This window comes from Aegilops tauschii, chromosome 4 (assembly GCF_002575655.3).
Source record: "Aegilops tauschii subsp. strangulata cultivar AL8/78 chromosome 4, Aet v6.0, whole genome shotgun sequence".
NCBI lineage: Eukaryota > Viridiplantae > Streptophyta > Magnoliopsida > Poales > Poaceae > Aegilops > Aegilops tauschii.
In genome coordinates, this window is record NC_053038.3 from 466,196,762 (window position 1) to 466,268,850 (window position 72,089).

General features: G+C 45.0%; 3 protein-coding genes across 3 annotated transcripts; all 3 read right to left on the bottom strand.

Annotated features, from left to right (window-relative positions):
• Nucleotides 1-31,479: 31,479 nt before the first annotated feature.
• On the bottom strand, nt 31,480-34,779 carry LOC109774535 (uncharacterized). Its single transcript, XM_073497374.1, has 4 exons — nt 34,605-34,779; nt 33,654-33,727; nt 32,482-32,552; nt 31,480-32,060 (listed from the first exon to the last, which is right to left on the bottom strand). Exons 1-4 carry the CDS (start codon nt 34,649-34,651, stop codon nt 31,689-31,691), a joined length of 564 nt encoding a protein of 187 aa, XP_073353475.1. The 5' UTR covers nt 34,652-34,779; the 3' UTR covers nt 31,480-31,688.
• A 611-nt stretch (nt 34,780-35,390) lies between these two features.
• On the bottom strand, nt 35,391-41,223 carry LOC141021965 (uncharacterized). Its single transcript, XM_073497831.1, has 9 exons — nt 41,041-41,223; nt 40,757-40,940; nt 39,431-39,616; nt 39,272-39,345; nt 39,033-39,059; nt 37,805-37,927; nt 37,627-37,724; nt 37,445-37,519; nt 35,391-37,360 (listed from the first exon to the last, which is right to left on the bottom strand). Exons 1-7 carry the CDS (start codon nt 41,221-41,223, stop codon nt 37,698-37,700), a joined length of 804 nt encoding a protein of 267 aa, XP_073353932.1. The 3' UTR covers nt 35,391-37,360; nt 37,445-37,519; nt 37,627-37,697.
• A 3,371-nt stretch (nt 41,224-44,594) lies between these two features.
• Nucleotides 44,595-46,007, bottom strand: LOC109774534 (uncharacterized protein At5g39865-like). The gene has a single exon (XM_020333269.4). It carries the CDS (start codon nt 45,768-45,770, stop codon nt 44,790-44,792), a length of 981 nt encoding a protein of 326 aa, XP_020188858.1. The 5' UTR covers nt 45,771-46,007; the 3' UTR covers nt 44,595-44,789.
• Between the last annotated feature and the right edge of the window lie 26,082 nt (nt 46,008-72,089).

A 72,089-nucleotide genomic window follows, 5' to 3' on the forward strand; every position in this document is an offset into this window, starting at 1 on the left:
ATCCAATCGATCCCTTACGGAATAGCTCATAAACTGGGGTTTAAGCTTCTGTCACTCTCGCAACCCATCATCTAATTGCTACTCCACAATGCATTCCCCTAGGCCCAAATATGGTAAAGTGTCATGTAGTCGACGTTCACATGACACCACTAAGGGAATCACAACATACATACTATCAAAATATCGAACACATATCAAGTTCACATGATTACTTGCAACATGGTTTCTCCCATGACCTCAAGAACAAAAGTAACTACTCACAAATGATAAACATGCTCATGATTAGAGGAGTAAATAGCATATTGGATCTGAACATATAATCTTCCACCAAATAAACCATATAGTAATCAACTACAAGATGTAATCAACACTACTAGTCACCCACAAGCACCAATCTATAGTTCCGGTAACAAGATTGAAAACAAGAGATGAACTAGGGTTTGAGATGAGATGGTGCTGTTGAAGATGTTGATGGAGATTGCCCTCCCCAAGATGGGAGAGTTGTTGGTGATGATGAGCACGATGATTTCCCCCTCCGGGAGGGAAGTTGCCCCGGCGGAATCGCTCCGCCGGAGGGGAAAAGTGCTGCTTCCCAAGTTTCGCCTCGAGGCGACGGCGCTTCGTCCCAAAAGTCCTCTCCTTATTTTTTCTAGGTCAAAATGACCTATATACCAGAAGATGGGCACCGGAGGTGGGCCTGGGTGAGCACAACCCACCAGGGCGCGCCCAGGTGGGTTGTGCCCACCTGGTGGGCCCCCTCTGGTAGTAATTTGCTCCTATAATTCTTAAATATTCCATAAAAAATCTCCATGAAGTTTCAGCTTGTTCGGAGTTGTGCAGAATAGGTAGCCTGACATAGCTTTTCCACGTCCAGATTTCCAGCTGTCGGAATTCTCCCTCTTGGTGTGTACCTTGCAAATTATGAGAGAAAAGGCATTAGAATTACCCCAAAAAGCATTATTATGGATAAAAATATTATAAATAACAGTAAGAAAATGATACGTCTCCGTCGTATCTATAATTTTTTATTGTTCCATGCCAATATTCTACAACTTTTACATACTTTTGGCAACTTTTTATATTATTTTTGGGACTAACATATTGATCCAGTGCCCAGTGCCAGTTTTTGTTTGTTGCATGTTTTTTTTTGCAGAAAATCCACATCAAACAGAGTCCAAACGGGATAAAAACTGACGGAGATTTTTTTGAAATATATGTGAATTTTGGGAAGTGGAATCAACGCGAGACGATGCCCGAGGGGCCCACGAGGGTGAGGGGCGTGCCCCAGGGGGTCAGGCGCGCCGCCCTGGGTCCTCATGGCCACTCCATAAGGCAGTTGGTGCCCTTCTTTCGCCACAAGAAAGCCAATATCCGGATAAAAATCGTGTCCAAATTTCAGCCCAATCGGAGTTACGGATCTCTGGGAATATAAGAATCGGTGAAAGGGCAGAATCAGCAACGCAGAAACAGAGAGAGACAGAGAGACAGATACAATCTCAGAGGGACTCTCGCCCCTCCCATGCCATGGAAGCCAAGGACCAGAGGGGAAACCCTTCTCCCATCTAGGGAGAAGGTCAAGGAAGAAGAAGAAGAAGGGGGGGCCCTTTCCCCCTCTATTCCGGTGGCGCCGGAACACCGCCGGGGCCATCATCATCACCACAATCTACACCAACACCTCCGTCATATTCACCAACATCTCCATCACCTCCCCCATGTATCTACAGCGGTCCACTCTCCCGCAACCCGCTGTACCCTCTACTTGAACATGGTGCTTTATGCTTCATATTATTATCCAATGATGTGTTGCCATCCTATGATGTTTGAGTAGATTTTCGTTGTCCTATCGGTAATTGGTGAATTGCTATGATTGGTTTAATTTGCTTGTGGTTCTGTTGCTGTCCTTTGGTGCCCATCATATGAGCGCGCGCGTGGACACACCATAGGGTTAGTTGTATGTTGATAGGACTATGTATTGGAGGGCAAGAGTGACAGAAGCTTCAACCTAGCATAGAAATTGATGCGTACGGGATTGAAGGGGGACCAATATATCTTAATGCTATGGTTGGGTTTTGCCTTAATGAACATTAGTAGTTGCGGATGCTTGCTAATAGTTCCAATCATAAGTGCATAGAATTCCAAGTCAGGGATGACATGCTAGAAGTGGCCTCTCCCACATAAAACTTGCTATCGGTCTAGTAAAGTAGTCAATTGCTTAGGGACAATTTCGCAACTCCTACCACCACTTTTCCACACTCGCTATACTAACTTTATTGCTTCTTTACCTAAACAGCCCCTAGTTTTTATTTACGTGCTCTTTATATTTTAGCAAACCTATGCAACAACACCTACAAAGTACTTCTAGTTTCATACTTGTTCTAGGTAAAGCGAACGTCAAGCATGCGTAGAGTTGTATTGGTGGTCGATAGAACTTGAGGGAATATTTGTTCTACCTTTAGCTCCTCGTTGGGTTCGACACTCTTAATTACTTATCGAAAGAGGCTACAATTGATCCCCTATACTTGTGGGTTATCAAGACCTTTTTCTGGCGCCGTTGCCGGGGAGTTATAGCGTGGGGTGAATATTCTCGTGTGTGCTTGTTTGCTTTATCACTAAGTAGTTTTTATTTTGTGCTCTTGTTTTCTATCTTTAGTTATGGGTAGGAAACGCAAAATACCAAAAAAATAGTGGTACCTACTGAACCAATGGTTGAAGAACCACTCAAAATATATCACACTACTGAATGTTTTTACTTGGATCATCTTCCATCCCTATGTGCTCGGGCTGAAACCCCAACTATCTTAGTAGAGGGCAAATCTTTAGATGAGCATGCTTGTTATGTGCGACACCGCATATCTGAAAAAGGGAAACTTTTACTGGATCAAATTCATCGTTTGTAGTGCTATGCTTGGAATTTATGTGAAATATATGATTTTACTTGTTGTTCTGAAGACCCTAAGAAACACCTTCCCTACCAATGTGAGTTTAGTGATAATGGAATCGTATCTTCGTATGCTAAGGGTGTTTATATTTACTATGATGTTCAACAAATTGAAGAATTTTTTGCTTTTAAGGGTGCTTATGAAATTGCTTCTTTGACTGAAACGTATGATGCTACTCTTTACAAATCTAAAATTTTTGCCATACTTAAATACTGTTATGATAATTATTCTTCTAATGCCTATGTTAAACCATATATTGAGGACTCCTCCGCTATCCAAGAAGAGACTAATATTTTGCAGGAGTCTATGGAAGAAGGAATTGATGAAACTGTGGGCTCATTGGATGAAAAAGATGATGAGGAGAGCGAAGAACAAAAGGAGGAAGAGTGGATTAGCTACCCGTGCCCACCTTCTAATGGGAGTAACTCTTCAACTCATACATTTTTAATTTCCCTTCGTGCTTACCGAAGGATGATTGCTATGATGATTGTTATGATCCCGTTGATTCTTTTGAAATATCCCTTTTTGATGATGCTTGCTATGCTTGTGGCCAAGATGCCAATATGAATTATGCTTATGGAGATGAACTTGCTATAGTTCCTTATGTTAAACATGAAATTGTTGCTATTGCACCCACGCATGATAGTCCTATTATCTCTTTGAATTCTCCCGACTACACTATATCGGAGAAGTTTGCCCTTGTTAAGGATTATATTGATGGGTTGCATTTTACCGTTGCACATGATAATTTTGATAGATATAATATGCATGTGCTTGCTTCTCCTACTTGCAATTATTATGAGAGAGGAACTATATCTCCACCTCTCTATGTTTCCCATATGATAAAATTGCAAGAAACTGTTTATACTATGCATTGGTCTTTACTATGTGTGCATGAATTGTTCTTTTATGACATGCCGATGCATAGGAAGAGAGTTAGACTTCATTGTTGCATGATATATGTTACTTTGTGCTCACTACTAAATGCCAAATCATTGCTAATTCAAATTGGCTTTGATATACCTTGGGATCCGGGTGGATCCATTACTTGAGCACTATATGCCTAGCTTAATGCTTTAAAGAAAGCGCTGCCAGGGAGACAACCCGGAAGTTTTAGAGAGTCATTTATTTCTGTTGTTTGCTTTTATAAATTTTAAAAATAAAAATAATGTATCAAGATTTGCCTTTAGGATGTTTACATTGTTGGTTTGTGCGGTGTAAAACAGAAACTTTGGCTGTAGTGCGCGATTCTACATTTTTTACTGGGATGCCAAACGGTTATGAAACTTTTTGCATTGTCTTTCTATACAAATTGTTTATTTTTCCTAATTTTTTCAGAATTTTTGGAGTGCCAGAAGTATGGTTAATGTTCAGATTACTACAGACTGTCCTGTTTAAGACAGATTCTGTTTTTGATGCATAGTTTGCTTGTTTTGATGAAACTATCAATTTCTATCAGTGGATTAAGCCATGGAAAAGGTTATATTACAGTAGCTAAAATGCAAAAAATAAATATGAATTTGTTTGCGACAGTACTTAGAGTAGTGATTTGCTTTATTATATTAACGGATCTTACCAAGCTTTCTGTTGATTTTTGTGTGGATGAAGTGTTCGAAGATCGAGGATGTCTCGATGTGAGAAGAAGGAGAGGCAAGAGCTCAAGCTTGGGGATACCCAAGGCACCCCAAGTAAATATTTAAGGAGACTCAAGCGTCTAAGCTGGGGGATGCCCCAAGGCACCCCAAGTAAATATTTAAGGAGACTCAAGCGTCTAAGCTGGGGGATGCCCAAGGCACCCCAAGTAAATATTTAAGGAGACTCAAGCGTCTAAGCTTGGGGATGCCCCGGAAGGCATCCCATCTTTCTTCAACAAGTATCGGTATGTTTTCGGATTCGTTTCGTTCATGTGATATGTGCAAATCTTGGAGCGTATTTTTTGCATTTAGTTTTCACTTTTCTTTGATGCACCATGCTGGTATGAGATAGTCCATGGTTAATTTATAGAATGCTCGTTGCACTTCACTTATATTTTTTTGTATGGCTTTATAGAATGCTTCATGTGCTTCACTTATATCATTTGAAGTTTGGATTGCTTGTTTCCCTACACATAGAATACCGCCATTTGTAGAATGCTCTTTTGCTTCACTTATATTTGTTAGAGCGTGGGCATATCTTTTGTTGAAAGAATTAAACTCTCTTGCTTCACTTATATCTATTTAGAGAGATGACAGGAACTGGTCATTCACATGGTTAGTCATAAAATCCTACATAAAACTTGTAGATCAATGAATATGGTATGTTTGATTCCTTGCAATAGTTTTGCAATATAAAGATGGTGATATTAGAGTCATGCTAGTGGGTAGTTGTGGATTGTAGAAATACTTGCGTTGGAGTTTGTGTGTAGCGACCCGACCTCAAAAGGTCAAGTCTCTGTGCTTAAGTGTCATCCCTGGATCGGTATGCTGACACACATAGTACTCGAGGATTTATAACAGAGGTAAATCACATGTATAAAATAACGTAAATACTATTACCTCAATCCAAATAGCGGAAGTAACAACAAGGTTGTGGATTCCCATCAACACCAACGGCAAAGTTGAGTGTAGAAATCGTAACCCTAACGTAACACTTACTCGTAGTAAGAATCCTGCAACATGAGACGTTGCAGCCACAAAGGGTCAGTACATTGAATGTACTGGCAAATTCACACCATAGGATAATGATGAATAATAACTATCACTACATGAATATATGGCTGGTGGAGGCTCTATGGTTATTGTTTTTGCGTAAAGCCAATTTTTCCCTACTGCAAAGGAATATATTTTATTTAACTACAAAGTTTGTTGAAAACATTGAGAATGGTAAACCCCATCTCAATCCCAATTAAAAGTTAACAACCCAAGAAATTAATTAAGTAGAGTGATGAGATCAACATGATAATTCAAGAACCAGATACTCAAGATGTCCATAACCGGGGACACGGCTAATCATGATTAGTTTGTACACTCTGTAGAGGTTTGTGCACTTTTCCCCACAAGACTCGATCTCCTCCGTTGGATTTCTCGCACTACATGTTGTTTGAGAAACGGATGATCGAGACACGGTCTTTCCGAAGCATTAACTCTTTACTCTGGGTAGACAGTACCACCTACTTCCCCCTACATCTGCTAGCCTACCACTGAAAGAGGTCACACAACATACTCAACTATGCCAGAGCCCATAATGGCTTGTGGCTGCACACGGAAATTTCTAGCATGAATAATCTTATGATCCCTTTGAGCCTGGGTGGCATTCCATAGGGTAATCACACGGGTACTCCGGGATTCCCTTGGGCAAGCACTAGGTTCTCTAGGTGCCCGAGCAAACCACTGGGTGCTGCAGGGTGCCCCAACCAATCCACCCAGATGTGTATTAAGGTAGCCACCTTAAGTTAAACCTTAGTTAACAATAACTCTCACATCTTTCATGAATTCTCTCAAAACCAAACCACGTCTACGAGCATAGCATAGCGGTGTAAGCATAACGCAATAATACCCTGGGTTTGAATGCAAGTCAATAGGTTCCTACCTCATCATCTACTTCCCAATACCCACATGTTATCAATCCTACACATGCAATGTTTGAGGGTTGAAACTAATGCATAAAAACTGGGTAATAAAGGGATATGATCAAAGTGTGAACTTGCCTTGTACTATTGATGAAGATGATTCGCACTCATAAATCCTGATAGTTCTACTCATCACACTCCGATCAATCTATCGTAAGCAAGCAATAGTAACCAAACATAAGCAATCATGCAAGAGAATTGAAGAAAAGATCTCGGAAAAGTTCAAAAACAAGTGATTAAATCTGGCAACAGAAAACAATTTCTAATAGTACCAAAATTATGTGAATTTGGCCTTATCAGAAAGTTTAGGTCAAGAGATTCAATTTGCAAAAAGAATCAACTCAAACGGAGTTATAAAACTCGAGTTATGAACAAAAGAAATTTGAATTCAAAACTGTTTGAAATCAAATTTTAAACTTTCAAAAATATCTTTAAGTTATTTTACTAGATAGAGGGGATCATAATGAAGAAGTGGGCGTTGGTTTCGTTGGATTTGGATAAACGAGCAAGAAGTAACGAAGGTTTGAAGAACAGGGACTAATCTATAAAGAAAATAATCACGGTAGGTCCCTGGCCGAAATTAAAAAGAAAAAGAAAAATTCTTCCGAACGAACGTTCGCTACAGAGACCAAAGCGATGAAAGTGTTCGCTCCAGAGACTTAGATAGCGAACGATCTCTAAACAACCTAACTAAAATAGAAAATCGGGTTTAAACAAAAAGAAACCGGGAGCTGAGAAATAAACCGGATCGGACCGGGGCGGTTTTACCATTCCACGGCGGGTCAACGGCGGCGGCAGTTTTCCGGCGGTAGCGGCATGCTCCGGCGACGAGGGCAGCTGCGTTAGCGGGCGTGGCGCGGGGCGGCGGTGGATGCGGCGTGGGACTGCAGCGGCAGCGCGGCAGCGAGGCGAGCAGGCGGCGGCGCGGCTCGAGCGGGACGGCGGCGGCGGGAAGTGCGACGGCGGCGCGATGCGAAGCGATGAGGAGAGGGGCTGGGGTGGCTTATATAGGCGGGGAGGGGCGGCTCCGAGGCGTGGGGGAGGGGCAAGGTAAGGCGGCGGCGGGAGCCCGGTTCGGCCACGGCTGCGATGGCGTCGGAGTCCCGAGCTCGAGGACGAGCGGGGCGCGGGGCGCGGCGTCGAGCCGGCTGGATCGTGGCCTGGCGATTTGCTGGGCCGGCCCAGTTCGGTGGCCTAGAAGTTTTTTTAACATTTTTTTACAGACAAGAAAAATACTAAAAACAAACAAAATAAAAATATTATATAGGCATATAATATATCCAAATTTTTATAAAAAAGATTTTCTACAACATGAACATTTTTCTCACGTCAAATAAAATCCAGAATAATTTAAATAAAGCGAAGAGTGCTATAGCTATAATGAAACCGAATAAAAATCATTTTAAAAATACCAAAATAATTTCAAATTTATTTCTCTTCAATTTTCTACTGTAGGGAATCATTTTACCCTATTTTCCATATATTTTATTTTTTGGAGAAAAATAATTTGAATAAAATCAAATAACTCCAAATTGAAAATAATTTCAAAGGGACTTTAAATTTGATCCTTTTAAACTTCCAACTCATATTTCATATGTTTTGAAGAAGTCATTTTATCTTCTCTCATGAAAATCATTGAGTTGCTTAAAGTTTCTGAATTTGAAATATTTCCAAATGAAATTCAAATCTTTTCAAAACCCTTTTCATTTATTTAAATGGAAGAAGTCATGTCATATTCTCTCTAGGGTTTTATGATGAAATGAATTTGAATTCATGGAGATCATAAAGCAAAGTGAAAGTTTTAGGAAAGTCATTTTATTCCCTCTCATTTAACTTTCAAATGTTTCAAATTTCACTCAATTTCACACAGTCAATCAAACAATCAATCATAACTATCTATTTAATATAACATTCCAAAATTTAGAATTTTGGGATGTTACAAACCTACCACCCTTAAAATGAATCTCGTCCTCGAGATTCGGAGAGGCTAGAAAGAAATAGGTTAGGTTTGGGGGTCTTCTCAAAATCCATCAATTGTCTCCGGGGTCTCGGGTGCTACCACCCTTAGAAGTATTGTTACGGTTCTATCAAAACTCATACACTCCATCCTTATTGTTGATAGTGTCGGTCTTCTCAGATTCTCGGGAAATTCCTTTTCTGGGCTCTTCCGGTAGTGGCATAACCTTTTCCTCAATTCTTCTGTCCTATCATCTTGATAAGGTTCTTCCATGACTGGGTCTTCTTAGCTATGGGTCTGACGCCAATACTAAACAGCCATCGATATCTCATGGTGGTCAACAATTTATGGTTTCTCCTGCAGGAAATGGGCCTGGGTTGAACCTCACCGTATATCCTACGATTGGCAATAGCTGCCTTGTACAAAGGAAAATTGTTATACCATTCTAAGGTCCAAACAAGGTTTTGATCATCGTAGCTCTACTATGGGTAAGTCACTCAGATTTACCATCCCATATAGCAAGGCGAATAATAAGAGTAAGTCAGTATGGTGATCAATCCATCCCGTACCCAAATCATTACCTTGTATATAGTTTAGCGAATCTCGCATTCTAACACTCGGTCATCCTCACAAACATTGCAGAATTTCTCTTGTCGACGAACCAAGTTCGGATAAATCCATTGATTCTGCAGGCCAAACAAACAGCTATCGTTCCTTCACAACTCTCGGGTTTTGCGTTACTCCTATAAGATCGTTTGTGGATAAAGTCGAAACTTCTTCCAGGGTTTTTCCTTCAGCAAGAGTGTGCTGGCTTCTTGGCAGGTCCTGGGGCCTATGGGTTATGGCGCATCTCATGACTTGCAAACCTTGAAATCCTCATCGGTATTCTAACATCCAGCTTCCTAGCATTCTTAATTCCATCCAATTGTACTGTCTCCCTTCCTTCGTTTGGTACCAAATTAAGACGTGATTACTCAAACTCATCATGGAGTTACAATTGCTCCATATTACCAACATTATACCTCCTTCATATCCAATATTAATTCATCCCTTCATACTCTTGGGGTATCCCACATATCGAGACAAAACTCGTACTCATTTTGTCCGAAGTCCACTCCATGGAATATCACTATCTTTTCTAGGGGTCAAGTGTCCTCACAGGGTACTACCACCCTTAAAATGCACAAATTCATCCATAGACCATATTTCTCTTATCCTCGAAAATGGTCAAAATCTTTCTTCATAGAGTAACAACTCATAAAATCCAAATCAGTACCAATGCTACTAGCTTTATTGATTCTAAAATTATTACAATCTCCTTCATTTCCTTCACATGCCTCAACTCAAACCTCAATATTAAAGAATTGTTTCCACTACTACTATATTTCTTTTGTTGCAAACTCAACTCTTTAGCACAAGCCTCCTTCTCTTTGGGACAATCCCTGGCAAAATGCCCTGCTTCATTACAGCAGAAGCATATTACTTCTGACAAGTCTTGAGGTTTCCTTGTGATTATATAGCCTCCTTGGGTCCTCGGCTTCCTTTTTGGGAAACTGCTGAAGTAGTGCCCTGACTTCTTGCACCTGAAACAGGTGATATGACTTAGGTCCTTCCTGAAATCCAATCCATTTCTCTTCCTAGACTTTTCCTTTCCAATCAGGGCTTCTATTTCCTGTGGGTCATACTCTACTTCCTCTGTCGGGAATTCTACTAGATCCCCATTCAAACAATTCTGGGAGATGTGTCCTTCTTCCCCACATGAATAGCAAGACTTGGTGCAAGGTCTAATTGGTTCTTCTTTAGGTGTGTCCTCCACCTCTTCCTTCATCACAGATTCTTCTAAAATTTCCATGAGGGCTCCTTTCATTGCTTCTTTCTTTTGCTGGATGGTTCTTTGTACCATGGGGTAAATGTGACACTGAGCAGGGTAGTGGGTAGTTCTTTCACACAAGAAACAAGTAATCTGCCTAGTTGGGCATTCTTCAGTTGGGTGACTTCCTTCACAATTTGGGCATTCATCCTTGTGCTCTTTATGGTTGTGTCCTATTTCTCCACAAAGCTTGCATGACCAAGGTTTCTTCTTATCCTTTCCATAAGGCTTCAATTTCAGGGACATAATCCGAGACTTTGGCAAAGTCAACTTAAATTCTTTCCAAGTGGTTACTCCTTGCCGTCCATTGATGGTTTGGTACATCCTCCACCAAGTAGCAGCACCTCTTTCAAAGTACTGAAGTGCATGCTGGGCCATATCCTTTCCGGCTATAGTGTTATTCTCCATATGATCCTCCATGTTATGAATCCATCAGTTCGTCTCCAATTGAGTCATCGGTCCAGAAAATATGGGTTCATCTCCATTCATCCTCTATTGGTTCCATGGTTTTTTGGGGTGAGACGAGAGAGATAGAGAGGGATACACACAATACAAACAATGGTTTTGAAAAGAAAGATTTTATTTTGTGGCTGTCGGAAAAACATCAAACAAATGACAGCTCACAATCTTCGCATCTAACATAGGTATTTAACAGGGGTTTGGTCTTCTAAAGGTCAATAAATCTTCAACATCGCCAAACTCTTCAAGTCTTGTTCATGTCTCCGATGGGCTTCTTCCGATCGTGCTTGTCCTTCTCAAGTTCTTTTGCCAGATCATCTCTGTTGACGCGGAGTCTCTCGTGACGTCCTTTAATATTTTGCAGTTGCGTTCCAAACTTCTGGGTTTCAACATCCTTGGCATGAACCATGGTCCTACTGTCCTTCCATTCCTGACAAATCTCTAGTATCTCGAGAATTTTCTCCTCCAGCTTGGCTACTTTCAGCTTTTGGGTCCTAAGTTCTCCACGAAATGCTTCCTTGTTAAATATGGCTTCCTAAAGGTCCACCCTAAACTTCTATAATACTCCAGATCCTGGTGATACACCAGCTAAGGTTAAAACTTCATCTTTTGCTGATAGATGCTCCATCATCCTTCTACCATCCAATCCTTCTGAAGAAATGCATGCTTAACTCAGCACGGTGAAAATAGCATAAGCGGGCGATAACATCATGGATAGCCGTGTTTCTGTCCTTGACATTGCCATGAGCTATCATTCCATAGTTGATATATCCTGCCTGCGGGTTTTCTTGACAAAAACTTTGAGTTCCATGCTCCATGTTCCGGTATTTCTCCGACACACCTTGATCTCAGTTATTGACAGCTTCAATAGTCTGGCAAGTTCCATAAGGGTAACCTTCCTAGGTCATACCAATCCAGAAATTCTTCAGAGCCTTCAAATTCTCCTAGTCTTCTGAGTCCTCAACCGTTGTAGTTTCCATTATTCTAATGCACGGTAAAATCCTCTTCATTCCGAAGTGGTCTTAGTTGTCCGATATCTTGTACTTCTTGGAGTGGTCTCATCAGTTGAATCTTCGTGTGGTCAAAAGGGAAAAAGGGGTATAGTCTAACTAAAAGTGAATATTTGAAAAAGAAAATAAAAGAAGAGAGGTAAAAGATCTTTTTGTAATAAAGTTTTAGAGAAAATCTTTCGTATGGGCTTGCCAGTTTCTAGGGGTCACGTCCTACAGTCAACATGTGCTCTGATACCATCTTGTAGCGACCCGACCTCAGACGGTCAAGTCTCTGTGCCTAAGTGTCATCCATTGATCGGTATGCTGACACACACAGTACTCGAGGATTTATAATAGAGGTAAATCACATGTATAAAATAACATAAATACTATTACCTCAATCCAAATAGCGGAAGTAACAACAAGGTACTGGATTCCCATCAACACCAATGGAAAATTTGAGTGTAGAAATCGTAACCCTAACGTAACACTTACTCGTCGTAAGAATCCTGCAACATGAGACGTTGCAGCCACAAAGGGTCAGTACATTGAATGTACTGGCAAATTCACACCATAGGATAATGATGCATAGTAACTATCACTACATGAATATATGGCTGGTGGAGGCTCTATGGTTATTGTTTTTGCGTAAAGCCATTTTTTCCCTACTGCAAAGGAATATATTTTATTTAAGTACAAAGTTGGTTGAAAACATTGAGAATGGTAAACCCCATCTCAATCCCAATTAAAAGTTAACAACCCAAGAAATTAATTAAGTAGAGTGATGAGATCAACATGATAATTCAAGAACCAGATACTCAAGATGTCCATAACCGGGGACACGGCTAATCATGATTAGTTTGTACACTCTGTAGAGGTTTGTGCACTTTTCCCCACAAGACTCGATCTCCTCCGTTGGATTTCTCGAACTACATGTTGTTTGAGAAACGGATGATCGAGACACGGTCTTTCCGAAGCATTAACTCTTTACTCTGGGTAGACAGTACCACCTACTTCCCCCTACATCTGCTAGCCTACCACTGAAAGAGGTCACACAACATACTCAACTATGCCAGAGCCCATAATGGCTTGTGGCTGCACACGGAAATTTCTAGCATGAATAATCTTATGATCCCTTTGAGCCTGGGTGGCATTCCATAGGGTAATCACACGGGTACTCCGGGATTCCCTTGGGCAAGCACTAGGTTCTCTAGGTGCCCGAGCAAACCACTGGGTGCTCCAGGGTGCCCCAACCAATCCACCCAGATGTGTATTAAGGTAGCCACCTTAAGTTAAACCTTAGTTAACAATAACTCTCACATCTTTCATGAATTCTCTCAAAACCAAACCACGTCTACGAGCATAGCATAGCGGTGTAAGCATAATGCAATAATACCCTGGGTTTGAATGCAAGTCAATAGGTTCCTACCTCATCAACTACTTCCCAATACCCACATGTTATCAATCCTACACATGCAATGTTTGAGGGTTGAAACTAATGCATAAAAACTGGGTAATAAAGGGATATGATCAAAGGGTGAACTTGCCTTGTACTATTGATGAAGATGATTCGCACTCATAACTCATGATAGTTCTACTCGTCACACTCCGGTCAATCTATCGTAAGCAAGCAATAGTAACCACACATAAGCAATCATGCAAGAGAATCGAAGAAAAGATCTCGGATAAGTTCGAAAACAAGTGATTAACTCTTGCAACAGAAAACAATTTTTAACAGTACCAAAATTATGTGAATTTGGCCTTCTCAGAAAGTTTAGGTCAAGAGCTTCGATTTGCAAAAAGAATCAACTCAAACGGAGTTATAAAACTCGAGTTATGAACAAAACAAGTTTGAATTCAAAACTGTTTGAAATCAAATTTTAAACTTTCAAAAATATCTTTAAGTTGTTTTACTGGATAGAGGGGATCATAACGAAGAAGTGGGTGTCGGTTTTGTTGGATTTGGATAAACGAGCAAGAAGTAACGAAGGTTTGAAGAACAGAGACTAATCTGTAAATAAAATAATCACGGATAGGTCCCTGGCCGAAATTAAAAAAAAAAGAAAAATTCTTCCGAATGAACGTTCGCTACAGAGACCTAAGCGATGAAAGTGTTCGCTCCAGAGACTTAGACAGCGAACGATCTCTAAACAACCAAACTAAAATAGAAAACCGGGTTTAAACAAAAAGAAACCAGGAGCTGAGAAATAAATCAGATCGGACGGGGGTGGTTTTAACGGTCCACGGCGGGTCAACGGCGGCGGCGGTTTTCCGGCGGTAGCGGCGCGCCGGCGATGAGGGCAGCTGCGGCAGCGGGCGTGGCGCGGGGCGGCGGTGGATGCGGCGCGGGACTGCAGCGGCAGCGAGGCGAGCAGGTGGCGGTGGCGGGAAGTGCGGCGGCGGCGCAATGTGAAGCGAGGAGGAGAGGGGCCGGGGGTTGGCTTATATAGGCGGGGAGGGGAGGCTCCGAGGCATGGGGGAGGGGCAAGGTAAAGCGGCGGCGGGAGCCCGGGTCGGCCACGGCGGCGATGGCGTGACGGCTCGGGACTCCGTCCCGAGCTCGAGGACGAGCGGGGCGCCGCGTCGGGCCGGCTGGGCCGTGGCCTGGCGATTTGCTGGGCCGGCCTAGTTCGGTGGCCTAGAAGTTTTTTGTAACATTTTTTTACAAACAAGAAAAATACTAAAAACAAACGAAATAAAAATATTATATAGGCATATAATATATCCAAATTTTTAGAAAAAAAAAATTCTACAACATGAACATTTTTCTCACGTCAAATAAAATCCACAATAATTTAAATAAAGCGAAGAGTGCTACAGCTATAATAAAACCCAATACAAATCATTTTTAAAAAATACCAAAATAATTTCAAATTTATTTCTCTCCAATTTTCTACTGTAGGGATTCATTTTACCCTATTTTCCATATATTTTATTTTTTGGAGAAAAATAATCTGAATAAAATCAAATAACTCCAAATTGAAAATAATTTCAATGGGACTTTAAATTTCATCCTTTTAAACTTCAACTCATATTTGATATGTTTTGAAGAAGTCATTTTATCTTCTCTCATGAAAATCACTGAGTTGCTTAAAGTTTCTGAATTTGAAATATTTCCAAATGAAATTCAAATCTTTCCAAAACCCTTTTCATTTATTTAAATGGAAGAAGTCATGTCATCTTATCTCTAGGGTTTTATGATGAAATGAATTTGGATTCATGGAGATCATAAAGCTAAGTGAAAGTTTTGGGAAAGTCATTTTATTCCCTCTCATTTAACTTTCAAAAGTTTCAAATTTCACTGAGTTTCACACAGTCAATCAAACAATCAATCATAACTATCTATTTAATATAACATTCCAAAATTTAGAATTTTGGGATGTTACATTGTGATTCTCGTAGCATGCACGTATGGTTAACCATTATGTAACGAAATTGGAGCATGAGGTATTTATTGATTGTCTTCCTTATGAGTGGCGGTCGGGGACGAGCAATGGTCTTTTCCTACCAATCTATCCCCCTAAGAGCATGCGCGTAGTACTTTGTTTCGATGACTAATAGATTTTTGCAATAAGTATGTGAGTTCTTTATGACTAATGTTGATTCCATGGATTATACGCACTCTCACCCTTCCATCATTGCTAGCCTCTTCGGTACCGTGCATTGCCCTTTCTCACCTCGAGAGTTGGTGCAAACTTCGCCGGTGCATCCAAACCCCGTGATACGATGCACTCTATCACACACAAGCCTCCTTATATCTTCCTCAAAACAGCCACCATACCTACCTATCATGGCATTTCCATAGCCATTCCGAGATATATTGCCATGCAACTTCCATCATCATCATATACATGACTTGAGCATTTATTGGCATATTGCTTTGCATGATCGTAAGATAGCTAGCATGATGTTTTCATGGCTTGTCCGTTTGTTGATGTCATTGCTATGCTAGATCATTGCACATCCCGGTACACCGCCGGAGGCATTCATATAGAGTCGTATCTTTGTTCTAGTATCGAGTTGTAATCTTTGAGTTGTAAATAAATAGAAGTGTGATGATTATCATTATTAGAGCATTGTCCCGTCCTAAAAAAGAGAAAAAAAGAAGAAAAAAGAGAAAGGCCAAATAAAAAAAGGAAGGCCAAAAAAAGGATAGAAGGGACAATGCTACTATCATTTTTCCACACTTGTGCTTCAAAGTAGCACCATGATCTTCATGATAGAGAGTCACTTTCATTATAGAACTTGGCTTGTATATTCCAACAATGGGCTTCCTCAAATGCCCTAGGTCTTCGTGAGCAAGCAAGTTGGATGCACACCCACTTAGTTTCTTTTGGTGAGCTTTCATACATTTATAGCTCTAGTGCATCCGTTGCATGGCAATCCCTACTCCTCACATTGACATCAATTGATGGGCATCTCCATAGCCCGTTGATTAGCCGCGTCAATGTGAGACTTTCTCCCTTTTTGTCTTCTCCACACAACCTTCACCATCATATTCTATTCCACCTATAGTGCTATATCCATGGCTCACGCTCATGTATTGCGTGAAAGTTGAAAAGGTTTGACAACATCAAAAGTATGAAACAATTGCTTGGCTTGTCATCGGGGTTGTGCATGATTTGAATATTTTGTGTGGTGAAGATGAGCATAGCCAGACCATATGATTTTGTAGGGATAACTTCCTTTGGCCATGTTATTTTGAAAAGACATGATTGCTTTATTAGTATGCTTGAAGTATTATTGTCTTAATATCAAAAGATAGACTATTGCTTTGAATCACTCGTGTCTTAATATTCATGCCATGATTAGATTACATGATCAAGATTATGCTAGGTAGCATCCCACATCAAAAATTATCTTTTTTATCATTTACCTACTCGAGGACGAGTAGGAATTAAGCTTGGGGATGGTGATACATCTCCGTCGTATCTATAACTTTTGATTGTTCCATGCCAATATTCTACAACTTTTACATACTTTTGGCAACTTTTTATAATATTTTTGGGACTAACATATTGATCCAGTGCCCAGTGACAGTTTCAGTTTGTTGCATGTTTTTTTGTTTTGCAGAAAATCCATATCAAACGGAGTCCAAACGGGATAAAACCTGACGGAGACTTTTTTTGGAATATATGTGAATTTTTGGAAGTGGAATCAACGCGAGACGATGCCCGAGGGGCCCACGAGGGTGAGGGCCACGCCCTAGGGGGTCGGGCGTGCCCTGGGCCCTCGTGGCCACTCCGTAAGGCGGTTGGTGCCTTTCTTTTGCTGCAAGAAAGCCAATATCCGGATCAAAATCGTGTCCAAATTTCAACCCAATCGGAGTTACGGATCTCCGGGAATATAAGAATCGGTGAAAGGGCAGAATCAGCAACGCAAAAACAGAGAGAGACAGAGAGACAGATCAAATCTCGGAGGGGCTCTTGCCCCTCCCATGCCATGGAAGCCAAGGACCAGAGGAGAAACCGTTCTCCCATCTAGGGAGAAGGTCAAGGAAGAAGAAGAAGAAGGGGGGCCTCTCCCCCTCTCTTCCGGTGGCGCCGGAACGCCGTCGGAGCCATCATCATCACCGCAATCTACACCAACACCTCCGTCATCTTCACCAACATCTCCATCACCTTCCCCCATCTATCTACAGCATTCCACTCTTCCGCAACCCGCTGTACCCTCTACTTGAACATGGTGCTTTATGCTTCATATTATTATCCAATGATGTGTTGCCATCCTATGATGTCTTAGTAGATTTTGGTTGTCCTATCGGTAATTGGTGAATTGCTATGATTGGTTTAATTTGCTTGTGGTTATGTCGCTGTCCTTTGGTGCCCATCATATGAGCGCGTGCGTGGATCATACCATAGGGTTAGTTGTATGTTGATAGGACTATGTATTGGAGGGCAAGAGTGACAGAAGCTTCAACCTAGCATAGAAATTGATGTGTACGGGATTGAAGGGGGGCCAATATATCTTAATGCTATGGTTGGGTTTTGCCTTAATGAACATTAGTAGTTGCGGATGCTTGCTAATAGTTCCAATCATTAGTGCATAGAATTCCAAGTCAGGGATGACATGCTAGCAGTGGCCTCTCCCACATAAAACTTGCTATCGCTCTAGTAAAGTAGTCAATTGCTTAGGGACAATTTCACAACTCCTACCACCACTTTTCCACACTAGCTATACTAACTTTATTGCTTCTTTACCTAAACAGCCCCTAGTTTTTATTTACATGCTCTTTATATTCTTGCAAACCTATCCAACAACACCTACAAAGTACTTCTAGTCTCATACTTGTTCTAGGTAAGGCGAACGTCAAGCGTGCGTGGACTTGTATCGGTGGTCGATAGAACTTGAGGGAATATTTTTTCTACCTTTAGCTCCTCATTGGGTTAGACACTCTTACTTATCGAAAGATGCTACAATTGATCCCCTATACTTGTGGGTTATCAGAAAACATGATGCAAAATTGACGTATCAGACTCTAACTTGCGTGATTTGAATGGAACTAACCCGGACTGACGCCGTTTTCAGCAGAATTGCCATAGTGTTATTTCTGCGCGGAATAAAAAGTTCTCGAATGACCTGAAACTTCACGGAGATAAATTTTGGAATTAATAAAAAATATTGGCGAAAGAATCAAATGAAGGAGGCCCACACCCTAGCCACAAGGGTGGGGGCACGCCCTCCGACCTTGTGGGCCCCTGGACCTTCACCAACCTCAACTCCAACTCCATATATTCACTTTCGGGGAGAAATAAATCAGAGAGAAGGATTCATCGCGTTTTACGATACGGAGGCGCCGCCAAGCCATGTTCTTCCTCGGGAGGACAGATCTGGAGTTCGTTCGGGGCTCCGGAGAGGGGAACCCGTCGCCATCGTCATCATCAACCATCCTCCATCACTAATTTCATGATGCTCACCGCCATGCGTGAGTTATCCCATCGTAGGCTTGCTGGACGGTGATGGGGTTGGATGAGATTTACCATGTATCGAGTTAGTTTTGTTAGGGTTTGATCCCTAGTATCCACTATGTTCTAAGATTGATGTTGCTATGACTTTGCTATGCTTAATGCTTGTCACTAGGGCCCGAGTGCCATGATTTCAGATCTGAACCTATTATGTTTTCATGAATATATTTGTGTGTTCTTGATCCAATCTTGCAATAAATAGTCACCTACTACGTGTTATGATCCGGCAACCCCGGAGTGACAATAGGCGGGACCACTCCCGGTGATGATCATAGTTTGAGGAGTTCATGTATTCACTAAGTGCTAATGCTTTGGTCCAGTACTCTATTAAAAGGAGGCCTTAATATCCCTTTGTTTCCAATAGGACCCCGCTGCCACAGGAAGGTAGGAAAAAATGTCATGCAAGTTCTTTTCCATAAGCACGTATGACTATATTCGGAGTTAGTTCTGTGTCTCCCTATGTTATAACCGTTGCATGATCAATGCCATCCGGCATAATTATCCATCATTGATCCATTGCCTAAAAGCTTTTCACATATTGATATTTGCTAAGTTACTTTTCCGTTTCCACTGTTACGATTGCTACAAAACTGCTACTGTTACTTTTGCCACTGTTACCGTTACTTCCATATTAGTTCGCTCCTAAATACTTTGTTGCAGATATTAAGTCTTCCAGGTGTGGTTGAATTGACAACTTAGCCGCTAATACTCAAGAATATTCTTTGGCTCCCCTTGTGTCGAATCAATAAATTTGGGTTGAATACCCTACCCTCAAAAACTGTTGCGATCCCCTATACTTGTGGGTTATCAAGACCTTTTTCTGGCGCTGTTGCCGGGGAGCATAGCTCTATTCTCTGAGTCACTTGGGATTTATATATGTTGATCACTATGAGGAATTTGAAAGATCAAAGAACCAAGATTTTTCCCTCAACTACGAGGGGAGGTAAGGAACTGCCATCTAGCTCTGCACTTGATTCTCCTTCTGTTTTGGGTAAGCTTGCCACACCTACACATGTTATTGATTCTGATATGTCGCATGTTATTGATGATGCCACTTCTTCTATGCATGATGCCTATGATGAAACTACTTCTCTGCTTGATAATATTGTGCCACTAGGTGAATTTCTTGATGAACAACTTGCTAGGGTTAGAGAGAATGAAATTACTGAAACTGATGATATTATTGAAACTCAAGACTATGATTCTCCCCCTAGATATGAATTGCTTGTTGTACCTGAGGGTTATGTTATGGATGAAGAAACTGCTAGAGACTTCTTTGCTTGCAATGATAGAGAGGATCTTAAGAAGCTGTTAGCTAAGCAGAAAGATAAATCCTTGAATGCTAGAATGAAATATGATCCCGCTTTTGCTAATTCACCTATCTTTGTTACTGATAAGGATTATGAATTCTCTGTCAATCCTGAGTTAATTACTTTGGTTGAATCTGATCCTTTTCATGGTTTTGAATCTGAAACTGTCGTGGCACATCTTTCTAAATTGAATGATATAGCCACCCTATTTGCTCATGAGGAAAAAAATCGCTATTACTATATTCTTAAACTGTTTCCTTTCTCAATAAAGGGTGATGCTAAGATATGGTTTAATTCCCTTGCTCCTGGTTGTGTGCATAGTCCCCAGGATATGATTTACTACTTCTCTGCAAAATATTTCCCCGCTCATAAGAAACAAGATGCTTTAAAGGAAATATTTAAATTTGTCAAATTGAAGAAGAGAGTCTCCCACAAGCTTGGGGGAGGCTTCTCCAATTACTTAATGCTTTGCCTGATCATCCTCTCAAGAATAATGAAATACTTGATATCTGTTATAATGGACTAACCGATGCTTCCTGAGACCACCTGCATAGTTGTGCTGGTTGTGTTTTCAAGGAAAGAACTATTGAGCAAGATGAATTGCTATTGAATAATATATTGAGTAATGATAATGATTGGACACTTCCTGAACCAACTCTGAAGCCAAATCCGAAGAAAAGGGGTATTCTATTTCTCAGTCCTAAAGATATGCAAGAGGCAAAGAAATCTATGAAAGAAAAATGTATTAAAGCTGAAGATGTCAAAAATTTACCACCTATTGAAGAAATACATGGTCTTGATAACCTGACACAGGTAGTAGAGGTAAACTCTCTCCGTAGATTTGATGAAGGTGATATTCCTCATAATAAGTCTGCTAGACAATGCTTGGATGAGTTTGATAATTTTATTGTTAAACAAGAAAACTTTAATGCTTATGTTAGTAGACAATTGAAACATAATGCTTACATGCTTGACCACTTGAGTGATTATTTGAATAGAACTGTTAATGATCTTAAGCTTATTAGTAAACATGCTTCCATGGTTACAACTCAAGTAGAACAAGTACTTAAAGCTCAAGATGATTTGCTTAATGAGTTGAATAGTAAGAATAATGATAATGTTGTTAGGGTTCATTATGACTAGAGGTGGTAAGATGACCCAGGAACCTTTGTATCCTGAGGGCCATCCTAAGAGAGTTGAGCAGGATTCTCAGAGAACTAATATTGATGCACCTAATTCTCGTACTAAAAAGAAAAAGAAAATTGATAGGACTTTGCATGCTGGTGAACCTGCTGTAGACACACCCGAGAATCCCAATGATATTTCTATTTCTGATGCTGAGACACAATCTAGTGATGAACATGAACCTAGTGATAATGTTAATAATGATGTTCATGTTGATGCTCAACTTAGTAATGATAATGATGTAGAGATTGAACCTCTTGTTGATCTTGATAACCCACAGTCAAAGAATCAATGTTATGATAAGAGAGACTTCATTGCTAGAAAACATGGTAGAGAAAGAGAACCATGGGTTTAGAAATCCATGCTCTTTCCTCCTAAGCCATCCAAGAAAATAAAGAGGATTTGAGCGCTTTGCTGAAATGATTAGACCTATCTTTTTGCGTATGTGTTTGACTGATATGCTTAAAATGCCTCCTTATTCTAAGTATATGAAATATATTGTTACTAATAAAAGAAAGATACCGGAAGCTGAAATTTCCACCATGCTTGCTAATTATAATTTTAAGGGTGGAATACCAAAGAAACTTGGAGATCCAGGAGTACCAACTATACCATGCTCCATTAAAAGAAACTATGTTAAAACTGCTTTATGTGATCTTGGAGCCGGTGTTAGTGTTATGCCTTTCTCTTTGTATCGTAGACTTGAATTGAATAAGTTGACACCTACTAAAATTTCTTTGCAAATGGCTGATAAATCAACTGCTATACCCATCGGTATTTGTGAGGATGTGCCTGTTGTGGTCACAAACGTTACTATCTTAACCGACTCTTCTTCATATTCCCGAGGACGACAGTATGTCGATTATCCTTGGTAGACCCTTCTTGACTACTACAGGGGCTGTTATTGATTGCAACAAAGGCAATGTCACTTTTCATGTTAATGGTAATAAGCATACGGTACACTTTCGGAAGAAACAACCTCAAGTTCATAGTATAAATTCTATTGGAAAAACTTCAACTATTACTATTGGAGGTTTTGAATTCCCCCTTCCTACTGTCAAAAAGAAATATGATATTCTTATTGTTGGGGAAATGCATATCCCCGTTGAGGTAACCTAGTGTTATTCGAAAATTCTCCGGTTTCATACCATTCGGAAGAAGTTTGCTAATAAGACTTGATCAACCTTGTTAATGGATTCCTTTTGATGAGCATGAGATGGATGAATTTAGAAGGCACAACTCTCTGTTCCTATCTTTTACTTTCTGTTAATTAGTTTAAATAAAGCAAAAATAGTATTTTCTGTCTTTTTACTGAATTATCCGTGCAATAAAAATGTCCCGAAAATAAAAGTTCTCCAAATGCCCTGAAAATTTATGATTTTTTATGTAATATTTTAGAATTTCTGGCACTGAACACACACCAGGGGGCCTCACCAGCTGGCCACAAGGGTGGAGGGCGCGCCCACCCCCCTGAGGCGCGCCCCTAACCTTGTGGGCCCCACGTGGCCCCCTCCACTTATTCCAGCACCCATCCAATCCTTCTTCCTCCAGAAAAAATCACTCCATAGCTCAAACTCGTGTTCTTGCTCATCTCGCTGCCATTTTCGATCTCCTTGCTCAAACCTCCATTCACAAAACTGCTTTGGGGGATTGTTCTTTGGTATGTGACTCCTCCAATGGTCCAATTAGTTTTTTCTAGTGCTTTATTCAGTGCAATTTTTTGCTGCTGTGGTGACCCTGTTCTTGAGCTTGCATGTCAAATTTATATGGTCCAAAGTAGTTTTGATGCATGATATAGCCTCTAGGCACTTGTAGGAGTAGTTGCTATCAATTTTGTTGAGTTTGGTTCACTTTTATTTTGACTCACTACAAATTTCAGAAATTTTTCAGAGAAAGAAAAATGTCTAGGAGAATGTACCAAGGTGGTTCTTCAAGGAAGCAAGCACTGAGGCGTGCGATACGCGAACTGGACCCTGAACCACCAAGGGAAGCTCAAGTGAAACCATGTGAATGGCCGTCGGATGAATTTATGGATCGTGCAGGTTTCAAGGATGAGTTCTATGCAGAGGAGGCAAATGAGTACGAGAGAGCAGCGGAGGCTGCTCGTCTTTAGGAGGTAGCTCGCCAAGCGGTAGCTGCCGCAGCATAGTACGACCCAACTATGATTCTGGATATCATCCAGGCCAGTGGTGGCCTTAGACCAACTTAGGCCAAAAGCCTAAGCTTGGGGGAGTACATATTTCTCACCGACATTACATTCATGTTCACACATTCATTTCAGTTGTCGGTGTTCATACTGTTTCATTGTATTATCCATGCTAGTTTATTTCTTTTTCCCGCTTTCTTCTTGTGTGTTTGAAAAACCTTAAGAAAAAACCAAAAAATTAGTTGTAGTTAGTTTTACCTTCTATGCATGCTTAGTTGTAATATTAAAAGAAAACCCAAAAAGATTTCTCGTTCTTCTTTTGCTTGTTGGGAGCTTTCCCGTGTAGATAGTTTTTCTCGTTCTTGTTCTTCTTTCCCCAGAAAAACAAAAAATCCAAAAACATTTCTGTGTGTTTCTTTGAAATTCTTTTCTTTTCTTTGGGGGTCGAGAGGAGAAGACCACGATGAAAATGTTGAGTGGCTCTCACATGCATTATTGTTGATCTAACAAAGAGCCCATATTACCTTGTCTTCTCCTTTGAATAAATGTTTGCAGATTCCAGCTTAGTCCAATGCACGTGCACTATTATTATTATCCACACCGTTCGGTCGTGCAAGTGAAAGGCAATAATGATGATATATGATGAAATGATTGAGATGACGAAAAGCTTATATGAACTCGACCTATCTTGTTTTTGTAAATATGATTAGTTCATCGTTCCTGATTCAGCCTATTATGAATGAAACATGTCTGCAATGAGAATTAGATATTATAGTTATTCATGCCATGCTTAATTAGCTAGGAGTTTATAATGGTCTACCTTGCGTGCCAACATGGAAATTAAAATGGTTGTGATGTAGTATTATAGGATGGTATCCTTCTTTGAATGATTCGAGTGGCTTGACTTGGCACATGTTCACACATGTAGTTGAAACAAAATCAACATAGCCTCTATGATATTTATGTTCATGGTGATTTATATCCTACTCATGCTTGCTCAATGTTGGTTAATCTCAATGCATGTTTATGACTGTTGTCGCTCTCTAGTTGGTCGCTCCCCAGTCTCTTTCTAGCCTTCACTTGTACTAAGTGAGAATATTGCTTGTGCATCCACTTCTATAAACCCCAAAGTTGTTCCATATGAGTCCACCATACCTTCCTATATGCGGTAATTACCTGTTGTTCCAAGTAAATTTGCATGTGCCAAACTCTAAACCTTCAAATGATAATCTGTTATGTATGCTCGAATCGCTCATGTACCAACTAGGGGTGTTAATATCTTCCATGCTAGGTGGGTTATTCTCACGATGAGTAGACTCCGCTCATATTCACAAGAAAATGGCTGGTAACCAGGATACCCAGTCCCATGCTCAAATCAAATCAAAATAATTACAAATAAAACTCCCCCAGGATTGTTGTTAGTTGGATAGTACGCGTTGTTTCGGACCAGCCGTGGAGTGTGCTTGTTGGTGGTGGGGGAGTATAAACTTTACCATCCTGTTTGGGAACCGCCTATAATGTATGTAGCATGGAAGATACCGAGATCTCTTAGTTGTTATGTTGACAATGAAAGAATGCCGCTCAAAATATTATTTATCTCTATTTCAAAACTTGAGCTCTAGCACCTCTGCAAATCCCTGCTTCCCTCTGCGAAGGGCCTATCTATTTACTTTTATTGCTGAGTCATCATCCTCTTATAAAAAGCACCAGTTACAGACACCAGTGTCATTTGTATGCATTGTCATTAATTTATACTGAGTGTGACTGGATCTCTTTTACCATGAATTCCAATGTCTAGTCAGTCCTTGATCTTCAAAGGTGCTCTGCATTTATGTTTTGCGGTCTCAGAAAGGGCTAGTGAGATACCATCTTGTTATGTCACATCATGATTGTTTTGAAAAAGTGTTGTCATCCGAGATTTATTACTATTGCTCGCTAGTTGATTATGTCAATGATATGAGTAAAAGTGAGACCTAAACGTCATTGTGAATATGGTTAGTTCATAATCTTTGTTGAAAACTTGAATGCTGGCTTTACATATTTACAACAACAAGATCAAACAGAGTTTGTAAAAGTTTTTCTTTATCACTTTCAGTTTGTCAACTGAATTGCTTGAGGACAAGCAATGGGTTAAGCTTGGGGGAGTTGATACATCTCCATCGTATCTATTTTTAAAACTCTTTTTCCCTTGTTTTAGACTCTAACTTGCATGATTTGAATGGAACTAACCCGGACTGACGTTGTTTTCAGCAGAATTGCCATGGTGTTATTTTTGTGCAGAATAAAAAGTTCTCGGAATGACCTGAAACTTCACGGAGATAAGTTTTGGCATTAATAAAAAATATTGGCAAAAGAATCAAGTGAAGGGGGCCCACACCCTGGCCACAAGGGTGGGGGCGCGCCCTCCGACCTTGTGGGCCCCCTAGCCCTCCACTGACCTCAACTCCAACTCCATATATTCACTATCAGGGAGAAAAAAATCAGAAAGAAGGATTCATCGCGTTTTACGATACAGAGTCAAAGCCAATCCCTGTTCTTCCTCGGGAGGGCAGATCCGGAGTCCGTTCGGGGCTCCGGAGAGGGGAATCCGTCGCCATCGTCATCATCAACCATCCTTCATCACCAATTTCATAATGATCACCATCGTGCGTGAGTAATCCCATCATAGGCTTGCTGGACCGTGATGGGTTGGATGAGATTTACCATGTGATCGAGTTAATTTTGTCAGGGTTTGATGCCTAGTATCCACTATGTTCTAAGATTGATGTTGCTATGACTTTGCTATGCTTAATGCTTGTCACAAGGGCCCGAGTGCCATGATTTCATATCTGAACCTATTATGTTTTCATGAATATATTTGTGTTCTTGATCCTATCTTGCAAGTCAGTAGTCACCTACTACGTGTTATGATCCGACAACCCCGGAGTGACAATAGTCGGGACCACTCCCGATGATGACCGTAGTTTGAGGAGTTTATGTATTTACTAAGTGCTAATGCTTTGGTCCAGTACTCTATTAAAAGGAGGCCTTAATATCCCTCAGTTTCCAATAGGACCCCACTGCCACGGGAGGGTAGGACAAAAGATGTCATGCAAGTTCTTTTCCATAAGCACGTATGACTATATTCAGAATGCATGCCTACATTATATTGATGAACTAGAGCTAATTCTGTGTCACCCTATGTTATAACCGTTGCATGATGAATGCCATCGAACATAATTATCCATCATTGATCCATTGCCTATGAGCTTTTCACATATTGATCTTTGCTGAGTTACTTTTCCGTTGCCACTGTTACGATTGCTACAAAACTGCTACTGTTACGATTGCTACAAAACTGCTACTATTACTTTTGCCACCGTTACCGTTACTTCCATATTACTTTTCTACTAAATACTTTGTTGCAGATATTAAGTATTTCAGGTGTGGTTGAATTGACAACTTAACTGCTAATACTCAAGAATATTCTTTGGCTCCCCTTGTGTCGAATCAATAAATTTGGGTTGAATACTCTACCCTCGAAAACTGTTGTGATCCCCTATACTTGTGGGTTATCATGCATCATGTTTTCCTACTGTTATTTATATTGTTTTTATACATAATAATGCTTTTTGGAGTAATTCTAATGCCTTTTCTCTCATAATATGCAAGGTTCACACAAGGAGGGAGAATACCAGCATCTAGAATTCTGGACCTCAAAAAGCTACCTCAGGCCACCTATTCTGCACAACTCCAAATGAGCTGAAACTTCACGGAGATTTTTTATGGAATATATATGAATTATTGGAGCAAACAACAACCAGCGGGGGCCCACCAGGTGGGCACAACCCACCTGGGCGCGCCAGGGAGCCCAAGCGCGCCCTGGTGGGTTGTGCCCTCCTCGGCCCACTTCTGGTGCCCCTCTTCTGGTCTATAAGTCATTTTGACCTAGAAAAAATAAGGGAGGACTTGCGGGACGAAGCGCCGCCTTCTCGAGGCGGAACTTGGGCAGGAGCACTTTTGCCCTTCGGCGGAGCGATTCCGCCGGGGAAACTTCCCTCCCGGAGGGGGAAATCATCTTCATCATCATCACCAACAACTCTCCCATCTTGGGGAGGGCAATCTCCATCAACATCTTCAACAACACCATCTCCTCTTAAACTCTAGTTTATCTCTTGTGTTCAATCTTTGTACCGGAACCTTAGATTGGTGCTTGTGGGTGACTAGTAGTGTTGATTACATCTTGTAGTTGATTACTGTATGGTTTATTTGGTGGAAGATTATATGTTCAGATCCATTATGCCATTTAATACCCCTCTGATCTTGAGCATGATTACCATTTGTGAGTAGTTACTTTTGTTCTTGAGGTCACGGGAGAAATCTTGTTGCAAGTAATCATGTGAATTTGATGTGTTCAATATTTTGATGGTATGCATGTTGTGCTTCCCTTAGTGGTGTCATGTGAACGTCGACTACATGGCACTTCACCTTATTAGGGCTTAAGGGAACATTGTGGAGTAGTTATTAGATGATGGGTTGCTAGAGTGACAGAAGGTTAAACCCTAGTTTATGCGCTACTTCGTAAGGGACTGATTTGGATCCAAAAGTTTAATGCTATGGTTAGATTTTATATTAATACTTTTCTCTTAGTTGTGGATGCTTGCGAGAGGGTTAATCATAAGTAGGAGGTCTGTTCAAGTAAGAACAACACCTAAGCACCGGTCCACCCACATATCAAATTATCAAAGTAGCGAACACAAATCAAACCAACATGATGAAAGTGACTAGATGAAATTCCCGTGTACCCTGAAGAATGCTTTGCTTATCATAAGAGACCATTTTTGCATGTCCTTTGCCTCAAAAGGATTGGGCTACCTTGCGTCACTTTTTTACCATTACCGTTACTTGCTCGTTATAAATTGTCTTGCTATCAAACCGCTCGTTACTTATAATTTCAGTGTTTGCAGAGAATACCTTGCTGAAAACTACTTGTCATTTTCTTCTGCTCCTCGTTGGGTTCGACAGTTACTTATCAAAAGGACTATGATTGATCCTCTATACTTGTGGGTCATCAGCGAGGCCGGACGGCGAGGTCGGAGGACGGATGGGCGGCGGGAAACGGAAGCCGGCGGAAGTGCCTCGTGACAACCAAAAGGGGATCCGGCAAAATCGGATGGATGCCCACACATATGGAGGAAATGGGCTCGCAGATGCGGGATCCCACAAAAAAGTTTCCGGGACGACCTGATTTGGTAGATCTATTTGGGCCTTCGATACGGGATGGATCCCGCAAACCGACGGTTATTTTAACGGATGGCCCGGTTTGCAGGATTTGCTAGAGATACTCCTGCATCTCCAACGACAACTCAAAAAAATCCTCCCGCATCCGTCCGTTGACAAGGGGACTAGTCCGTGGACACGGATGCGGGAGGACGCCATCTAATCGTAGCCGCATACATCTGGCCTTCCGGTTTTTTTCCTAGTTTACACGATCAAGTTGCCGCATGCAAAGGGTAAAGATGTTCAAATAGCCGCATGCAGCACAAGTTCAAATTTTAAAAACTTCAAATATCACATCGCAACATTGTTGTCCCCTTTCACCTCCCACTGATGCTCAATCAGATCTTCCTTCAGCTGCTTGTGAGTTGGCCGATGCCGAATTTTCGATGCATTTGAATAAACTCCTCAAATTAGTTCCCCCCTCCCCAGCGAAATAACCCCCAAGCGCAGGAAGTCCTATTCACCACGCAACGCATTGAAGGATGAGCAAATGCGCACACCCCAGGACGCTCGCTTTAGTTGTCTGGCGAATCACTAGCTTGGACCTTGGCCCATCCAGAGAAGCGAAGGAAAAAGACACAAAATATAAGCCAAAAAAATAGTAAGGGTAATAAAATGTTTGGGAAAAATAAAAGGTGTTCAGCATTTGGGAAAAAATGTTCATGAATTTAAAAACGTTCATGATTTTATAAAAGGGACAATTGCATTTTTACCCCTAGTTGGTTCCTACCCACGGGTTTTGCCCTTACTTTTCGAGCTTGCTCAGTTTTGCCCTTACTTTTTCCGTCGAGGTCTCTCGAATGCCCTTTGACCGTTTGACCAAAATTTTGAAAATTCATAACTAATTCATATGAACACAGAAAAATGCAAATAAGATATCAAAATGTTCAGATAAACATTACCTTTATGTGCATATCATTTGCATTCAGGACAAAAGCATCATTTAAACTACCTGAGGTAGTTAATGTTATTAACATTATTAAAAATAAAAAGGTATAAACAATATTTTTTTCATGAATAAAAATTACATGCAAATGTAGGTGATGTTTTTTGAACATCCTGATATCTTATTTGCATTTTTCTGAGTTCGTATCAACTTGTTATGAAGTTTCCAAATAATGGTCAAAGTCGTTAGAACATTCATAACAAGATGATATGAACTCAGAAAAATGAAAATAAGATATTTGGATGTTCAGAAAACATCACTTACATTTGCATGTAATTTTTATTCATGAAAAAATATTGTTTATACCTTTTTATTTTTAATAATGTTAATAACATTAATTACCTTAGGTAGTTTAAAGGGTGCTTTTGTCCTGAATGCAAATGATATGCACATAAAGGTAATGTTTATCTGAACATTTTAATATCTTATTTGCATTTTTCTGAGTTCATATGAATTAGTTATGAATTTTCAAAGTTTTGGTCAAACGGCCAAAAGGGCATTCGAGGGACCACGACGGAAAAAGTAAGGGCAAAACTGAGCAAGCTCGAAAAGTAAGGGCAAAACCCGTGGGTAGGAACCAACTAGGGGCAAAAATGCAATTGTCCCTTTAGAAAATGTTCATGAATTTCATAACATGATACCTGGAAATAAAAAAAGTCGCTAATTTCAGAATGTGCTTGTATTTCAAAAGAAGTTTTCATGAATTTTAGAAATTTTCATCAATTTAAAAATTGTTCACAGTTTAAAGCTTTTTTAGCAACTAGTAAAATTACCCGTGCGTTGCACCAGGTTGGATTGTCGATTTTTGGATCATGAATTTTGTTTTTTAAAAGCCCAGCCGTCATGTACTCCATCAGCATCTACTTCAGCTCTGCACTGCCATTGAAGTGCCAGCAGAGTGGTGCATGGAAGATTTCTGACCGGGATAAACAAATGGTAGGATACTTTTTTTGAAATAGAGGAAGTGGTATTGTTACATACTCCGAGGGAATTGAAAGCTAATTCAGAGGATTTATATATAATTTTGAAATATTTGAATTGTAATGATTTTGATTATGTTGGTTGTTTAGTTTGCTTTTTTAGAAACATGTTATAGAAAATGCTCTAGAATATGTTTGCAGAATTAATATTTCATTCTTAATTGCTCGTTTGCACTGTTTATGTTTGGCCCAAACACAAACAGTTCATGTACAGATTACATCGCTCTTTCACGTTAAAAACAATAGATGGACACTTTGATGATAGCCGAACTGCACACATGCATCTCTCCTCCCGTGCTGCTCCAGCGTAAGTCCGCCTTTTTTCAACTAGATCGGCAATGCACCTTGGCGCGAGGGTGCCGGTCCCAACGATATGGTCAAGTGATGGAAGATCAAATGGCATGATGCATTTATATGAAGGCAAGTTTAGAACATGTAACAGGATAACCGATTATCGGGTTCAGGGCTAAGAAGAAAACATTGGCACCAGAGGCGATACAACTATAAAGCCATAGTTAGGCATACAATAGATAACTTGGTTCAATTGCCTCCATGAGTGCCATTCCATTTGAGATGCGACGCAAAAAATGACCAACAAAATACCAATGACGTTTGTCCTGCTTCCGGATGCCTCTGTTTTGTGCCCACCAAATTTGGCAAAATTTCTCATAATACTTAAATATATCACTTTACATATGAAAACTGATACATGCACACATATGTAATGAAATTAAACTTGACTAATGCAACAACAGAGTGAAAGTCTCATGAATATGGGAAGAAATGTTACAAATGTTCTGCATCCTTTTGACACTACCAATCCAAAGTGATCATTTCTATGGGCAATTTTTTTCACAAGCCTTATTTAAATTATGTGTTTGATAAATAACACTGGCTCTGAACTGTACATGACCATAAAAAGTGCATACATAGATCATTTTCCTGTGATAATATGATATACAAAAATCCTTGATAAATAAAGTGTATCTATGTCAATAGTACTTTCTCCGTCCCGAAATATATGTCGCAACGGACACACATTTTGAACTAAACAGCATTTTTCAATTACATCCTTATACAATTGAAAAGTTGGCGATCCGCTCCTCCCTCTCCCTCGTGATTCGCTCCTTCCTCGCGTCGCCGCCTCCAGAGCTCGCCGCCGGCTCCAGGCCTCTGCTCCTCCCTGCAGCTCCAGACCTCTGCTCCTCCCTGCAGATCGCCCCAGGCCTTGCCCCAGGGAGCGCTCCGCAGGCCTCTGCTCTAGCGAGCTCAAGGCGTGGGGGACCTCCAGGCGAGCTCCAGACATGGGGGAGGAGCAGCAAGAGGCAGTACCTTGCTGCCCCAGGTTTCTCGCATGGCCTCCCTAGGCTCCAGGAACCGCAAGGCCGTGCTCCAGGCCGTGCTCCACGTCCAAAATGCCTCCACCGCGCTCCAGGACGCCTCCTCTGCTACGTGATGAGGAGGATGGTGAGAAACATGAATTGATCTATAAGAGAAGTTATGTCTAATGTAACCTATAAATCGACAAGTTGGCTTGAAAATTGACAAATTGATCTGTAAGAGAAGTACGCCTGAAAAAATTAAAAATTACAATACACATGCAAATTGATCCAGCTCTTGCAAATTGATCTCTCATTTTTTTGACCAGGGTTAAATGCCAATTTGCTATCAACAGATAATTCTAATTTCAATTTGGGGTTTTCTTCGATGTATGCATACAATCAGAAGTACAAATGATCTCTAGTTCTTTGAAATGGTGATTGTTGGCGTTGCATCACTGATGGTGCAGTATACTGTAGTGAAGAGAAAAATGCAGCAAAGGCAGGAAAGAGTTACTACTACAGGCGAAATTGGTCACTGCTATACCTTCTTAAGTGCGCAATGAACTCCTGCTTTGCCATGTGCTTCATCTCCTCCAGCAAGGCGGGAAAAAGTTACTGCAATGCAACACAAGGACCAGCATGAATCCATGAAGGAATTGGCACACGTCCAAACGATGCAAAGCTTGAGCATGCAAGAGTCACCAAAATTGTGTGCATTGTGAACTGAATTAAAATTCAGTTGATTTACTCAAAATACATTCATGGCAGTAAAAAAGAAACCATGAGCAGAATCATGAGATGATGGCACTACATGCTGTATCAAACATTTGTTGATATCAAACATGCTAGGAGTACTCAAACATTTAAATTCATAGGTACTGTGAATTTAACTCCATGTTTTAGTAACTCCAACAAATTCAAAGTTAACTGAACATTTAAATCCATGGTGTGCTGCTTGCTCCGAAACATCCATGTTTTAGTAATGAATGCAACCAAGAGAAGCTCTTCAATCTCCTAAGGAGACAACGATGTATAGAAGAGAGACAGCCACCCCGTGTAAATTTGAGCACAACCATCTCAGAGAGCTAAACCACCTCTCCACACATTCTTTGCAAAGAAGTTTAGTGCCTAAGAAGAATATGATCTAAATTCACTGAAATAGGCAAAACATGCAGGTCCCAATTCCATTAAATCAAACAAACCTAAGGATCCATGATAACTAAAGTAGGAACCTAAAAGAGTAAATAAACCTAGATGAGATTCAAAAATAAGCAGACAGAATGGACACAGGCCAAGCTGACCAGCCCGGTGAATGTCTTCCTAACAACATACTACTTTAGGTACAGACCAACGAAATTTTTTTATAAATCATATCTAGAACGATATTGGTTTGTCTGGTAGCCCCAACAACACGACACATGCGAGCAGTTCCAACAAACAAATCAACACGCTGCTTCTAGGACATAGCAGAAAGGTACAAAAAATCCTAGGTCCTACCAGGATCTATAGAAGTGACCAAAATGCCCAATTCCAAATGCCAAGCAAGCACAAAAATAAAGGCAGGGAATAATAGTTTTAGATGCTAGGCTTCTACCAATAAGAGAACAAAAAGCAGATACATCCATTGTCCAAACAAAATCTAACAGCTGCTTCATACAGGAAGAAATGTAAGCCTAGGCCTGGAAAGCATAGAAGAGAGGGGGAGAAGGGGACAACCTGCAAAGAGGTGGTCGAAGATAGAGCACGACAAACTGGCCAGAATAACGAGCACCTGTAGACAGCGGACCAACCTGCAAGGGGAAAAAGAGGAAAAGGTACAACCATGGATGAGCTGCAGTTAACCAGAATTTAGACGGTCCAAAACAAATAAGCACCGCGCCAGAACAACCCATTTTGCTACACAAGCATCTTAAAAGTTTTGATTTAGCTACTGACATGTCACCGGGCTAGCCATGTAGGAGAGATACAAGATGGCCAGGACTGACATGTCACCGGGCTAGCTATGTAGGAGAGATACACGATGGCCAGGAGAGAATCTGGAGAAGGACAAAACAAAAATTGCAACACAAGTTTCTGCCTAATGAGTACAGACAGATGCGAGCCACTAAAACATGGTGGTGACATCTTACCTTTATAACAACACTATCATCATATAGTCCCCATCCAGAAGCAAATCATGTTGAAATACATCAAACTCAATAAGGCAAGAATGACAGACAAAGATAGGTACAGATGCATTGCATACGACAAAAAAGATTACCTGGCCTGGTTAGATTATTTTTAGTGTATATTCCAGCCTGGTTAGATTGCCTCTGCTTACTAAATACTAATAGGGCTTGTCATATATATCTTTCGAGTATAAAGGACAAACAGAATACCGACACGGGTAAGAAGAATAAACAACAAACATCCTGTGGTGATGAAGAAATAACTACAGATCGGGAGCGCGCCTTGGTATATGAGCATCCAATAACTAAATATGGAGCTCGGGAATGACCCTCGACATCTCAATATTAAAGTAACCATTACATTGTCCAAACATATAATTCTCACCTCTGTTTTTGAAGATTAACTGACACGATATCTAAATAGTAGCTACAGGCTCAAGTTTGACACAGTCAAAGAAGAAAGTGGGAGGAGGAGCTAGAAATGGTGAGCTAGTTGTACCTGCTTGAACTGACCCCTCCTCTTGGAGAGGACGATGATCTGGTCATTGAGCTTCTTCCAGGCGCCGTCCTTGAAGCAGATCTTGACGATCGGCGGACTTCCTTCTGCCGGCCAGGTGGCACTACATCTCCACGCTAAGGAGCGACGTGATCGCCGCGTCGAGGCTGCTGCCCTCCTGCATCAGCACAAAAAAAATATCTCTTTTATATCAGTAATACCAATAGGCAACAGGTCATGTTTCAAAGGGTTACAGATTGACAGACATTACATCAAGGGTCACAACGCAAGTACTGGCATTTGACAAAACAGAGAAGGCCACACACTGTAGTACTACACATGAATAAACAGCCAGGCACACGGTGATACCTCGGTAATGTTATTTGGTGGAGTAATCCTTGGGAGTAATCACCAGAGCTCAGGCAAATAATTGTGATGGTAAAAGTGGATCTAAAGATTACACAAATCCTAAAACAAAACAGTGCCCTGATTTTAGCTCTCGACCATCAACTACTACACCACTTGACCGCATCGGTTGTTTTAGATGGAAGAGAATGTGTGGAGCCTAGGAGAAAAAAATTCTTCGCCAACCACATACTGCACCTCCAAATCCCCAACCAGTAAGGAATAATTTTATACTAAGGGTACCAAGACTGAATAAAATGCTTTCCGATTCACTTGTGTGCTGATCTAATATATGATGTTGTTCTTTGTTAAGTTCAGAAAAATAGGGATATTTAGCAGGAACAGGGGAGGTTCAGATTAAGTTCAATTTGTTGGGTCAATGACCTTTTAATGATATTCTGCTCAGATTGCATACTTGACTGCTTCATTAGACAACACAGAAACTCCATATTTAATAGTCATCGCAAATAGGAGATACATCAGATTAGTATCATGTTCTAATTAGAAAAGAAGAGAAGGTTAGAGACCTCAGTAATCATATAGAATCATGGTCATAGAGGAAACAATCTGCTCAACATATATAGATACAAGAATACATAGTGAAAATACACAAAATATGATCATCTGCAAAGAAAGAATAGCCAAGAGAAAATTGATTAGCGAGAGAGAAGGCATAACTTACCTTTTTAGTCAACTACATTTAGTGTGATGAAAGTGCAGATCCTTGACAATGGCATGGAGTACTACAACTTCCTAGATAAGCAATTTATCTACATATCCGACAGTAGAAGAGTTTGGAAAAAACAAGATTTTTACATGCAATGGATGCGCACTCACACGCACACAAAGTTGGCTCCAGCCGGTTTGAGCCATCCAAAATTAAAAAAAAACGTGATGTGCGTGCGCACACACACACGCACACACACACAATTTGCTGCTCGAGTTTCAGTCATGGCATACACAATTTGTATGCATCCAAAACCGAAGGTACAAATAGCAGGTAGATGAGAGGGGGAGCTCACCACAATTGTGTTGGGTGGGAGTTGAAGAGGGAGGTAGGGATGTTGGCCTGCTCCTCTCAATGATATCAGATATAACCTTCATCTCAATGTATTATTTAGTTATGTTACATGCAGAATGAGATACAAAAAGAACATGTAATATACAAAAAAGGGAATGCAGCAACAGCGAAAAGAAATGCTAAAAGGGAACATAGAGCAGAAAACAAACCCAAAATGCAAGCAAGAATCTTTAAAAGGGAACATAGAGCAGCATGAGCATGAGGCATAGAAAAATGGGGTCACCTTAAGATCAAGAATCAGTGGCCCTCTCCCAGTTCAAATCAGAAGGATAGAACCACTATTATTGATTAGAGTTATTTTTACCCAGGCAAAACATTACAACACTGGATCCTAAGCTACAGGTGAGGCATACAAAACTACAAGTGTCTATTATTTTCATATATAAACAACCTTTAGTATCTCAACCAGAACCAAAGCAAAACAAAAAATCATGGTTAACTAACCAGCAAAGGAAGAATGCACCTTTTTGGAATTTTAAAGTAGCAAGACATTAAAAGTTCTCTTTTGCCTTCAATACTACACACATTAGGGGAGGTAGCTACAGTTTTATTGCATAGTGGGCTCAGATTCGCCTTTTCTCGATCATATAACCTATCCCCATCATCTCTTATCACCAGATCAATCTGTTTACACAATGAAGCTGCCCTGGTTATCACTCAACAAGAATGACCATCCAAGGACAGATCAATAGGTATCACGGGATCAAAAAGGATTCGAGAGACAACAGGGAGGATCCAACTTGATACCCACAGGTGCCTTGATTGCTCAAAGGCACACTTATTCCAGCCACAGTTAATCATCATCGCCCTAGCACGAACGCCACCGCCACAGACAAAGCCAAATGGCGAGAATGCCCCCGGAGGGGCAGGCTATTTACGAGCGGTGGCACGAAACGGGAGTAACTATTCATTCCAGCAGTAACTTTTTTTTATCCGACGGACGAGGTCGTTACAAGGGTCGATCCGACGGCCCAGATCCGATCAAGCCACCCGATCCGACGGCCAGGAATCCCAAATCGTTGTGGTGCGGCCTGAGGAGCTTCTATTCTTATTTCTGGATTGGATGGATGGATCAATATAGCCATGGCCATGTCCCATACAGTAGCCGAAGCAGAGGAGCAGGAGGAAGATGGAGCTCACCAAGGGAGGTTGTAGCCGAGGCAGTACTCAGTGCACGCCGGGGTTGCGCGTGAACGCCGTCCAACCGGCAAGGAACCGCGTCGGAATTGCGCCTTGCACCGTCCCGCCGACGAGCACAAACGCACCAAAAAACCTGTGTAAGAAAGGCATCGTTATTTATCAGAAACAATTATTTAGTAATTACTATTTAGCAGAATGACTAATAGGTAAGACATACAGGTGCAAAGATCTCATGCTCTCATGGTAAATCCTATAATTAACCAGGGTCATCATTCTTAATCACAATCCACAACTACAAAACCAAGAAAAGCCTTAGTGATCATGAAGGGCATGAATGATTAGCAAAAAGTGGAACGGGCTGATGAGAGATACACAGAGTGAGAGGCATGAGATCCTCACAGTAGCACCACCATGTTTAGAGACTTGCAGCTCCGGCTTGCTGCTCAGCCGGCGGACACGACACCGACCTCTCACCGCATCAACGACTCGGTTGTACGCTATATGGAGCAGCAGAAAAAAGGAGATCAGAACTGTAAATATGAACATCTATGAGAGAGGGGAACCTGAGATGCGGTACCTGAGCGCACGCGCAACACGAGTACAACAACCGCACACGATGGTGACCCCAACGGAGCAGTGGCCTGAGCCGCGACTTGCGCTTCTGCCGTCGACGGCGACAACACCCATCAACGCGGTCGTGCTGCTCCATATAGCGTACATTGTATCTTAGTATTCTGGATACAATGTAGCCTCTTTAACATAAAAGAATATAAAAGATGAAATTAAATTTATTTTATCTTAGTATTCTACAAGGCACCCAGAAAACATAATAAGCCTACTATACATAGATATCCTCCAAGATTTTCTTTAGGCACAAAACTTGATACACTATGATCTCATCTTATTATGTGCCTAATTATTTAACACTGACAAACATGATTGATCTAGTAAAGGTGCACAATTTCAGCCAAGATTAATGTTGCAAGGTAATTGTCTCGGCACCAAAGCAGTTTTTGAATTCAGAGGTTGTATCCAAACAAATAAAATCTTTAGGTAAATATATTTTCATCAAGGTGATGTATCCCGTTGTCTGAAATAGCAAAAATAACAAAACAAAGATAGGAATAGTGGAAGGATGTAAATTTTTCTCGAAGATTGCATCTAATTCAGTCTTTTATCTGAACAGAAACATCCACATACCCTTTGTCCTAGACCAAAAGAAATGAAAAAAAGATAGCATCATATTGAAATGAAGAAATGGCTCGCATAATATAGAATGGATCTCAGCCCGAACAAATTGATTTTAAATACATTTAAACCATGACACATATATAAGCAACCATAATGTACAAAGCACCTTGTCCCAAAAACACATAACCAGTGGTTAGGAGCAGCAATATTCTAACCAAAATATTACTACCAAACCTATATGAGAAAACAGAAACCTCTAAAATATCCTCTCGGCTCATATGGAACAGAGGACGTACATCTCGAGCAGCATAGCAAAAAATGTATTTCTCCATGAATATATATATATATATATATATATATATATATATATATATATATATATATATATATATATATATATATATATGAATGATAGAGATATATTGCATAAGCAAGTCAGATAACCGTGATATGTAACATAATGTACAGGTTAGTGATCCATGACTGCAGCTAAATTTCAGAAGAAAAAAAGGACACTATTGAGTAGGCAATGTAGCACTAATATTCAGGGAGTAATCTTTCCTTGCAGCCGCACAACATATGTAGGCATAGATAAATAAGACTGGGGATTAAACCTCGTCCAGCTCCACAACGTCCACGACCTGCAGAGGTCACAGACATTCATTGTTTCAGATTTCTTTGTCACAACACGACTACTCTCTGAAGAAAGATTCAATTTTCTTCTCAGACCACAGTTAAAGATTCAGAATTCTGCATAATTTCTCCTCTCTGAAGAACGAAAGTTGCAGTAACCAAATTGGTGGGTGTGGACAAGCAGAGCATAGCATGAGAAGGAGAGGAAGCAGAGAGATACCTTGCATGGCGTCCAGTAGGGTTGGAGCAGCGGCGGCCCAGAGGAGCGAAGCGATGGTCTTCCCTTGCTTGTGCCTGCGTGCATCAGGGAGTGAGGGAGGAAGGGGAGCGGCCAAATCAAAACAAGCAAGCAGAGGGGGAGGGGGAGCAGAATAGAGACCTTGCATTCTCATTTTGTGGTGATGGAGAAGAAGCACATGGCTACCAATGCCGGTGTCGTGGTTGTGGCCGAGGTGGATCCGGCCGGCGCCGTGCTGGAAGCAAGCAGAGGATGGGCTGCATCCCCATGCGAGACTTGGCCTTGTTTCATATGTTGGCCAGAGTTGTTGAATGTTTAAACATAGTCCTGTCGTGGTTAACAAACGGAGGTTATTACCATATGACATATGCTCTTGCATAATTTTTTTTCGTTCACTCTGTAAAATAGCAGGACATCATTGTACTTCATTTAATGTAAGTAAATCTTATTTAACCTAGCAAAAATATAACCTGAATGTGTGCCTCCCACAAATTGATATATACAAATTCCTCTTGGTCAAGCAATAGAAATAGAGGAGATATTATTTGAAGCTCACTGCCTCCAAATAATTGATCGAGAAAAATGAGGAGAAGCTCACCTAGGAGAAATAAGAATGCAACCTCATAGCCTCCGCCACTGGATGCTTCTCTACAGAGGACTCGAACTTCCGTTGCGCCATCAAGGTCATGGTGAGCGCACCGGCCCTCTGTTGTTCATGTTATGGTGAGGGCACTATGGTTGCCAGGAGAGTAGGATGCACTGGCAACAGAGCAAGCATCACATCTCTGCATCTGGTCAAATCAGGGTCAAAAGCTGGAAAATGAAATAAGAAACTTTTTGCAGATGCTTGCTTGGGAAAAAAATGCTAAAAACATAATTTATATCAGCAAGAGGAAGAAAGAAGGGAAATCCTTAAAATCATGACAGTTCCCACATATTCACCACAAAAATCATGCTATTCCCCATGTGCATCATGAACAAACCCACTACTTGAACAACAACACCACCATTGAAAATCAAACAGTTTAGAAGTGGACCATTGAATTAACAAACAAAAATCCTTAAAAAACATGGGATTTGCATATTTTATTTCTTGTCATCTGGACCTAAACTTTCTCAATCGGATCCTGAAGAAAGCACACACACAGTTCATACAAATAACACAATTATTTCCTTGCCCCTTCTGTTCAATAATTTGAGTGCACAAAATACTGAATCACGACCGTTCATGTTGTTATTCTCTGTTCACCATCCATCATAGAAGAAACAATTGATAAATTTATTTGCCATCTTAAATGGCAAAAAAATCATCTAATAACAGGCATCTGTTACATCATCTACATGAAAGATTTGATACATAAATTACGGCCTGGAAGCCTCATGCAGACCCCAAAATTGACACTGGTTTGATGGACATTTTGCTCAGAGCACAAGAGATAGCAGGGGTGGAGGAACAGAGGTACTCACCTGAAGTCTGAGCCGGCTTCAGGTCACGATCTGAGGAGAGGCAGGCCACCAGCTCCCATGGCTGGCGGGGGAAGGGGTAGTGGGTGGGGTGGGCGCCGTGCTCCTGGAAGAGATAGGTGCACCTGAGCTGCTGGCCGCTCCTGTCGCTGCTGTCATTGGTGATGGCCGCTGCTGCTGTCCGAGGCTAGGGTTCGCCGTTGGACGCATGCGTGCATCTGTGTGACCAAGAGCAGCAGCAGCATGAGGGGAGGGGAGGGGCCAGTAGCAAATCGAAATGGACGCACCTTGATCAGCAGCAGCAACGCTAGGGTTAGGGTTGAAGCAGAGGCGCGGCGGCGATCCGGCGACGGTGGCCATCTTCTTCCTCCCCCTAGCCTCATGTTCCTCTCCCCGTTGCTCCCCTGTCGAGCTCGAGCTCGTCCATGGCCGCCGCGGCGGGCGGGGCGGGACGGCGGGGCCGCGGTCATCGGCCACGGTCACGGCGAGCGGGACGGGCGGGGCGGGGAGGAGAGAGGTCCACCGCGACGTGGTTTGAGGGGCGTCGGCGGCAGCGATGTGAGCGGGGCGGCGAGGTCTGAGGGAGGGAGAGGAGGAGGCTAGGGTTCACCATGGGAGCCGGCCCTTTTATACTCCCTGTGAGCGAAATGACGAAAATGCCCCCGGCGGGGCAGACTATTTACGAGCGGTGGCACGAAACGGGAGTAACTATTCATTCCAACAGTAACTTTTTTTATCCGACGGACGAGGTCGTTACAGGGGTCGATCCGACGGCCCAACATCCATCAAGCAACCAGATCCGACGGCCAGGAATCCAAATCGCTGAGAGAGCTCATGTTCTCCCTAGATACTTATATCAGGATTTGCGAATCCCCGACGCCGCCTCACTATGCCGCCTCCGTACATTCAACCACCCATACCCTGACCCCAAAAAAGACATCATCCTGATACGCCATTCAATCTTAAATTGTATATTTGTTTTTATATATGTTTACTCGTAGACCTTGTGTTTTACAAAGATAATAACGGGGACGAGTAATTAGTGCGGACATTGCACTACGTAACGAAAAAAATCAACTTTAAGTCCTAGCTGAAATTAATTAATGTCGTACTGCATGCAGTCATACGTTACATGCACTGGTGCAAATAATTAGGGCTTGTCTTGTCTGCACGAAGTTTTCTTTTTGAACGATGTTGTTAGGGGATGGGGCTTGCCCGCTCCCCACGTACGTATAAAAATAGGTGGGTTTAGTTATACAAAACCGAGGTGGGACTATTCCTACTATAGTTGCTAGCTAGCTCAGTTGGTTGTGTTTCTTAGTGTAGGAGGAGAGCTCCTAAGTGGGGCCATAAGCGCCACTGCGAGCAACCGGCGCCCACGCGCGCGCCCTTCATGGGCCGGCCCATTAAACCATCGCTCCGTCGCTTCGCTTCATTCGCTCGATCAGCTTGCTGGCGTTTTTTTCCGGCTGTACTGCGTTGTTGGTTCAGGAAAAAACGGCCTCCAGTTTTTGAATTTCAAAAGATAGACAAATTTGTAAAAACTTCATTGATTTTGAAAAAAATCATCGTTTTCCAAATAAAGTTCACAAATTTGAAAAAAGGTCATCGAATTTAAAAAAATTCATCAAATTCATTGAATTTGCAAAAACTTCATCGAATTTGAAAAAGTTCATCGCATTTGAAAAAAGTTCATCAAATTTGTAAAAAAGTTCATCGAATTTGAAAAATGTTCATCGAACTTCAAAAACAGTTCATCGAATTTTTTAAAAGTTCATCAAACTTCGAAAATAGTTCTTCAAATTTTTATAATGGTCATCGAAGTTGAAAACGTTCATAAAATCCGCTGAACTTTTTTCATGGAATTAGAAATGGGAAAAAATAAAATAATAAAAGGAAAAGGACAGAAGGAAGAAAAGGATAAAATAAAATAAAAAATAAAAAACAAAAGAGGGAAGAAAATATAAGTGAACGTAGAAGGTGAAGTGGCGGGGTGCTTATCGCATTATGCGTTGAACTGCTGCGGCGCAGATTCGAATCCTCCTCGGTTCGTGTTTTTTGCATCTTTATTAGAAAAAGAAAAAGTAAAAGGAATGTGGGCCGGCCGAGGAGAGGTGCTGAGTTCGATTCCCATGTGGGTAATATTTTTGGCTGCTCGTGGCCCAGCTCAGCCACGAGCGGATAAACAAAAACAATCCGGCCCATAAAAAAAACTAACGAACATACGGGCAGTTTATTAGTACCACATTGGATATAAAAAAATCTCAAAAATGATAATATAGGAAATTGACGGTGAACCCGACGGAAGCAATCCGTGCTTTATTAGTAGGTAAAGATAAAGAAAAGATTTGCGGAGGAGAATCATGTTAACGCGTGAATAGATCCTACGGCAATGCACAATTGACTTACTCCCTGGCATATGGGCCAACGAATGCAAAAAGTACCTCCATGCACTAGGAGGCTCCATTCCTAGGGAGCTCCTACACGGCGCTCTCAGCGCCGTTTAGGCTCCTGGCGCTCGAAGGCGATGCGAGTGGGCTGACCCATCAAATCAACGATTCAATTTTGACCAGACGCTCGGGCGAATGAGACCGACGACGGCAGCTTCGTGTGCTGACTCATAGCGATGACTGCATCGCGTCTGGTACCCCCTAAAAAACTGTTGGCTGGTTGACGCTTTACTAGCTAACCGGTCAACAATTGACTTTTGAAACAAAATATGATTTTTAAGTGAAAGTCTGGAAAATTTACAAAAAGTCATGAATTAAAATATGTTCATGGATTTTGGAAGAAGTTAAGGAATTTGAAAAAAATATCAAAAAATTTGAAATAAAATAAAGAATTTGAAAAAAAATTCACCTATTTTGGTAAAAAAATGCTCATCAAATTTTAGAAAAATGCACAAATTTGAAATCTGTTCATTGATTTTGATTTTTTTCGATTTTGAAAAAAAATCATCGATTTCTAGACATTTTTATTTAAGAAAAATCTGAATAAAACCGTCCAAAAACTTACCAGCGAACTGGGAAAACCGGTTTGGGAAGCTTCTGGAAGCTTCCCAAAACCAGGGCTTCCGCAAACATGAAAAAAAAATAAAGGTATAAAATCAGTAAGTGTGCACGAGCGGCTTCATGGCCTACCGGTTACAACTGGGTACTCCCGGTGCACGAAGTTTAAAAACAAATATTACATTGAGAAACAGAAATGTGAAATCCAGACGTGGATAGTGTCAATGTTGATTTTGTCTTTATACACTATTCATGCCGGATTTCACATTTTTGTTTCGCAGTGCACATTTCGAGTTCGGACCTGAATTTTTAGGGGTTGTAGTTACATTCCTTGTGAACATTCACATTTTTTCTGAATTTTTTAAAAACATTTATGAATGTTTCTTTTAAGTTGGAGCACCGGAACCCCAAACAAGGTTTGTCCGTTTCCAAAGTTAAAAAAAAAGGTTTGTCCGTTTCCACTAGACTTGGGTCCGCATCCCTGCTGGATGATGATTGATCTAGAAACTACGGGGCTATGGATAGTATACTACTAATCCATTGGAAAATTTTGGTTGGAGCACCCTGTTTTGCTCCAATTGTCCTGACCTTGTGGCTCGCTTTGTATTTCTTTTCTTCGAAAAGGAGCTACGATGCGGCGCCGGCTTTGAACAGAGACGACCACTTGCTGCGCTACGCGCCTACACTACACTATGTTAAGCTATATCCTATAGAGCCTAGAACTAGCTAGCAGCAAGTCGGACCAGTCAGCGAGACGCGTAAAGGAAACGGTCCACTGCCGGCAAGAACTATCTGAATTTTGCTGTGGAACATTTGGCACAATTCAAATCACATCATGAACAGTGGACACCACATGAGTCAAGCATGCAGCGTTGGTACCTCCACTCACTGAATCGCAGACATACATGAGGAAAAAACGAGCGCATCACGCGCCGTCGATCACGCGAAAACACACACGCGTACGATCATGCATTCACGAAATCACAGGAGCTGAGCACCACATCCAAGTGGCAAAATTCCGCAACGTCTCAGGAGCAGCAGCAGACGGAGCACCTCACGATGCCGTTCTCGTTGCACTCCGTGCAGCGACGGAACCCTGCGCCCCCGTCGCCCGTCCCTTCACCGTCCTCGTCGTCCTCTTCGTCCACGTACACCTTGCAGCTGCCGGAGCAGGCCTCGCAGAGCACGAACCGGGCGTCCCCGCACGCTTCGCACGCGCCGGGGCCCCCGCTCTCGCACCCGTCGAGCCTCGCGGCCAGCTCCCCTGTCTCGTGCAGCCGCTTCAGCTCCTCCGCGTTGCCCACGAGCTCCCCGTCCACGAACAGGCTCGGCAGGGTCGGCGCGGCCGGCGCCCAGCACTTGGCCATGGCGCCCGCCCTGAGGCCGAGGAGGCCGTGGAGCTCGTCGCGGAAACCGCGGTGCATGGACACGTCCCGCTCGTCGATGCGCACCCCGTAGCCCTTGAGGATGGCGCGCGCCAGGCTGCAGTCCTCGTGCGTGGCGCGCACGCCGCGCAGCGACGTGAAGTAGAGCACGGCCTTGCGCGGCGGCGCCTTGGCCTTGCTCGCCATCTCCTCGTCGTTCACGGAAGGCATCCTCATGGGCAGCGGCGTGACCTTGGATGACGCGGCGAACTCCTGCTGTGCCGTGGCGGCAATCGGGAACGAGAAGGAGTGGCGCCCGAACGGCGCGGCCAGCAACGGCGAGTGCTCCTCCAGGCCGGCCATGAGCGCCCACGCGTCGATGTCCTCGGGCTCGTTGGGCGGCGTCATGGTCGGTGTGCGCGGCACCATCCTCCTGGGCGCGCGCGCGCCGGCATCAGCGACCTCGGGCGCACGCGGTCCGGCGGCCTTGTCGACCTCAAGGGACCCGAGCGTGGACGACGTGAGCCGCACGAGGTGGACGCCGGCGTCGAAGCGGGCGGGGAACGACTGGCAGCGCGGTAGCGGGAGCGGCGACGGGCAGTACCGGAGGTCATGCCGAGCTTGCCTCGAGGTGGTGCACCCCATGATGGCTATGGCAGTGCCAAATGGGCAACGTGAGGGAGAGTGTGTGACTGTGTGTGATCACTTGCCAGGAGCGAGCGGTGCTGCTTTTGAGGGGTTCTAAGTAGTGGATGGATTGAGCTGGACGCTAATCTTTAGGGATTGGGGTTTAGGATCTTACATATGGCATTGGGGGCATAAAACCAGCACGCGGGAGATGATAAGTGGTGAGATTTAGTGGGCAAGTGTGATTTAGTTTATGTAACCTGTCCTAGAAAGGATAACTATAGTATTTTCCCCCGAAAACATCCTTTTATGAAAGTAATGGTTTTGGAACATTCACTCTTTGGACTATGGACATTTCGAGCCAAGTTCGGATATTTGTGGTCCAGTTCATGAATCATGAGTAGGTGTAGTAGAGTACTATTCATTCTGTTGATTTTGTTTGAACTTTGTTGGTGGTATCATCGCCGTTCAAGTTGTTTGTATGCATCAAAATGCGGGCTATTTTATCTGGTCTCTTAATTAGGACCTGATGAAAATTGTGGATGGATGCACACTCTACTTTTTAAGCCCGTGCAATAGCAACAAAAAAAGGTACTAGTGAAACATACAACTGGTAGGACCAATGTTGACTATGGCAGTGGTTATGGCTTTCGAAGTTAAACATTACACCCTTCCATTTTCTTGCATTCCTTTCTTCTTTTGCATCACCGTTCACCTGTTCCCCTTGATTCTAGGGCCCTGTTCACGGGCCACTAGCTTTGGAGCTCCTCTTTTGTTGCACTTGCACACAAACAGATATAGGCTTGCAACTTTAGGAACAAGCTAAAGGTTTGCATATAAAGAAATTCTAAAGTAAGCAAATGATTGAATGGAGCCATCAGCTATGGGAGGACAAAATTGTTAAATAAGCTAGCAAATTTGGGGTTTAACTATATGTATTCTCATTTTAATTTTTTTGCCCAACGATAACGTACAACCCCAACCTCTGCATTAGTTGATGCACACATACATATATTATTGATTATTTAATGATGTCAAACAAGTCCAACATTAAATCAGCTTGCAGAAAAATAAAGAGAGATCAAGGCCATCCAAAAGGATCTTCCCCGATACAAGATCACCACAATCCTACAAAAAATCATGTGTCATGTTTTGGAATATAAAAAATGTGCTAGTTGCAAATAAAGCCTTCAAAAAGTGGATCGTCATGCGTGCGTCAATATTGACAACTTCAATCAAAGGTTGAGCATGGGTTTTTCATCTCTGAAGCCAAGCTATGAGCCACCACCTTCAATAGTGGAGGCGTGTGAGCTAATTACAAGGGGGGGGGGGGGGGGGTAACTTCACATAAAAACACACAATATGCATGAAAAATTGTATCGATTTTTAAACCACCTCATTTTTAATTAACAAAAAGAGTTGTTGCAATCATTCATTACAATACTGACCACACAAGGTGGAACATCATTTACAAGGATACCATCCGGTCTATTATCAAAACAAAACGTTGCAATTAAATGGGCCATCACATTGGTCGACGGTTAATCTTAGAAATTTTGAAACTTTTTATCAGCTTAGAGATACTCATTGCTTCCTTCTTCAAATCAAACATCGCTTACCCGTCAAAATTTTCATTTGCAAGAGTCTCAACCACAAACGCACAGTCAATCTGATACCTATGTAGAGACTGGCAATGCAGGTCCGGAGTTCCCCTTCCTCCACGTTTTTACAAAGCCCAATGAAACCCCAAGAAGAGATGATGACCTTCCCATAAGAGTCCCTCGCCACCACACCCACACCTGCAGCGCTACTACTATCGACAAAGCTTGTGTCGACATTTATCTTGGTATAATCCAAAGGAGGGGGTTGCCAAGCCACCTGAGTTCCCAAAGTATTAGGAGAAATTATTAATCTAGATATCAGACCTTTACCTTGATTCTTCAAGTCCACCACTGGATAGGAGTGACAGGCGACAAAAGGCGACCAATAATTATCCACAAAACTAGGAAAGGCTGAGAAGGATCCCTTGCCCTTATCAAATATAAAATCATTTCTCAAATGACAGGCTCTCTAGAAAATGAATATAATTTGGTCACGCGTAGTAGGACTCAGTTGATTTAAAGAATAAGAAACCAAACACTCCCACTATACCTGAAAACGTCCTCCGCGGGTAATTCTCGTATGTCCGTCATGGCCATACGCAACGCATATTCCTTCGGACACAGGACAAGCGCATGAAAAGTAGTTTCATCCTACACTCCACAAATAGCGCAAGTACTAATAGTGGCTTGGTGATGCACCACTCTATTTACATGGACAGCCAAGCTATTGGTAGCATCCCTCCACGCAAAAATACGGATCTTCTCAGGAACATTGGCCTTCCAGATAATATCTCAATTTTTTCTCTCCCCCAACACCGCACCACTATATTGACCCTCGTCTTTTTTTCTTTAGAGTAAGCGCAAGCTTGTACACACTTTTAACCGAGAACAACCCATTCTTCTCAAAATGCCAAGCAACAAAATCACCATTGAAGGAAATATGCCCTAGAGGCAATAATAAAGTTGTTATTTATATTTCCTTATATCATGATAAATGTTTATTATTCATGCTAGAATTGTATTAACCAGAAACTTAATACATGTGTGAATACATAGACAAACAGAGTGTCACTAGTATGCCTCTACTTGACTAGCTCATTGAATCAAAGATGGTTAAGTTTCCTAGCCATAGACATGAGTTGTCATTTGATTAACGGGATCACATCATTAGAGAATGATGTGATTGACTTGATCCATTCCGTTAGCTTAGCACTTGATCGTTTAGTATGTTGCTATTGCTTTCTTCATGGCTTATACATGTTCCTATGACTATGAGATTATGCAACTCCTGAATACCGGAGGAACGCCTTGTGTGCTATCAAACGCCAAAACTTAATTGGGTGATTATAAAGATGCTCTACAGGTGTCTCCGAAGGTGTTTGTTGGGTTGGCATAGATCGAGATTAGGATTTGTCACTCCGAGTATCGGAGAGATATCTCTGAGCCCTCTCGGTAATGCACATCACTATAAGCCTTGCAAGCAATGTAACTAATGAGTTAGTTGCGGAATGATGCATTACGGAACGAGTAAAGAGACTTGCCGGTAATGAGATTGAACTAGGTATTGAGATACCGACGATCGAATCTCGGGCAAGTAACATACCGATGACAAAGGGAACAACGTATGTTGTTATGCGGTTTGACCGATAAAGATCTTCGTAGAATATGTATCCAGGTTCCGCTGTTGGTTATTGACCGGAGATGAGTCTCGGTCATGTCTACATAGTTCTCGAACCCGTAGGGTCCGCACGCTTAACGTTCGGTGACGATCGGTATTATGAGTTTATGTGTTTTGATGTACCGAAGGTTGTTCGGAGTCCCGGATGAGATCACGGACGTGACGAGGAGTCTCGAAATGGTCGAGACGTAAAGATTGATATATTGGAAGGCTATATTCGGACATCGGAAATGTTCTGAGTGGTTCGGGTATTTATCGGAGTACCGGAGAGTTACGGGAATTCGCCGGGGAGTATATGGGCCTTATTGGGCTTTAGGGGAGAGAGAGAGGGGCTGCCTAGGGCAGGCCGCGCCCCCCGAAGGCCTAGTCCAAATTGGACTAGGGGGAGGGGCGGCGCCCCCTCCTTCCTTCTCTTCTCTCTTCCCCTTCCTTCTCTCCTACTCCTACTACTTGGAAGGGAGGGAATCCTACTCCCGGTGGGAGTAGGACTCCCCAGGGCGCGCCATAGTAGAGGGCCGTCCCTCCCCCTCCTCCACTCCTTTACATACGGGGGAGGGGGCACCCCATAGACACACAAGTTGATCATTGATCTCTTAGCCGTGTGCGGTGCCCCCCTCCACCATAATCCACCTCGGTCATATCGTCGTACTGCTTAGGCGAAGCCCTGCGCCGGTAGCTTCATCATCACCGTCATCACGCCGTCGTGCTGACGAAGCTCTCCCTCGAAGCTCTACTGGATCGTGAGTTCGTGGGAAGTCACCGAGCTGAACGTGTGCAGATCGCGGAGGTGCCGTACGTTCGGTATTAGGATCGGTCGATCGTGAAGACGTACGACTACATCAACCGCGTTGTCATAACGCTTCCGCTTTCAGTCTACGAGGGTGCATGGACAACACTCTCCCCTCTCGTTGCTATGCATCACCATGATCTTGCGTGTGTGTAGGAAATATTTTGAAATTACTACGTTCCCCAACAGTGGCATCTGAGCCAGGTTTATGCATAGATGTTATATGCACTAGTAGAACATAAGTGAGTTGTGCGCGATACTAGTCATACTGCTTACTAGCATGTCATACTTTGATTCGGCGGTATTGTTGGATGAAGCGGCCCGGAGCGACATTACGCGTACGCTTACGCGAGACTGGTTCTACCGACGTGCTTCGTACACAGGTGGCTGGCGGGTGTCAGTTTCTCCAACTTTAGTTGAATCCAGTCCTTGTGAAGGTTAAAACAGCACATACTTGATGAAATATCGTTGTGGTTTTGATGCGTAGGTAAGAACGGTTCTTGCTCAGCCCGTAGCAGCCACGTAAAACTTGCAACAACAAAGTAGATGACGTCTAACTTGTTTTTGCAGGGCATGTTGTGATGTGATATGGTCAAGACATGATGCTAAATTTTATTGTATGAGATGATCATGTTTTGTAACAGAGTTATCGGCAACTGGCAGGAGCCATATGGTTGTCGCTTTATTGTATGAAATGCAATCGCCATGTAATTGCTTTACTTTATCACTAAGCGGTAGCGATAGTCGTAGAAGCAATAGTTGGCGAGACGACAACGATGCTACGATGGAGATCAAGGTATCGCGCCGGTGACGATGGTGATCATGACGGTGCTTTGGAGATGGAGATCAAAGGCACAAGATGATGATGGCCATATCATATCACTTATATTGATTGCATGTGATGTTTATCTTTTATGCATCTTATTTTGCTTAGTTCGGCGGTAGCATTATAAGATAATCTCTCTCTAAATTTCAAGGTACAAGTGTTCTCCCTGAGTATGCACCGTTGCGAAAGTTCGTCGTGCCGAGACACCACGTGATGATTGGGTGTGATAAGCTCTACGTTCACATACAATTGGTGCAAGCCAGTTTTGCACACGCAGAATACTCGGGTTAAACTTGACGAGCCTAGCATATGCAGATATGGCCTCGGAACACTGAAGACCGAAAGGTCGAGCGTGAATCATATAGAATAAATGATCAACATAGTGATGTTCGTCGTTGAAAACTACTCCATCTCATGTGATGATCGGACATGGTTTAGTTGATATGGATCACGTGATCACTTAGATGATTAGAGGGATGTCTATCTAAGTGGGAGTTCTTAAGTAATATGATTAATTGAACTTTAATTTATCATGAACTTAGTCCTGGTAGTATTAGCATATCTATGTTGTAGATCAATAGCTCGCGTTCATCTCCCCTGTTTTATTTTTGATATGTTCCTAGAGAAAACTAAGTTGAAAGATGTTAGTAGTAATGATGCGGATTGGATCCATGATCTGAGGATTATCCTCATTGCTGCACAAAAGAATTATGTCCTTGATGCACCGCTAGGTGACAGAGCAAATGCAGACGTTATGAACGTTTGGCAAGCTCGATATGATAACTACTTGATAGTTTAGTGCACCATGCTTTACGGCTTAGAATCGGGGCTTCAAAGACGTTTTTGAAACGCCACGGAGCATATGAGATGTTCCAAGAGTTGAAATTAGTATTTCAGACTCATGCCCATGTCGAAAGGTATGAGACCTTTGACAAGTACTTTGCCTACAAGATGGAGGAGAATAGCTCAGCTAGTGAGCATGTGCTCAGAATGTCTGAGTACTATAATCACTTGAATCAAGTGGGAGTTAATCTTCCAGATAAGATAGTGATTGACAGAGTTCTCTAGTCACTATCACCAAGTTACTAGAACTTCGTGATGAACTATAATATGCAAGGGATAACGAAAACGATTCCCAAGCTCTTCGTGATGCTGAAATCGACGAAGGTGGAAATCAAGAAAAGCATCAAGTGTTGACGGTTGACAAGACCACTAGTTTCAAGAAAAGGGAAAAGGGAAGAAGGGGAACTTCAAAAAGAACGGCAAACAAGTTGCTGCTCCCGTGAAGAAGCCCAAAGCTAGACCCAAGCCTGAAACTGAGTGCCTCTACTGCAAAGGAAATGGTCACTGGAAGTGGAACTGCCCTAGATACTTGGCGGATAAGAAGGATGGCAAAGTGAACAAAGGTATATTGGATATACATGTTATTGATGTGTACTTTATTAGTGTTTATAGCAACCCCTCGGCATTTGATACTGGTTCAGTTGCTAAGAATAGTAACTCGAAACGGGAGTTGCAGAATGAACAGAAACTAGTTAAGGGCGAGGTGACGATGTGTGTGGAAGTAGTTCCAAGATTGATATGATCATCATCGAACACTCCCTATACTTTCGGGATTAGTGTTGAACCTAAATAAGTGTTATTTGGTGTTTGCGTTGAGCATGAATATGATTTGATCATGTATATTGCAATACGGTTATTCATTTAAGTTAGAGAATAATTGTTGTTCTGTTTACATGAATAAAACCTTCTATGGTCATACACCCAATGAAAATGGTTTGTTGGATCTCGATCGTAGTGATACACGTATTCATAATATTGAAGCCAAAAGATGCAAAGTTAATAATGATAGTGCAACTTATTTGTGGCACTGCCGTTTAGGTCATATTGGTATAAAGCGCATGAAGAAACTCCATGCTGATGGGATTTTGGAATCACTTGATTATGAATCACTTGATGCTTGCGAACCATGCCTTATGGGCAGGATGATTAAGACTCCGTTCTCTGGAACAATGGAGCGAGCAACTGACTTATTGGAAATAATACATACTGATGTATACGATCCGATGAGTGTTGAGGCTCGCGGCGGGTATCGTTATTTTATGACCTTCACAGATGATTTGAGCAGATATGGGTATATCTACTTGATGAAACAGAAGTCTGAAACATTTGAAAAGTTCATATAATTTCAGAGTGAAGTGGAAAATCATCATAACAAGAAAATAAAGTTTCTTCGATCTAATCGTGGAGGAGAATATTTGAGTTACGAGTTTGGCCTTCATTTGTAACAATGCGGAATAGTTTCGCAACTCACGCCACCTGGAACACCACAGAGTAATGGTGTGTCAGAACATCGTAACCGTACTTTATTAGATATGGTGCAATCTATGATGTCTCTTACCGATTTACCACTATCATTTTGGGGTTATGCATTAGAGACAGCTGCATTCACGTTAAATAGGGCACCATCTAAATCCGTTGAGACGACACCATATGAACTGTGGTTTGGCAAGAAACCAAGGTTGTCGTTTCTTAAAGTTTGGGGTTGTGATGCTTATGTGAAAAAGTTTCATCCTGATAAGCTCAAACCCAAATCGGAGAAATGTGTCTTCATAGGATACCCAAAGGAGACAGTTAGGTACACCTTCTATCACAGATCCGAAGGCAAGACATTTGTTGCTAAGAATGGATGCTTTCTAGAGAAGGAGTTTCTCTCGAAAGAAGTGAGTGGGAGGAAAGTAGAACTTGATGAGGTAACTGTACCTGCTCCCTTATTGGAAAGTAGTTCATCACAGAAATCTGTTCCTGTGAGTCCTACACCAATTAGTGAGGAAGCTAATGATGATGATCATGTAACTTCAGATCAAGTTACTACCGAACCTCGTAGGTCAACCAGAGTGAGATCCGCTCCAGAGTGGTACGGTAATCCTGTTCTGGAGGTCATGTTACTTGACCATGATGAACCTACGAACTATGAGGAAGCGATGATGACCCAGATTCTGCGAAATGGCTTGAAGCCATGAAATCTGAGATGGGATCCATGTATGAGAACAAAGTGGACTTTGGTTGACTTGCCCAATGATCGGCAAGCCATAGAAAATAAATGGATCTTCAAGAGGAAGACGGACGCTGATAGTAGTGTTACTATCTACAAAGCTAGACTTGTCGAAAAAGGTTTTGCCAAAGTTCAAGGTGTTGACTACGATGAGATTTTCTCACTTGTAGCGATGCTTAAGTCTGTCCGAATCATGTTAGCAAATTGCCACATTTTATGAAATCTCGCAAATGGATGTCAAAACTACATTCCTTAATGGATTTCTTAAAGAAGAGTTGTATATGATGCAACCAGAAGATTTTGTCAATCCTAAAGGTGCTAACAAAATGTGCAAGCTCCAGCGATCCATCTATGGACTGGTGCAAGCATCTCGGAGTTGGAATATACGCTTTGATGAGTTGATCAAAGCATATAGTTTTATACAGACTTGCGGTGAAGCCTGTATTTACAAGAAAGTGAGTGGGAGCACTACAACATTTCTGATAAATATATGTGAATGACATATTGTTGATCGGAAATAATGTAGAATTTTCTGGAAATATAAAGGAGTATTTGAAAGGAGTTTTTCAAAGAAAGACCTCGGTGAAGCTGCTTACATATTGAGCATCAAGATCTATAGAGATAGATCAAGACGCTTGATAAGTTTTTTCAATGAGTACATACCTTGACAGGATTTTGAAGTAGTTCAAAATGGAACAGTCAAAGAAAGAGTTCTTGCCTGTGTTATAAGGTGTGAAATTGAGTAAGACTCAAATCCCGACCACGACAGAAGATTGAAAAAGAATGAAAGTCATTCCCTATGCCTCAGCCATATGTTCTATAAAGTATGCCATGCTGTGTATCAGATCTATTGTATACCCTACACTGAGTTTGGGAAGGAAGTACAATAGTGATCTAGGAGTAGATCACTGAACAATGGTCAAAATTATCCTTAGTGGAATAAGGATATGTTTCTCGATTATGGAGGTGACAAAAGGTTCGTCGTAAAGGGTTACGTCGATGCAAGTTTTGACACTGATCCAAATGACTCTAAGTCTTAATCTGGATACATATTGAAAGTGGGATCAAATAGTTAAAGTAGCTCCGTGCAGAGCATTGTAGACATAGAAATTTGCAAAATACATACGGATCTGAATTTGGCAGACCCGTTGACTAAACTTCTCTCACAAGCAAAACATGATCACACCTTAGTACTCTTTGGGTGTTAATCACATGGCGATGTGAACTAGATTACTGACTCTAGTAAACCCTTTGAGTTTTGGCCACATGGCGATGTGAACTATGTATATTAATCACGTGTTGATGTGAACTATTGGTGTTAAATCACATGGCGATGTGAACTACATTATTGACTCTAGTGCAAGTGGGAGATTGAAGGAAATATGCCCTAGAGGCAATAATAAAGTTGTTATTTATATTTCCTTATATCATGATAAATGTTTATTATTCATGCTAGAATTGTATTAACCGGAAACTTAGTACATGTGTGAATACATAGACAAACAGAGTGTCACTAGTATGCCTCTACTTGACTAGCTCGTTGAATCAAAGATGGTTAAGTTTCCTAGCCATAGACATGAGTTGTCATTTGATTAACGGGATCACATCATTAGAGAATGATGTGATTGACTTGACCCACTCTGTTAGCTTAGCACTTGATCGTTTAGTATGTTGCTATTGCTTTCTTCATGACTTATACATGTTCCTATGACTATGAGATTATGCAACTCCCGAATACCGGAGGAACACCTTGTGTGCTATCAAACGTCACAACGTAACTGGTTGATTATAAAGATGCTCTACATGTGTCTCTGAAGGTGTTTGTTAGGTTGGCATAGATCGAGATTAGGATTTGTCACTCCGAGTATCGGAGAGGTATCTCTGGGCCCTCTCGGTAATGCACATCACTATAAGCCTTGTAAGCAATGTAACTAATGAGTTAGTTGCAGGATGATGCATTCTGGAACGAGTAAAGAGACTTGCCGGTAACGATATTGAACTAGGTATGAGATACCGACGATCGAATTTCGGGCAAGTAACATACCAATGACAAAGGGAACAACGTATGTTGTTATGCGGTTTGACCGATAAAGATCTTCGTAGAATATGTAGGAGCCAATATGAGCATCCAGGTTCCGCTGTTGGTTATTGACCGGAGATGAGTCTCGGTCATGTCTACATAGTTCTCGAACCTGTAGGGTCCGCACGCTTAATGTTCGGTGACGATCGGTATTATGAGTTTATGTGTTTCGATGTACCGAAGGTTGTTCGGAGTCCCGAATGAGATCAGGGACATGACGAGGAGTCTCAAAATGTTAGAGACGTAAAGATCGATATATTGGAAGGCTATATTCATGTTGGAAATATGCCCTAGAGGCAATAATAAATAGGTTATTATTATATTTCCTTGTTCATGATAATCGTTTATTATCCATGCTAGAATTGTATTGATAGGAAACTCAGATACATGTGTGGATACATAGACAACACCATGTCCCTAGTAAGCCTCTAGTTGACTAGCTCGTTGACCAATAGATGGTTACGGTTTCCTGACCATGGACATTGGATGTCGTTGATAACGGGATCACATCATTAGGAGAATGATGTGATGGACAAGACCCAATCCTAAGCCTAGCACAAGATCGTGTAGTTCGTTTGCTCAGAGCTTTTCTAATGTCAAGTATAATTTCCTTAGACCATGAGATTGTGCAACTCCCGGATACCGTAGGAATGCTTTGGGTGTACCAAACGTCACAACGTAACTGGGTGGCTATAAAGGTGCACTACAGGTATCTCCGAAAGTGTCTGTTGGGTTGGCACGAATCGAGACTGGGATTTGTCACTCCGTGTAAACGGAGAGGTATCTCTGGGCCCACTCAGTAGGACATCATCATAATGTGCACAATGTGACCAAGGAGTTGATCACGGGATGATGTGAGTTACGGAACCAGTAAAGAGACTTGCCGGTAACGAGATTGAACAAGGTATCGGGATACCGACGATCGAATCTCGGGCAAGTAACATACCGATAGACAAAGGGAATTGTATACGGGATTGATTGAATCCCCGACATCGTGGTTCATCCGATGAGATCATCATGGAACATGTGGGAGCCAACATGGGTATCCAGATCCCGCTGTTGGTTATTGACCGGAGAACGTCTCGGTCATGTCTGCATGGTTCCCGAACCCATAGGGTCTACACACTTAGGGTTCGATGACGCTAGGGTTATAGGGAATAGATATACGTGGTTACCGAATGTTGTTCGCAGTCCCGGATGAGATCCCGGACGTCACGAGGAGTTCCGGAATGGTCCGGAGGTAAAGATTTATATATGGGAAGTCCTGTTTTGGTCACCGGAAAAGTTTCGGGTGCTATCGGTAATGTACCGGGACCACCGGGATGGTCCCGGGGGTCCACCAGGTGGGGCCACCAGCCCCAGAAAGCTGCGTGGGCCAAGTGTGGGAGGGGACCAGCTCCAGGTGGGCTGGTGCGCCCCCCCACCAAGGCCCAAGGCGCAGGGAGAGTGGGAGGGGGCAAACCCTAGGTCCAGATGGGCCTTAAGGCCCACCCTAGTGGCGCCCCCCCTCTCTTTTCCCCTTGGCCGCACCCTAGATGGGTTTGGGGGCTGCCGCCACCCCCGGGGAGGGAACCCTAGATGGGGCGCAGCCCCTCCCCTTCCCCTATATATACTTGAGGTATTTGGGGCTGCAAACACATGAGACTTCCTCTCTCTTGGCGCAGCCCTACCCCTCTCCCTCCTCCTCTCCCGCGGTGCTTGGCGAAGCCCTGCAGGATTGCCACGCTCCTCCATCACCACCACGCCGTCGTTCTGCTGCTGGACGGAGTCTTCCCCAACCTATCCCTCTCTCCTTGCTGGATCAAGGCGTGGGAGACGTCACCGGGCTGCACGTGTGTTGAACGCGGAGGCGCCGTGGTTCGGCGCTTAGATCGGAATCAACCGCGATCTGAATCGCTACGAGTACGACTCCTTCATCCGCGTTCTTGCAACGCTTCCGCATCGCGATCTACAAGGGTATGTAGATGCACTCCACTTCCCCTCGTTGCTAGATTACTCCATAGATTGATCTTGGTGATGCGTAGAAAATTTTGAATTTCCGCTACGTTCCCCTACAGTAGTATCAGAGCTAGGTCTATGCGTAGTTTCTATGCACGAGTAGAACACAAAGTAGTTGTGGGAGTCGATTTTGTCAATTTACTTGCCGTTACTAGTCTTATCTTGATTCGGCGGCATCGTGGGATGAAGCGGCCTGGACCGACCTTACACGTACTCTTACGTGAGACAGGTTCCACCGACTGACATGCACTAGTTGCATCAGGTGGCTAGCGGGTGTCTGTCTCTCCCACTTTAGTCGGATCGGATTCGATGAAAAGGGTCCTTATGAAGGGTAAATAGAAATTGGCATATCACGTTGTGGCTTTTGCGTAGGTAAGAAACGTTCTTGCTAGAATCCCATAGCAGCCACGTAAAACATGCAACAACAATTAGAGGACGTCTAACTTGTTTTTGCAGGGTATGCTATGTGATGTGATATGGCCAAAAGGATGTGATGAATGATATATGTGATGTATGAGATTGATCATGTTCTTGTAATAGGAATCACGACTTGCATGTCGATGAGTATGACAACCGGCAGGAGCCATAGGAGTTGTCTTAATTTATTGTATGACCTGCGTGTCAATGAAAACGCCATGTAATTACTTTACTTTATTGCTAACCGTTAGCCATAGTAGTAGAAGTAATAGTTGGCGAGACAACTTCATGAAGACACAATGATGGAGATCATGATGATGGAGATCATGGTGTCATGCCGGTGACGAAGGTGATCATGCCGCGCCTCGAAGATGGAGATCAAAGGCGCAGGATGATATTGGCCATATCACGTCACTTTATGATTTGCATGTGATGTTTGTCATGTTTACATCTTATTTGCTTAGAACGACGGTAGCATAAATAAGATGATCCCTCACTAAAATTTCAAGAGACGTGTTCCCCCTAACTGTGCACCGTTGCGAAGGTTCGTTGTTTCGAAGCACCACGTGATGATCGGGTGTGATAGATTCTAACGTTCGAATACAACGGGTGTTGACGAGCCTGGCATGTACAGACATGGCCTCGGAACACATGCGAAACACTTAGGTTGACTTGACGAGCCTAGCATGTACAGACATGGCCTCGGAACACAAGAGATCGAAAGGTCGAACATGAGTCGTATAGTAGATGCGATCAACATGGAGATGTTCACCGATGATGACTAGTCCGTCTCACGTGATGATCGGACACGGCCTAGTTTGACTCGGATCATGTATCACTTAGATGACTAGAGGGATGTCTATCTGAGTGGGAGTTCATTAATCAGATGAAATCAATTATCATGAACATAGTCAAAAGGTCTTTGCAGATTATGTCATAGCTTGCGCTTAAGTTCTACTGTTTAAGATATGTTCCTAGAGAAAATTTAGTTGAAAGTTGGTAGTAGCAATTATGCGGACTGGGTCCGTAAACTGAGGATTGTCCTCATTGCTGCACAAAAGGCTTATGTCCTTAATGCACCGCTCGGTGTGCTGAACCTCAGCGTCGTCTGTAGATGTTGCGAAACATCTGACATACTCGTTTTGATGACTACGTGATAGTTCAGTGCGTAATGCTAACGGTTTAGAATTGTGGCACCAAAGACGTTTTTGAAACGTCGCGGAACATGTGAGATGTTCCGAAGACTGAAATTGGGATTTCAGACTAATGCCCACGTCAAGAGGTATGAGACCTATGACAAGTTTCTTAAGCCTACAAACTAAGGGAGAAAAGCTCAATCGTTGAGCATGTGCTCAGATTGTCTGAGTACCACAATCGCTTGAATCGAGTGGGAGTTAATCTTCCAGATGAGATAGTGATGGTTCTCCATAGTCACTGACACCAAGCTATTAGAGCTTCGTGATGAACTATCACATATCAGGGATAAACATGATGATCCTTGAGCAACTCGCGATGTTTGACACCGCGAAAGTAGAAATCAAGTAGGAGCATCAATTGTTGATGGTTAGTAAAACCACTAGTTTCCAGAAGGGCAAGGGCAAAAGGGATACTTCATGAAACAGCAAATCATTTGCTGCTCTAGTGGAGAATCCCAAGGTTGAACCCAAACCCGAGACTAAGTGCTTCTGTAATGAGGGGAACGGTCACTGAAGCAGAACTACCCTAGATACTTGGTAGATGAGAAGGCAGGCAAGGTCGACAGAAGTATATTGGATATACATTATATGAATGTGTACTTTACTAGTACTCCTAGCAGCACCAGGGTATTAGATACCGGTTCGGTTGCTAAGTGTTAGTAACTCGAAATAAAAGCTGCGGAAAAACGGAGACTAGCTAAAGGTGAGATGACGATATGTGTTGGAAGTGTTTCCAAGGTTGATGTGATCAAGCATCGCATGCTCCCTCTACCATCGAGATTGGTGTTAAACCTAAATAATTATTATTTGGTGTTTGCATAAACATGATTGGATTATGTTTATCGCAATACGGTTATTCATTTAAGGAGAATAATGGTTACTCTATTTATTTGAATAATACCTTCAATGGTCTTGCACCTAAAATGAATCTCGATCGCAGTGATACACATGTTCGTGCCAAAAGATATAAAATAGTGATGATAGTACCACATACTTGTGGCACTGCCATTTGAGTCATATTGGTATAGAACGCATGAAGAAGCTCCATGTAGATGGATCTTTGGACTCACTCGTTTTTGAAAAGATTGAGACATGCAAACCATGTCTATTGGTATATAAGCATGAAGAAACTCCATGCAGATGGATCGTTTGGACTCACTTGATTTTGAATCACTTGAGACATGCAAATCATACCACATGGGCAAGATGACTAAAAGGCCTCATTTTCAGTAAGATGGAACAAGAGAGCAACTTGTTGGAAGTAATACATTTGATGTGTGCAGTCCAATGAGTGCTGAGGCATGCAGTGGATATCATTATGGTCTTACTTCACAGATGATTTGTCGGGTGGTTGGTGCGACATATGCCAACGGATGGCTTATCATTGTGGGTGCCAATAAAACATCGCCGGTGCCTGGAAACGGGATGAGGCGAAGACATGCACGCCGGCGGATCTTACCCAGGTTCGGGGCTCTCCGAGGAGATAACACCCCTAGTCCTGCTCTGCGGGGTCTCCGCATGATCACTAGATCAAGGAAAGGTAGCTACAATCGCTCCTAGAGCTGTTGGGTTCAAGGGAGAAGAAGAACAAGGCTAGCTCTTGCTTCTCTCTATCTCTATGGTGTGTGTGCTGTGTTCAGAAGCCAACCCTTTGCATGGGTGCTCCGGGGGGTTTATATAGGCCTACCCCCCGGGGGTACAATTGTAATCCGGCTAGGCTCTGGTCCCAGCCGTCAGTGTCTACACTCGCCGGCTCCTCCGCCGGCTGTTGGGGCCCGCCGACTGGTGGGTCCCGCCGGCTGCCGGCCTCTTGGCCGACAGGCCGGCCCCACCGCCTAGGGTCTTGCCGGCGGCTGCTTACGGTAGCCTCGCCTCTGATGACGAGGGCTTTGTCGAGGTAAGCGTGGCTACAGTGGGCCGCCTCGGGGGCTCTCACTGTAGCCTTACCTCGTCTTGTCTCCTTAATGGGGCTCCTGCTTCGAGGAAGGGGGTAGCCGAGGCCGGGCCGCCTCCGCGCCTCTCTCTGGCGGAAGGGGCCCGCCGCCCGCGGGCCGTACAGGAGTCGGTCGTGGATGACGTTGAGGCTGGCATGGCTACAGTGTCGAGCCGAACAGGAGACGGTCATCCCGTACGGCCTCCTGTGGCCATGCCTGCCTCGGGCCTCGGGGGTAGTGGGCCGCACTGCGGTCACGCCCCGTCTTGTCACCGTTATGTGGTGTAGCTTTGGTGGTTGTGGTCTCGGCCGACTGCTTGGAGTCGGCGCTCTTCTTGGCCGGCTCCCTGGAGTCGGCCACCCCGTGGTTCTCCTGGGGGGAGGTCGTTGAGGTTGGGTCGCCTTCCGGGAGTCGGCTTCAGAGGTAGCCGGCCAGGGAAGGCGGCCCAATGCTTGGAGTGCTTGGAGGCCCAAAGGCCTGATAATTTTTTCAGAAGAACCAGGGGCAGTCGGTTAGGCTACCCGTGGCCATTTACTCCGACAGTAGTCCCTGAAGCTGATTGGGCTTCGAGGTGGAATAGGGGTTGAGAAGCTCGATCAGCTTCCTATCTTGACAAGTCGGCAGCTGGGAGCCGGCTTTGGTTAGGCGTGCCGCCTTGGTCGAAAACTCCGGAGTCGGAGGGCGGGAGCTCGCTAGTGTGTGCACCGGGCCGCGGGCCGGCCACTTGCCGTCTGCGAACCACGTGGCCTCCCTTGGCCAGAAAGCCTGTCAGCCCACGCGCGTGACGGGACGTCGCCGCAGGGCGGGGGCCCGCGACGTCCGCGCCCGGGCCCAGGCGCGGATTCTTTGCATCCCGAAACCGCCCGCACGTCTCCTTGCAGTTTCGGCCCGCCTTTAGGGCGCAATAATCGCGGTGCGTGGGGGGAATGGGTGCAGTTAATCCCACGTCCCCCCACGTCCGGCCTCCCCGGTCTCGCCTCGCGGAGCTATAAGTAGGGGGAGGTGGAGGGCGGTAGGCCCTCGCACGCTCCTCCTACTTCCACCATCTTCTTCGCTCGCCGTTTCTCGTGACAGCGCCTCGCCGCCGCGCTCTTCCACTACTCGCTCCTCCGTCGCCGCACTTGTTCTCACCATGCCTCCCGCCACGGAGCAGTATGGCGGGGATTGGGATGGCTCCAATGTCCACGAAGATCACGTCGAGTTCCTCCGCCAGACACGACGGCTGCCCGGCGCGGACAAGGTGGAGGTCCGCCTCGCACCGGCGAGGGAAATTACGCCGGAGCCGCGGGAGGGCGAGCGGGTGGTCTTCCGCTCGCACTTCTTGCGCGGCATCGGCCTGCCAGTGAGCACCTTCTTCCGCTCCTGGCTCGATTTCTACCAGCTCCAGCCGCACCACCTCACCCCAAACGCGGTGGTGCTGCTATCAGCCTTCGTCACCCTGTGCGAGGGCTACCTCGGCGTCCTCCCCACCCTCGAGCTCTGGGGGGAGTTCTTCCAGTCCAAGCTGGGCACGCGCATGCAGGGCGTGCCGGCTCAGACTGGCGCCTTCATCGCGTCGCGGAGGTTGGTCGCCGACAACCCCTTCCCCGTCATCACGCTGATCCAATCGGTGAAGAACTGGCAAAAATCGTACTTCTACGTGCGGAACATTGCCCCGCGGGGCGACTACATCAACCTGCCGGCTTACGTAGCTGGCCCACCGGCGGGCAGGCGGCCCCAGTGGTCCTTCCGGGCCGTGACTCTGACGCCGGCCGGGTCCGCCGCCGCCGCCCGAGTGCGAGAGCTGACCCAGTCGGAGGGCTTAATGGGGCCCGACCTGCTGGCCGCATTTGTCACGCGCCGGGTTCTTCCGCTCCAGAGCCAGCCTCATCTGATCTGTCAGATGAGCGGCCAGCTCGATTCGAGCCGAATGTGCACCAAGGAGATGCCGCGCGAGGAGGTCGCCTATATGGTGAACTACCTTGCGAACTGCAAACTCACCGAAGAGTGGCAGTTCGGCAAGGAGCCATATAGCCGAGCCAATCCGCCGCCTACGGTATGTTCTCCTTGTCTCTTTTTCTTTCTCTTTGCTTTGTTGCCGAGTTCCTCTTGGCCGACTCTAACTTAGTCGGTTTGTTTTTCGACAGAGCCCTCTTCTTCGGCCGGCCGGCGGGTCAGACGCGGGGCGTCGATTCATCCCAGACTGGACCGAACACGATCTGGAGGACCCCGACTTGGGGGCGGCCGGTATGGATGACAACATCGAGCCGGGCGGTGGCCAAGCCGGCGGCGAAGCAGGCGGCTCCGGGCTCGGAGTCACCTTCGATGACTGGCCGGACGACGATGAGGCCGAAGTCGCCCCGCGCCGCCAGCCGGCATCTGGACGCGGCGCGGGTTCCTCCGCTGCACCGCCTGCTCGAGGCGGAGGTCAAAAGCGTCGCGCCGCCCAGGGTTTGTTCGGCAGCCGGACGAAGAAGCCCAGGGGCGGGGCGGCAGCCACCAGGCGGGAGGAGGCGGCCCCGAAGGCGGCTCGCTTCCGCAAGACGGTGAAGCAACCGCAGACCGTGTCGGCTTAAGTTCACTTTCTTTCGTATACTCTTTTTTCTTTCTTTTCTCTGGTGGTTCCTGAGCCCTTGTCTTTTTCTTCAATGATCAGAGCTCCGTTGTCGCTTGAGCGGGCGGCTGCTGCCTCCGTCGTCGAGTCGCCGAGGGGGTCTGGGAGCACCACCCGCCGTGTGGACCCCCGCGCCGAGCTTCAGGCGGCGACGGAACGGAACGCGCGGGAGGCGCGGGAGGAACAGGAGGCGCGGGAGGCGGAGGCGCGGAAGGCGGCGGCCGCCCAGGCGGCACGGGAGGAGGAGGCGGCGAAGGCGCTCGCCGATGCCGTAGCCAGGGCCCAAGCAGAGGCTGCGGCCGCGGCGGCGGCGGGGGAGGTTTTGATGGTCACCCCGCTGCGCGTCATGGCGCCTGGGGACGTGAAGCCCTCGCTAGAGGGAGCCAGCGGCGACCAGCCAGGGCTGGGGAGAGACGACGATGTCATCATCCTGGAGAGAGCGCCGGTGCCGACCCCGCCAACTGGGGCGGCTCAAGGCGACCAGCCTAATCAGCCGCCTGCGCAGTCGGCGGGGGGCGAGCCGGCCGCGAGGACTGAGATGGCGGTTCGGATGCCGCCAAGCCGGCGCGCGGGGAAGGCTGCGTCGGAGCCACAGAAAGCCGCGTCGGAGCCGCAGCCAGCCGTGGGCTCCAGCTCATCAGCCCAGGATGCGGAGGCGTCCAGCGCTACCTCGGGGTGGACGCCAGGCGGAGGGACGGCCGTGATGAACGTGGCTGCGCAGGACGTCCGGACCCGGCTCCAGGGCCAAGCTGCGGCGCTAAGGCAGTTCACCGACGAGTTCCTCGCGACGCGGGCGGCCATCCGGGTTAGTCTTCCCCTCTTGCTTCTTCTTGACTTTGATTTCTTCTTGATCTTGATTTCTTCTTGATCTTGATTTCTTCCATGGGGGCGTGTCAGCGCACCCACTGGGTGTAGTCCCCAAGTTCCGAGTCGGCTGCTGAGCAGGCGGCTTGGAACTTCTTGGTGGATTTGTCTTTGCTATTCTTGCTCTTACTTCGAACTTCTGTCTATCTTGCAGGACTACCACAATCTTCGTGCGGCCGCCTTCAACTCCCAGGCTCGGGAGCTGACCCAGAAGACCGCCGACCTTACTGAGAGCCGAGGTACGTGCTTTGTTCTTTATCTCATGTGGGGGCGCGTCAGCGCACCCACTGGGTGTAGTCCCCGAGATTCGGGCCGACTGCTGAGCAGTCGGGTCGGATCTTCCTTGACGATTTCTTCTTACTGTTCTTTCTTTTTCTGCCGTCTCTGCAGCGGCCAACGCCAGTCTGAGGGCACAGCTGGGAGAGTCTCAGACTGCCCTTCGTGCCAAGGATGCCGAGCTCGCCGCCCTGGTGCAGGAACGCGACCGCCTGGCCAAGAAGTTGGCCGACCAGGAGGAAGGCCACAAGGCGGCACTGAAGGCTGTGCAGGACCGCGAAGCCGCTCTCCAGGCCGAGTACGAGACGGAGGCGGCTGGCTGGGCTGAGGCCAGGCAGACTCTGATCTCTGGCTATGGCCAGATCGAAGATCTGGTTGACGGTAAACCGCCTACCTCTTCGTCCTTTCTTGCCATCTGCCACTTTGGCTCTTTTTCTGATTTGGTGCTCTTTTCTTCTTTTCTTCTTCTTTCTTCCGCAGAATATTTCCCTGGCTATTCTACTGCCGCCAACCAGACCATCGAGGCCCGTCGCCAAGCGCGAAGGCAGGCTGGCTTTGAGATCTCGCCAACCGCCGGCCGTTCGCTGGAGGAGCAGCTCTTGGCGATCCAGGCCCGCATCCAGCCGGCTCACCGACTGCTCCGTCGGCTTCAGCGTGCCGGGGCGCAAGTCTTGGCCGCCCTCTGGCCCGGCCAGGTGGTTCCTCGCACCCCCAATCGGACTGCCGACTGGCTGGAGGTGGCAGTCGGCCGCTTCGAGGTTTGGAAGGCCTCGGCAGCTCGCTCCGGCGCCAGGCGGGCGCTGGAGTTCGTCAAGGCCTGGTATCCCGGCCTGAGCCTGGATCAACTGGCTACCTGGCGGCAGCAAGCCGACACGGAGCTGGAGCCGGCGCGGCCGGCTATCATCCGGCGGGCTTCGGCGATCGCCGACTACACCGACACCAGCGTCTTCGCCCCCGAGGTAGACGACAATGGAGTCGCCCAGCCGGAGGAGTGGTTCGGGCTGAACCCGGCAGACGGTGAAGACTCGGCGGAGGAGATCGACTCTAGCGATGAGGGTGAAGAGGAGGAGGAGGAGGGTGAAGACGTCGAGCCGGCTGGTGGAGCAGCCGACCAGCCTCAGCCGGACCACACCTCCAGCACTACGTCGCGTGCGAGTGCATCGCCTGCTGCTGGTGGTGGCCAAGCCGAGACCCGCTAGGCGGCCGCTCCTTCAGCCGGCTGGGCCGTCTCCACCGACCAGCTCGGCCTCCGTGCCGCGCCCTAGTCTTTCATCTTTTGTTTTCCTGTCTTGTTACTTTTGGAACAATGTTTGGTTAAATCTGCGCAATTCCACCCACTAGGTGTATTTGAACTTATGTCCGTTGCCAGCCTGTTGGGGGCTTTATTGTATATATAACTTATGCATGCATTTGGCCTTTCCTTGTACTTTGCTTTTTATCCTTCCGCTGTTTCCTTTGCCGCCCTCCCGTGGTTGCCGCCTCCCTAGTCCAACAGTTGCTCTGCAATCTGTAGCTGGAGGAGTGTTTGGCCAATTGGGGGGGGAGTACTTTAGCTTTGCCGGACTAAAGCTAAGTGTTTAGGAAGCCGGCCAGCCGGCTGTTTTGACAGTCGGCAGGCATGTTTGGAGGCCGTCTCTTTGCTATATAGGTTCGTTGTTCCTTAGCCATTTTTCTTGTGGGCATCCTTTCTGCCTTGCCTCTTGCTAGTCGGACAGTCGGTTCTTCGAGCTGCGACTTTCAACAAGAGGGGACTCGGGAGCCGGCACACTACTTTTCTGACTTCAGGTAGAACTTTCAATATAGCTCAAGGCGGCCAGTCCCCGGGCCGACTAGTCGAACCCGGTGCCAGACAAGAAATCAAATGTAATAATACATTCATGGATATGACGCTTGTCATTCATAGATAAACAAAGGCAGTCCCCGAGTACTGTTCGGGGGGCCTATTGGTTTGTACTTAATACAAAAGGGGTAGCATGATACATACTGCTTTCAACTGTAAAATCGTCTTAGGAGGTTTGCGTTCCATGGTCGCTCCGACTCCTTGCCGGAGTCGCCTCTCTTGCGTGCTCTTGGTTTTTGTGCGTCGATCAAGTAGTAGGAGTCGTTGCCAAGTGCCTTGCTGACGACGAAGGGGCCTTCCCAAGGGGCCGAGTGGTTGTGCTGGCCGGCTGTTCGCTGGATCAGCCGGAGCACAAGGTCGCCCTCTTGGAAGGATCTTGGCTTGACCTTGCGGTTGTAGTAGCGGCGCAGCCCTTGCTGGTAGATGGCGGACCGGCTGAGTGCTAGCAGCCGGCCTTCTTCCAGTAGGTCCACGCCGTCTTCTCTTGCTTCTTTGGCCTCCTCCTCCGTGTACATGGTGATCCGAGGCGAGTCGAACTCGATGTCTGTTGGGATGACAGCCTCGGCACCGTACACGAGGAAAAATGGAGTGAAGCCGGTTGACTTGTTGGGTGTAGTGCGCAGACTCCAGAGGATAGCCGGCAGCTCGTCGAGCCAGCAGCCGGCCGATCGCTCCAGTGGTACAACCAGTCAGGGCTTGATGCCGGAGAGGATGAGTCCATTTGCTCGCTCGACCTGGCCGTTTGACTGCGGGTGGGCAACGGACGCTAAGTCCAGTCAGATGCCCTGCGTCGCGCAGAAACGTGCCAGTGCTCCTTTGGCGAAGTTCGTGCCGTTGTCGGTGATGATGCTGTGCGGCACGCCGTACCGAGTAGTGATGTCAGTGATGAATGTCACGACAGTCGGCCCGTTTAGCTTCTTGATTGGCTTTGCTTCGATCCACTTTGTGAACTTGTCCACAGCAACAAGTAGATGTGTCAAGCCGCCGCGGGCTGTCTTGAAAGGGCCCACCATGTCCAGTCCCCAGACGGCAAAAGGCCAGGTGAGGGGAATGGTCTTGAGTGCAGAAGCCAGCAGGTGTTGCTTGGAACTAAAAACTTGGCATCCTCTGCAGCTCTTGACTATTTCTTTAGCATCCTCCAAGGCAGTCGACCAAAAGAAACCATGCGGAAAGCCTTGGCCACAAGTGATCTTGAAGCTGCGTGGTGGCCGCACTCGCCTTGGTGGATATCCTTGAGGATTGCCACTCCTTTTTCTGGCTCAACGCAACGCTGGAAGACTCCAGTGACGCTGCGCTTCACAAGTTCTCTGTTGATTATTGTATATGCTGCCGCTCGTCGTTGCACTAGTCTTGCTGAGATCTCATCAGCCGGCAGCTCTCTGCTGACTAGGAACTTGAGGATGGGCTGGGCCCATGAGGGAGCTGTGACTTCTGCTTCTGTTAATGTAGCCACCATGACTCGGGTGGGTGGGTTGGGTGAGTCGGCCACCGCTTCTTGTGTCGTTGCAGTCCCCGGGCCGACTGCTGCAGTCCCCGGGCCGGGTTCTGAAGTCCCCGGGCCGGGTGCGACTACGGCAGTCCCCAGGCCAGTAGTCGAAGTCCCCGTGCCGCCTGTGGGGTTTCTCCAGTCGGATCCGGCTGTATCTGGTGCAGGCGGTACGAAGATGGAATCCGACTCTGGAGACGGCTTGATGGACGGCTTGAGGAGGCGCTGGAGGGAGACGCCAGTCGGTATGGCTTGTCGGGTGGAGCCGATCCGTGCTAGGGCATCTGCTTGGTCGTTGTCGGCCCTTGGCACGTGAAGGAACTCGCACCCTTCGAAGTATCCGCTGATCTGCTGGACGTGGAATTGATAGCTCGCCATGTTCGCGTCCTTGGCGTCCCAGTCGCCAGACGATTGCTGGACCACCAAATCTGAGTCGCCGTAGCACAGGATCCGGCGTATGCCAAGCTCTTTGGCTAGCCAGAGCCCATGTACGAGCGCCTCGTACTTGGCCACGTTGTTGGAGGCGGCGAAGTGGATCTGCAGTGTGTACTTGAGCTTGTCGCCTTTGGGAGAGGTGAGGACGATGCCGACTCCCAAGCCGGTGCGCATCTTGGACCCGTCAAAGTGCATCCGCCAATGGGTAGAGTCGGGAGCCGGCGGTAAGTACTGGGTCTCGGCCCAGTCGCCGAGGAAGTCGGCCAGTGCTTGGGACTTGATGGCGGTGCGGGGTTGGTAGAAGATCGTGTAGGGCGCCAGCGCAATGGCCCATTTGGCCACCCGGCCGGATGCATCCCGGCTGCCTATGATCTCGGCGAGCGGGGCAGTGCACACGACCGTGATGGGGTGCTCTTGGAAGTAGGGCTTCAGTTTCTTGGCAGCGAAGTATACCCCATATCACATTTTCTGGTAGTGCGGGTAGTTCTGCTTTGAGCTGGACAGCACTTCGCTGAGATAGTACACCGGCCTCTGGACTGGCTGGGCTCGGCCTTCTTCCGGGCGCTGGACCACAACAACGGTGCTGACGACTCGGCTAGTCGCGGCGATGTAGAGGAGCATGGGCTCCTTTTCAGTCGGCGCTGCCAGGACAGGCGGAGTGGTTAGCATTTTCTTCAACTCATGGAAGGCTTGGTCGGCTTGGTCGTTCCACTCGAAGTGAGTGGACTTCTTCATGAGTAGGTACAAGGGGAGAGCCTTCTCTCCTAGTCGGCTAATAAAACGGTTCAGGGAGGCTAAGCAGCCGGTGAACTTCTGCACATCTCGCAGCTTGGTGGGAATCTCCATCCTCTCGATGGCCTTGATCTTGACAGGGTTGCATTCGATGCCGCGTTCGGAGACCAGGAAGCCTAGCAGCTGGCCGGCTGGCACTCCGAACACGCACTTCTCGGGGTTGAGCTTGATTTGGAATCGGCGCAAGTTGGCGAATGTTTCTTTCAGGTCTTCCAGCAGGGTGCCGCGCTTCTCTGTCTTCACCACAATGTCGTCTACATAGACGTGGGCATTTCTGCCGAGTTGTTTCAAGAGGCATTTCTGCATGCAACGCTAAAAAGTGGCACCGGCATTTCTCAAGCCGAATGTCATAGTCAGGTAGCAGAAAGCTCCAAAGGGTGGGATGAAGGCAGTCTTCAGGTGGTCAGCTGGGTCCAACTTGATCTGATGGTACCCTGAGTACGCATCCAAAAAACTTCACAGCTCGCATCCGGCTGTGGATTCTATCACTTGGTCAATCCGTGGCAGAGCAAACGGATCCTTTAGGCAGGCCTTGTTCAGACTGGTGTAGTCTATACACATACGCCACTTGTTATTCTTCTTCAAAACCAGAACTGGGTTGGCAAGCCATTCTGGAAAGAACACTTCCATGATAAAGCCAGCGGCAAGGAGCCGGGCTATCTCTTCTCCCACAATTCTTCGCTTCTCTTCTGACAGTCGACGGAGGGGTTGCTTGACCGGCTTCGCATCAGCTCGGACATGTAGCTTGTGCTCGGCGAAATCCTTCGGGACACCCGACATGTCCTTTGGGGACCATGCGAAAATGTCTCGATTCTCACGGAGGAAGTCGACGAGCTCGCCTTCCTATTTACTGTCCAAGTTTGCCCCGATGACAGCGAACCTCTCCGGGTTCTCCGGGTCCAGAGGTATCTTCTTCGTCTCTTTGGCAGGCTGGAAGGAGCCCTGCGCATCACAATCCTTGGGGTTGGGGGACAAGGCCGGCTGCTTGCCGGCCATGGCCACAACCCGTTCCAACATCTTCTTCTCTTCTGCCACCACGAGGGACTCGGCCAGCCGGCTACTGGCCATGGCGCACTCGATGGACTTCTTGTAGTCGCCGGCTACCGTGATGATCCCCTTCGAGCTCGGCATCTTCATCTTTAGGTAGGCGTAGTGGGGCACAGCCATGAACTTGGCCAGAGCAGGTCGGCCAAGCAGTGCATGATAGGGGCTCTCCAAATCCACTACCTCGAACCATATTGCTTCTCGGTGGAAATGATCTTTGTCTCCGAAGAGAACATCCATTTTGATCTTGCCAATTGGGGAGCAAGACAGGCCGGGGACGATACCATGGAAGACGGTGCGGCTCGGCATGAGCTGCTTTGCTTTGATGTTCAGTTTTTCCATGGTATCGCGGTACAGTATGTTGATACTGCTTCCGCCGTCTATCAGGACGTGGGAAAATCTGGCAGCTCGCCTCTCCGTTGCGAGGGTGACGTCCAAGACCATTGCATAGGAGCCAGGAGAGGGCATCACCTCTGGGTGGTCGGCCTGGCTCCAGCTGATTGGCTTCTCTGACCAGTGCATGAACTTGGGGGTGCTAGTGGCGACTGCATTAACTTCTTGATGCTGTCTGCGCCGACTGTGCTTGTTGTCGGCTTGACTGGTGAAGACGACGTAGGCGGCATGCTCTTCGGGGAATTCGTCTTGGATGGCGCCGATTGCCGACCGGGCCGCCGGCTGCTGGGGGGCTGGAGGCGGCGGACCGGGAGGCGGAGGCGGCAACATCCCCTCGCCCTTGGTGATGCGGGTGAGCCAATGGCATTTCCGGGTTGTGTGGTTGGACGGCTTCGCGCCACTGTGGAACTTGCAGGGGGCGTCGAGAGCTTGCTCGTAGGAGAAAGACGGCTGCCAAGCAGGCCTGCCACCCTTCTTCTTGGGAGCGGGCCGTTCTTCGGGCTGCTCGTCTTCAACTGTGGCCACCTGCCGACTGGTGGAAGTCGGCATGGGGGCCTTGCGCTTGTGATCGTTCTGGTAAGGGCGCCGATTGGGGTCGCCAGCCGGCGTCTTGGGAGCCGGAGCAATCACCTTCCCAGAGGCGTCTACTCGCAGCTCGGTCTTCATTGAGGAGTCGGCTGTGGCGTGTTTGTCCGCGGTGATCAGCAACTCGTCGAGGGTAGCCGGCTCGTCGCAAAGGAGTCGGTGCTTGAGGAGGGTGCCCTCTCGGTACCCGGTGGTGAAGTACTCGATGGCCTGGACCTCATGCACCCCCTCGCAGGAGTTGCGGAGCTCGGCCCACCGCGTGAGGTAGTCGTGGGTTGACTCGTTGGGCCCTTGGACGCAGAGGGAGAGCTGGCGAGGCTTGGGAGGCCGCTTGTAGGTGCTGGTGAAGTTGCGGACGAAGACTTCTGTGAAGTCCAGCCAACTGTTGATGCTGTAGGGCTTGAGGCTATTGAGCCATGTGCGCGCCGTGCCTTGCAGCATGAGGGGGATGTACTTC

What these genes read in the sequence shown, in the direction of transcription:
- LOC109774534 (XM_020333269.4), bottom strand. Translation starts at nt 45,770, where the DNA reads ATGGGGTGCACCACCTCGAGGCAAGCTCGGCATGACCTCCGGTACTGC.
- LOC109774535 (XM_073497374.1), bottom strand. Translation starts at nt 34,651, where the DNA reads ATGACCAGATCATCGTCCTCTCCAAGAGGAGGGGTCAGTTCAAGCAG. An exon ending in GGAGGGGTCAGTTCAAGCAG is followed by an intron (nt 33,728 to 34,604) that starts GTACAACTAGCT and finishes TTCCCCTTGCAG; the next exon opens with GTTGGTCCGCTGTCTACAGG. An exon ending in TTCATTGCGCACTTAAGAAG is followed by an intron (nt 32,061 to 32,481) that starts GTATAGCAGTGA and finishes ATCACGTAGCAG; the next exon opens with AGGAGGCGTCCTGGAGCGCG.
- LOC141021965 (XM_073497831.1), bottom strand. Translation starts at nt 41,223, where the DNA reads ATGACCGCGGCCCCGCCGTCCCGCCCCGCCCGCCGCGGCGGCCATGGA. An exon ending in CCACAAAATGAGAATGCAAG is followed by an intron (nt 39,346 to 39,430) that starts GTCTCTATTCTG and finishes TGATGCACGCAG; the next exon opens with GCACAAGCAAGGGAAGACCA. An exon ending in CCTACTGGACGCCATGCAAG is followed by an intron (nt 39,060 to 39,271) that starts GTATCTCTCTGC and finishes TGACCTCTGCAG; the next exon opens with GTCGTGGACGTTGTGGAGCT.